Source organism: Drosophila rhopaloa, unplaced genomic scaffold (assembly GCF_018152115.1).
Source record: "Drosophila rhopaloa isolate 14029-0021.01 unplaced genomic scaffold, ASM1815211v1 contig_203, whole genome shotgun sequence".
Taxonomy (NCBI): domain Eukaryota; kingdom Metazoa; phylum Arthropoda; class Insecta; order Diptera; family Drosophilidae; genus Drosophila; species Drosophila rhopaloa.
In genome coordinates this window covers 1,169,155-1,241,243 of record NW_025335088.1, presented here as the reverse complement: position 1 = coordinate 1,241,243, position 72,089 = coordinate 1,169,155, and the positions used below count along the sequence as shown (strand labels likewise).

The following is a 72,089-nucleotide window of genomic DNA, read 5'->3' as shown; positions in this document are numbered from 1 at the left end:
GAACTCCTAAAACCTACATGCAAAATGCCAATCTTCTAGCTCTTATAGTTTCCGAGATCTCAGCGTTCATACGGACGGACAGACGGACAGACGGACATGGCTAGATCGACTCGGCTAGTGATCCTGAACAAGAATATATATACTTTATAGGGTCGGAAACGCTTCCTTCTACGAGTAACGGGTATAATTAATAATTTTACCATTAAGATTATAGAGGCAAATGTGATAATTTAAAAAAAGTGGCCAAATCGATAAAGTTTTAACAAAGTAGTAAATTAAAACTCAAGTGTGCCAATAATTTTGTTCAGGGAAATTCGTTCTTTTCTTTGGTTTATTATTTTAATAATTTATTTATAAAAGATAAGTTAATGATGTCACTTGTATTTAACAACAAATTAATGATTCTACCTAAAAAAATTTTTTTATATTTTAGTATCAGCATATTAGAAGAAGAAAAATAGCCTTAAAAATAAACATGGTTGCTGTGCCAATAATTAAGTTTGTCACTGTAAATGCAATTTAAATAAACATCCTGTTCAATCATAGAAGTTCTTTTGACACACAATTAGTTTTTTAGTCCAGAAATGATTTCTGTCCGAAAATCGTCCTCTCGAAAAAATACGCACACATACGCACTTGCTTATTCGTGCAATTCTATTTTTAGATTTTTACGCTCTCAACTTTGTGCGAGTGGAGAGAGACCGGAATTTTCGTCGCCACCAAAAAAACCACCAAGCTGCATATTGCAAATCCAATGTATGAGATTATATTGGTCTTTGGCTTAACCGTTGTGTATCATCGATAGTTATACGATATTTAAACAACGAGGGCTGGGAACATTGCGCCATTTGTTATTTTTTGATGGTTGCTGTCATGGACGGGATAATTTTGTGATGGTTGCTGTCTGGAACGGCTCAAGTGTGACGAGATCATGAGAAAGTATTGATTTTAAGAAAACTGTGGATAGGAATTGATTGAAACTTTCCTTAAAGTTAGTACGATGTCTTAGCAGTTTTTTAAAATATCTCATGACTTGGCACACGTTCTATGAGGGGCGCAGGAATTTTTCAAGCGTCGATTGGTATTTTAAACGACAGAAAATAAGTTGGTTCATGACATGGCTAACGAATTGGTTCAAGTAATAGAGTGGGCGGCACTTTTATATCCCTTTAAACTACACCAACTGTAATGCTATTTTCTCAAAAATTGTGGATACAACATTTATCAAATTTTTCAGAAACATCACTTACGCATCCCTCTGTGAAGGACTTTTTTTCAAATTCAATTTCTTCCTTTATTTTGTATGAGCTGATTCAGACGTTTGCCCACTGTTTAGCGAGTTTTTAAAAAACTGTGAAACGATTTTTATAAAATTTTGAGTTTATATCCTTGAAGAAACGTATTTTGAGCTGATGTAGCGACTTGGCACACGCTCTGTGGGTTGAGATATTCTCCAATGTGTGGGGAGTCGATTTTCAAATGCATTTTTGAAATACTTTCAGTCCTGAAAATCAAAAAATAAAAGCAGCCCTCATGTTCCATATTCCTTCGTTCCGACATCGCCGCTAACTCATAGACGCTAATTTGACACACACAATATTTCCTCAGCAAAGTTTGCATAGGATTGGTATTTTTGTGATGGTTGTTGTCAAGGACGTAATATATTGGTGATGGTTGCTGTCTGGAACGGCTGAAGAGTCTCAGACGCTTGCCACTGTTAAGCTATTTTCTTAGAAACTGTGAATACGATTTCTATAAAATGTTGATTATATATCCTTGAATAAAAGCCCTTTAAGCTGATCTAGCGTGCAACCTAGCACATGCTCTGTGGATTGAGATATTCTCCAAAGTGTGGGGAGACGACTTTTCAAATGAATTTTTGAATAACTTGCATCTCCAATATGTTCAAATTCCATATATAGATAGATTTTTTAAAATATTTTTGCACTTAAAAGTTTTTGATTACGTGCCTTATTAGCGAAATAATCAAAGAACAAGAAAGGAAAGCTAACTTCGGGCGGAGCCGAAGTTGATATACCCTTGCAGAATATTCTTTAAATTATATTCTCCAAAATTATTCAAATGATGCATTTTTAATACTCATAAAAATCCCAACTTTCTAACTTTAAAATCACCGACGCCAAAGTGACGCACAGTGCCGATGTACAAATTTGATTTTATTTGATTTAACATTTATAAAATTTTGTTGCTATAATTTTGGGGTAAATAAGTTTTTCTCAAAGTTGTAATAATCGAAAATCATAAAAAGTTGTTATCGTAGTTTTAATTCTTTTTATTTCACTTTATTTTAATTTTATGTTAGCGTGCTTTTTACAATGTCTCTCTGTTTCTCTCTTTTATCGTAAAGTGACCGTTCTCTGATATTCACGTTATCCTTAGCCTTTTTCAATATTAGTTTTACTTAATTCTATATCAAATCGGAACAGCGGGATTGGTACATAAATGTGGATGTTGGTACTTAATTAATATAACTTAGAAATAGCTATAGACATGTTAATCACATCATCATACACTGCTTACAGCTCGGCCATCCTGACAATTAGATCGTCCTCGATCGTGGGTTTCTAGTTTATATAAGTATTATTAAAATGTTCTTACGTTTAGAAAAATAGATATAAATATAAATAATTTGTAAAGAATAAGTTAAGTTGTAAAATTTTGGTTAATAATTTAGATATTAATTGTTTAAATATATATAGGTTAGCTTAACATTTATTAGGAGTTAATTTCACACTGATTACGCCAATCTGCCCATTTTCGTAACCGACATGCTTCTACAATTCCATCATAGGGAATTTGACTAATTTGACAATTTTCAATATCTGCTATAACGTATCTATCGTTTGGCAAAATTCTTTTAACGACGTATGGTCCTTTGTACTTCGGTACAAATTTTTTATTTGTACCAATTGTGGTGTCAATGTTTCTCATTACAACAAAATCGCCTTCTTCGAATTCTACATGACTTTTGTGATTTTTCTGATAATATTCCTTGCTTCTTTTCTGAGACTGTTCTATTTTATCTGAAGAATTCTTACGGACATTTCCTAAATCGCACTGTGGTCTATCATTTCTATCATCTAAATATTCTGTCAATGCGTCAATATTACACCCTCTCTGCTGAACTCCAAATAATAATACTGATGGTAATTCCTTCGTCGTTGAATGCACTGAATTATTAATGGCATATTCGGCCTTAACCAGTAGTTTGCTCCAATCCTCGTGCTTTATTGGTTCAGTTATCTTAGCTAACATTGCTTTCACTGTTCTATTTACTCTTTCCACCTGACCGTTCGCTTGAGGTGACGCAGTTGCTACTTTAACGTGTTCAATATTATTTTCTAATAAAAAGTTGGCAAACTCTAATGAAGTAAAACACGTACCCCTATCACTTATAATTCTACGTAGTCGACTGTAATATTGAAAATATTTCGAAAAACACGTATTGACTTCTTTCGTACTCGTTGAATTTACAGGAAACAATTTAACAAATTTGGTAAATCCGTCAATAATCACTAACAAATGTTTCTTTTTCGATATAACTGAGGGCAATGGTCCAAAATGGTCTACATGTAATGTATCAAAAGGAATTGGTCGCTTGGGTATATTATGTAGGGTTCGATTATTCGCATGTGTAGGTACTGTAAACATGATACAATTCAAACAATTGCCAATAAATGCCTCTATTTTAGATTTCATGTTCGGAAACCAATAATGTCTCAATATTTCCTTCAAACATTTTTCAGTACCTAAATGACATAAATTTTCATGGACTCTCCTAATTTTATGTGATTCCATTTCAACTGGTACATATAACAATTCAATATCTTTCTCACCTAATCTGTAAACTATTCCATCGTTCAATATAAAATTTTTCACATTTCCATGTTCTAATTGTTCTTTCAGTTTTACTATAAGATTATCCCTATTTTGCGTTATCTGAAGCTGAAGATTGATGTCGTCATTGTCAATTACTGAAACTATTTGGTCTTTGTTGTCACTTTCTTGGATATTCAATACAGGTTCATATTCAAAATTTTCATTTAAGGCTGAAGGGTATCTACTCAATGTATCAACATGATTCATATATTTTCCACTACGATGCTTAAGTGTATAATTATAATTCGCCAATTCTAAAGCCCATCTGGCAATACTTGAATTAAGGCGTCCTTTCCCTAGACATAAAACTACTGCATTACAATCTGTTACTATGTTAAATGGAATTCCTTCTAGGTATATTCTAAATTTTCGTAATGAGTAAACCACAGCTAGTGTTTCCAATTTAAAGCTTTCATATCTTGCCTCTAGTTTTGTTGTTCTCTGTGAAAAATAAGCTATTGGATGGAACTTGTTATCATCCTGTTTTTGTAATAAGATTCCACCAAATCCCTCGCTACTTGCGTCGCAATGCAATTCCGTTTCTCGATTTGGATTATACAAGGATAATATAGGGAATGAAATTAATTTCTCACGAAGATATTCAAAAATATTGATACAATCCTCATTGAGTTCATACTTAACACCTGCTTTTGTGAGCTCCTGCAATGGCTTTGCTATTTTTGAGTACGCCGGAATAAATCTTCTAAAGTAAGAAAATAGTCCTAAACATTTCTGCATTCCATGGCGATCTTTTGGTATCGGAAGATGTTTAATAGTTGATGTATGCTCGTTATTCGGACTTATCCCTTTTTCACTGAGTGTGTATCCTAAAAATTCAATACTTTTGTAAGCGAACTGGCATTTATTTATTTTAATTTCCAATCGATATGCTGCTAAAATTCTTAATACTCTTCCTACCGTCTTAAAATGTTCATTCAATGTCTTCGAACCTATAGCAATATCGTCTATGTAAACTACTACATTTCCTTCGCGGATCAAAGGTTGCAGAATAAAATTAATAAATCTCATGAATACCGCGGGTGCATTCATGAGTCCGAAAGGCATTCTTGTGTATTCATACTGTCCGGAAGGTGTTACAAAAGCTGTATATTGCACTGAACTTTCTGCTACTTTCACTTGGTGGTATCCACTTTTCAAATCTAAAAGTGTGAAGTATTGATTTCCTTCTAAACGCTCTAAACAGTCATCTATAAGGGGAAGCGGGTATCCATCACGAATGGTTATCTTATTAAGTTGCCTATAATCTACGCACATGCGCTTTTCCCCAGATTTCTTCTTTACAAGTACAATAGCAGAACTATAGGGCGAATTGCTTTCTCTTATAAATCCTTTTTTCAATAATTCGTCAACTTTAAAATCTACTTCTTTCTTTTCCTGATATGAAAGTCTTCTTGGAACAGAACGTACAGGTTCTTCTGACTTTAGTCTTAACCTCATTTCGTAACTATGTTGAATCGCTGGGATGTTAGATAAACATAAATAATTCAATCTTATTATTTCACTGAGCTCACTCCGATCTCTATCACTCAACTTTGGGTCAATGTCAAAACTTTCATCATCCTTAAATACATCTATACTATATATCTCTGGTATGCTGTTATCACTATCAATTTCACTTTCTTCACATAAGTCTTCAAAACTTCTACTGTCTATCAATTGATCACTGTCTCGATATGTTTCACTGTTCACTAATCTATTCAATGGTTCACTATTCTCTAAAATATTCAATGGTTCACTATTCTCTAAAATATTCAATGGTTCACTATTCTCTAAAATATTCAATGGTTCACTATTCACTAATCTATTCAATTCAATAATTTCTTTTACTTTATACTTAGAAATCAATTTTATTCCAAATTTTTCCAAAAACTTACGCCCTAAAAGAACATTAGTTGCAACATAGTTGTTGGGTACAACAAAAAATGAGATTTCTTCTTCTATGTTTTGAAAAACGAGCTTAACAAATATTTTTCCGAAAGTTTTAATCTTAAATCCATTAACTCCACAATAGTCAGTCGGAAACAATACATCGCTAATGTTTTTATAAGGAATGGCAGCGTGTTGAATTAAATTAATGGCGCTACCCGTATCGAACATGGCAGAAAGGAAGGTTACATTAGGCTTCATTTGACAATCAGTGTAAAAATATACTCCTACCTGGTTAATAATCGGAATAAACATATTTGGCTCCTCTTCGTCATCCCGTATCGGCTGGTTGTTGGCTGCTCCCACCATTTTTGGGTTACTTGCTGGCTTCTGTTGGCAATCCTTTAGCATGTGCTGGAGCGATCCACAGCGGAAGCAGGAATTCTTATCGCGCTTCGGCGCAGTGCACGACGAAGCGTAATGCCCATAAGCGGAACAATTGTAGCAACGGATTGTGTTCCGATCTTTTCTAGTGTTTTCTGAGCGGAGGGAAAAATGTTGGGACTTCTTTGTTAGATTTTCATACTTCCGTGCCAACTCCTTCAATTTTTCGATTGTTGTTGCTGTGTACAATAGGGCGATATTGGCTGAACGATCGCGAAAACCATCAATTATAAGCTGAACTGTCAATTTTTCTTCGATGCTAGCACGCATAGCAATTTCCTCCATAAGAAGTATGTATCCCATAACAGTGTTTTTCAGCGGGTTGAAAATGGTCTCCTTTAACAGCAATACGATGTCAGCAGTTGAACTACCACGACCAAATGTTTTTATAAAGTTCTCTTTAAATGCGTCATAAGTATTCGATTGGTCAACACGCAAGAACAAGTCGGCATCTGTTCCCGGTTTCATCAGCATTCGTACGCAGCGTAATTGGAAATTTTTACACTCGTTAACATCTCTGCAGATTCTCTCAAAATCCAAAATCCACTTAAAGGCTTCCTCATTTTCAGTGGCAGAAAACGGAATCATGAGCTGTTTCACCATACGAATGTCATCTGTAGTCTTGCTGTCGTTTCGCATTAATTCGGCCAGTATCTTCTTCTTCTTAGCTACCCTTATGGCGGCGTCAAGTAGTGCTTCTTCTTCTTCTAATTCGTCGATGTCTTCGCTAGCGCTCCGCTGGCTTACAACCTCAATTTTGGCATCTTCTTCCTCCAATAGGCTTTCTGGGATATTAGCCGCATCCTGGCAACCGGCATCCAGTGCAAGCTTGCGCAGTTGTCTTAAAGTCGCACTTCCTGGAAACCTGATTTCATTGGCTTGAAGCCACTCTACAATGTTCGCCTTGTCCATTCCAATTTGGCGTCACTCGCCAAAACGCAATTATAGGAAAAAAACTTGTGTGTCTTCGGATAGCCAACAATGTTTATGTAGGCGGATGTTTAAATGGTGTCTATCCCACTTCTGAAGTTGTTATCGTAGTTTTAATTCTTTTTATTTCACTTTATTTTAATTTTATGTTAGCGTGCTTTTTACAATGTCTCTCTGTTTCTCTCTTTTATCGTAAAGTGACCGTTCTCTGATATTCACGTTATCCTTAGCCTTTTTCAATATTAGTTTTACTTAATTCTATATCAAATCGGAACAGCGGGATTGGTACATAAATGTGGATGTTGGTACTTAATTAATATAACTTAGAAATAGCTATAGACATGTTAATCACATCATCATACACTGCTTACAAAGTATTGCCTGAAACAGCGAAACTTTTCCACTGCTCGCCATGATTGCTCAATCCACTCTAAGATTAGTATACAGATTGCTTGTATTGACTTAAAATTGATTAAATAATAAGATGATCTCTATTAAAATCTCCCTTCTTAATTTTTGGTAGTAGGATATCTGATGATGCTTAACTAACTTTATTTTAAGATTTGAGGCGATTCATTAAGAAATGCTGATAAAGCAGCTCACACCTCTTCTTGTTATACCCTTGCAGAGGGTATTATAATTTTGGTCAAAAGTGTGCAACGCAGTGAAGGAGACATCTCCGACCCTATAAAGTATATATATTCTTGATCAGGATCACCTCCTGAGTTGATATAGCCATGTCCGTCTGTCCGTCTGTCTGTCCGTCTGTCTGTCCGTCTGTCTGTTTCTGCGCGAACTAGTCTCTCAGTTTTAAAGATATCGAATTGAAACTTTGCACACACCCTTCTTTCCTTTGCACGCAGTATATACAGTCAGCACAAAATTTATTCGGACACTGTCTATTATCAAGTTTAACAGCTTATTTGCCGGAATTTTCGTAATTTTAGCAGGTTTTTTTTTACTTATCATAGAAACAGTGATTTTCAGAAGACATTACACAAACAAAAATGTAATTTTTTAAATTAGCCTTAAAAATATTAAAAGAAAAGCAAAAAAGTTGCTAAAATGTTGCACAAAAATTATTCGTACATTTCTCATTTATTGTGTTTATTTCTGAGCACAACGGTAATAGGCGATTCTTTTTAAAGTAGTTTAGTTGAAATTACTTCGGAGTAATTTTCGGCGTGCTTTTTTTTTTTGTTTTTTGTTAGTTTTTATGTGTTTTTTTGATACGATTGGTCAAAATAAAAGGAGTTCAAGATTTGTCACTAGATTTTCGAAAACCTATCTTAAATTCATTTTTGGAAAATCGTAGTTATCGCGAAATCGGTCGTATTAATGGAAAATCACCTTCCACAATACATAGTATAATCCAAAAATACTTAAAAACGGAATAATGAGCTTCAAATCACAAGAAAGTTAGAAGGTCTAAGATTCTGTACTCACGTGAGGGACGGAAATTTATGTCTACAGTCCTGAAAAATCCGAAAACAACATCTACAACAATTCAAAAGAATGTAGAGCAAGCGAAAATAAAAAAGTTTGGGCCAAAACCATCCGAAACTACCTGTACAAGGCTGGTTTACATGGCAGAGTTGCTCGTCGAAAGCAATTATTTTCTGCCATCAACAAAAAAAAGCGTTTGGAGTTTGGAAAACTGCATATAACCACCCGGATTCGTTTTGGGAGAACGTAGTTTTAAGCGACAAATCCAAATTTTACATATTTGGACACTATGGGCCCTCGAAAGTGTGGAGGAAACCAAATGAAGCCATGAATGAGAAGAACTTAATTCCAACTGTTTAGCATGGTGGCGGGAATGTAATGATGTGGGGGTGTGTATCGGTAGAAGAAGTCGGTCAAATGGTCTTTAATGACGACAAAATTAATAAGAATATCTACAAAAACATTTTAAGCGAAAATTTGATTCCAAGTGATATAAAACTTGGTCTAGATCCGAAGACATTGTTGTTTCAACAAGACAACATTCTTCGTCTTTGGTGCAAGAGTGGCTTTTATATCACTGCAAGCAGCTGAAAACACCTCCCCAGTCACCTAATTTAAGTCCCATAGAACATGTTTGAGATATTCTTGAGAAAAGGATTCGGAAGCACGTCATTTCGTCCAGGGAGTCCTTAAAAACTGCATTGATGGCTGAATGGGGTCAAATTAGCGCTAATGAGACAAGCAACTTGGTAAAAAGCATGGGTCGACGCTTACAAGCTGTCATTGATGTTAGTGGAGGACCCACCAAATATTAAAAATATTAAAACATCAAGAAATATGTTTTTTTTTTAATATTATATGAAGTGTCCGAATAATTTCTGTGCGTAAAATTATGACTTTTCAAGTTCATTTAAGAAAATATCTAATTTTACTGTTGAAAGTTCCTTATTTTTTTGTTAAAATATATTCTAAGAATGTTAACCTTCACGATGAAATATAAATTGTTTGTTTTCGTTACGTTTTTGTTGAGTTATTAATGAATCAAAATCAAAATCACGGGTGTCCGAATAAATATTGTGTTGACTGTATGTCGGAACGTCCTATAGCTGCCATATAACTGATTGATCGGAAATGCCATAACTTTGGTGTTTGTAAAGTTAGGAAGTTGGGATTTTCTTTGTGTTTTATATTTGGCCAATCAATCCGACCTACCAAATTTCATAAGGATCGGCCGACTATATCCTATAGCTGTCATATAATTAAATGATCGGAAATGCCATAACTTTGGTGTTTGTAAAGTTAGGAAGTTGGGATTTTCTTTGTGTTTTATATTTGGCCAATCAATCCGACCTACCAAATTTCATAAGGATCGGCCGACTATATCCTATAGCTGTCATATAATTAAATGATCGGAAATGCCATAACTTTGGTGTTTGTAAAGTTAGGAAGTTGGGATTTTCCATGGGTTTTATTTTTGGCCAATCAATCCGACCTACTAAAATTCATAAGGATCGGGCGACTATATCCTATAGCTGCCATATAATTGAATGATCGGAAATGCCATAACTTTGGTGTTTGTAAAGTTAGGAAGTTGGGATTTTCTATGGGTTTTATTTTTGGCCAATCAATCCGACCTACTAAACTTCATAAGGATCGGCCGAATATATCCTTTAGCTGCCATATAACTGATTAATCGGAAATGTCATAACTTTGGTGTTTGTAATGTTAGGAAGTTGGGATTTTCTATGGGTTTTATTTTTGGCCAATCAATCCGACCTACCAAACTTCATAAGGATCGGCCGAATATATCCTATAGCTGCCATATAACTGAACGATTGGAAATGCCATTACTTTGGTGTTTTTAAAGTTAGGAAGTTGGGATTTTTTATGAGTATTAAGAAAGCATTATATGAATAATTCTGGAGAATATAATTTACAGAGTATTCTGCAAGGGTATATCAACTTCGGCTCCGCCCGAAGTTAGCTTTCCTTTCTTGTTATTCCTAAGTTTGTAAAAATAGCATTTAGTTAGAGTTGACGATTCTCTATAGCTTAGCAATACAGATTAGTTGATCTAGGTTGTTCTACTCAATATTCTCAAAGTTAATCAAACCAGCCATTTCACGTTAAAGTTTAAACATATTAAAGTTTTATTTCATTGTAGATTAATATCTACCAGCATTTTTATACCCTTGCAGAGGGTATTATAATTTTGGTCAAAAGTGTGCAACGCAGTGAATGAGACATCTCCGACCCTATAAAGTATATATATTCTTGATCAGGATCACCCCCTGAGTTGATATAGCCATGTCCGTCTGTCCGTCTGTCTGTCCGTCTGTCTGTCCGTCTGTCTGTCCGTCTGTCTATCCGTCTGTCTGCTATCAAATTGAAACTTTGCACACACCCTTCTTTCCTTTGCACGCAGTATATAAGTCGGAACGGCCGGGATCGGCCGACTATATCCTATAGCTGCCATATAACTGATTGATCGGAAATGCCATAACTTTGGTGTTTGTAAAGTTAGGAAGTTGGGATTTTTTATGAGTATTAAGAATGCATCATATGAATAATTTTGGAGAATATAATATACATAATATTCTGCAAGGGTATATCAACTTCGGCTCCGCCCGAAGTTAGCTTTCCTTTCTTGTTTAATTTAAGTTTAAAAAAAAATTTTTTAAAACACTTTCTTAAACGACGAGATTAGACCCAAGCCAATGAGAAAATATCGAATATTGTTCAGTACAAATTAAATTTTAGATTTAATTTCAAATCCCTAGTACAAAGAAAATATATAAATAAATAATGATTAATTATGAAACTGTTTTATTTTTCTGTCAACTGTTTTTTGTGCGATCCCCCATCTATAATAAAATATAGAAATGTCATTAAATATGAAAATCCTTAACACTTACCGAAATTAAAGAAAACTGAATTTATTCTAAAACTATTCTTCGCAATTTTCTCATTGACGGGAATCCTACGGGAGAAACATTAAAAAGATTAATATGTTTTGTGGTAAGGATTTTAAATGATTAAATATGGAACTTCTCAATATCCTCGTCGAAGCTACTCTTGCGCGGAGTGCATATCGTTGGAAAATCTGTATCCGAGTCCAAAAAGGATACGACATCCGACTGGCTGTTGTTCGATGTGCTAATAGAGGGTGTCCGTGGCCGTACGCCACGACGCCTCTGGTTGATTCGGGGCTTTTGGAAGTCCCTGGTTTGGGATTGATCATCCATGCTGCTCCGCTTAGTTTTCTGAACCGCTTCCTCGTGGTAGGAGATGTAAGCGCGGTGCTCGTCGATCCGCTTCTTCTCAATTTCGATCTGCTGGTTAATCTGTGCCTCCATTTTGCCGAAGCCATCCAGCCGGAGTTTGTTCTTCTCGTGCTCCTGCATCTGTCGGTAGAATCCCAGGTTGTCCGATGCTCGCTGGTCGGTCTGAAACTTGCTGATCTTGCGATAGAGCCCCAGGAATTGAAGAGGATCCTCGAAGTAGCAGGCCACGCCACGGGGCAAATTCCCGTTGATCGGGATTGAATGAAGCTCCTGCTTGCAAATTGGACATTTTTTTTCTGACGAGGATTCTGTCACACAAGTCTTGCAAATTACGTGCTGGCATCTCGTCATGTTGAAGACCATCGTCTGATCTTTACTGCGGTGAGAAAAGCACTTGTTGCAATGGACTCGAAACATAATTAAGCAATAGTGTTTCCTTAGCAAATTTAAAGTTTATGCACATTAAACAGCTGTGTTTTGGCGTCTGATAAAACTAACGGATCTTATCCTTATCGGTCTGGCCACTCTGGTGGTACTTCTTTAAACACTCGTAACAGTGAACATAAAAACAGAAAATGGTTAAGTTCACTGTTCAGTGCTATCAAATATCATATGGTTACGATTTCTAAAACAAAAAAATTAAGCTTTAAATAAGCTTTAAATTTTTAAATTTATTGAAATTTTATGAAAACCATAAAACTTTTACATATTTTCCGTTTGTAAAATGTCAAATCAAGAATGGGTTTCGTTACAAAATAAATCAGCATAAAGAAACCATTGTGGCATTTAAAAAACTAAATATAAAGAGAACGTGCTTTTAAAGCAATTCCAGAACGAACGCTGATGTAATGATTTTTTGTAGAAAAATTAAACAGATAAATATGTTAAATATGGTTGTTGGAGTATTTAAGTTAAACTAAGAACTATAATTTAATAAATATGTCATTTACATACAATTTACTAATTATGTATAAAACAACACTGGTAGCAGGCCTCTTTTAAATAGCGCTTTGCTTTCCCCGTTGAGTAAGGTCTCAAATCGACTTTTTACAGTAATATACTGAAATATATTTAACTTTTTTACAAATACACAAAAAATTGGTCCAAAATACATCTTGAGGAACACGTCCTGGCAAGCTGGGGTAGAAAATAACACGAGCGTTTCCCGACTACCTTACATTTATTTTCAAATATTTTTCCGTAATGTAAAGATGCAAGGTAATGTATTCTATTGTAATGTAAAGTAATATATTTTTGTGTAATATAATATATTCAATTGTAATGTAATGTAGTATATTCTATTGTATTGCCTGTATGTATAATGCTTAATTTAATGCAATGAAATAACTTTAAATGAACGTGATGATTATATGTATATTCATGTATCTCACAAAAGTATCCGAAAATATCTTTTTAGAAAATTTGACATTCTTAATTTTTTGAACACTTCATAAAATACTGTCTTACATAAGGCCAAAAAACAGCAAAATTACGTTTTTTTGCATTGTTTTCTAAATTCTTTTCAAAAAATGTATTTAAAGTTAATATTTTACGGGAGAAATGCAGAAAAGTTTTTTTTACTGTATAAAGTAGTTTTAAAATAAGCGCTCAAGTAATTGGGCCAAGTTGGTATCACAGAACTCTTATCGATATTTTACAAATCCATAGGGTAATTTCTTATGTCTAATACGGTCCTCACATATCCGATAAAAGCAACAAAGTTTTTACGACCTATTCACACATGCACCCGCTGTTACAAAAGCAGCTGATCGGTCTACAAGAAAACAACAAACAGAAAAATAAGATGAGAACGTGCAAATTAAATTTTCTCGCCAATATGCATTAGCATTTGCAAGTGGAGCATTTAATGATTTATCCATTGCTGTTGGTCAATTGGTAAATAGTTCTACTCAGAGCGGGGGAATTGAAAATGGGCACAGAAATATTGAGATTGACATTAATGACAAAAGACTGTTTTTACTAGAACTGCCATCAGTTGGCTTATGTTATACCCAAGGACTCCATCTTTCACTTGATGGATTATATGGTGGCCACCACTTCCAAATAGATTCATTTATGCTTGTTTTCCCAAATAATAAGTGAATTTTCAGGCTCTAGTACATCCTCCAGCTTTTTGCCGACGGGTGAATACGACCTATTTATTCATTAATTTCAATTTAAAGTGGAAAGTATTGTAAAAATCAATCAGTCAAAAGAATTTAAGGACATTTCAGGGCACACTAATTCGAAGAGGAACGTGTAGCGACTTTTCCCCCGTCTTATAGGCGAAAACGGAGTTGTTGTGGAATTTCGTCAGGCTCTTTTTTCACCAAGGTACTCAGATCGACGAATAAAATACCAGAAAATTAAATTGGCGAACGCTTTTCGTCAGGGTATTTTTCACCTCGGTACTCAGATCGACGAAAAATACCAGTAAATGGTATAGCGTTGCCAGTCTGCTGAAATTAACTTTGGGTGAACTTTCAGGTCCTAGCGAAAAGATTAAAAAATGTAATCTTTTAGGTTGACTGTCGTCAGAGCAAAGTGTTCCGAAGTTCAAAAATGCACGGAAAACTCCCCCAAAAAAATCCGGAAAAATCGCCTGCAAGAACTTAGGGCAGCAATGATCTCCAAATTATTAAATAATTATCAGTAATTAAGAAAAAAAACTATTAAATTAAATTTTTTTTTTTCTAATTTCTTTGTATAGCGGCAGAAGTAGTTGAGAATATCCTTTAAATGCTCTTTCACGCAAATAAGATTTTTGAATTTTAACTGCTTGTTAACAAGCCCAGAAAATTGACAGTACGACCGTAGCACGCTCAATACTGATGAAAAATGCTGTCCGCTGGCGAACTCGTTTTACGATCTGAGTGTCTTTAAGCCTAGTACTCAGATCGACCAAAACTGTCCGCCAGTCATGAGAGAGAGCGAGAGGCAAACAGCTGGCGTTCACTTTTCGTAAAGGGTTTTTTTCACCTCGGTCCTCAGATCGACGAAAAAAATACCAGAATATTGCATAGCGTTGCCAGTCTGCAAAAATGATTAAAAAATGTAATCTTTTGACGTGCGCTTCTCACTGAACATTATAAGAAATGCAGGGAAAAACACAAAAAACTCGCAAAAGTCGATTGCAGGAGTTTACATGTGAGGACAAAATAACATTAATACTATCTGGGGTGCAAATGTTTTTTGGGTCAAGAATGTATGAAAAAGCAAAATAAAAGTGCAGCTATGAACTTTAAATTAGCAAATAATTATCAGTAAATTAAAAAAAACAACTGTTAAATTTAAATTGTATTGTTTTTTAATTTCTTTGTTCAGCGGCAGACTTGTCTTGCCAAGGTATTTGATAATATCTTTTAAAGGCTCTTTCCCGCAAATACGATATTTGAATTTTAACTACTTGTCAACAAACCCAGCTGACTGACAGTACGACCGTAGCACTCTTAAATCTGATGAACTTAATTAATTCGGTGAAAAATCGGTAATTTTTAAAATTTTTTGGCGATACGGATAGTCTTAGCTCAATTTTGTTTTTTGCATGTGATGGGCAATATTTAAACAATATGTGTGATTTTTTTCTTCCAAAAATATTAAAAATTGACTGAGATACAGGCAATCTCCGGCGGCGCCTCGAAGAAAAAATGTTTTGCGGTGTACACGATAACCGGTCACAGAATCATCTGAAATGAAAAAATCCAATTGCATTAGTTAAAGAACAAGATTGCTCAGGTAACGCAGTTTGTTTTATTATTTTTTTTTCGATTTTTAAAGGCACTTGAATGTCAAAAACACCGATTTTCGCCTAAAACGTCGAGATATTTGTTGCTCTAAAAATAATAAATTTTCAAAAAAAAAATAAAAAAACTCGACAGCGTTACCTGAGGAATTTAGTTGAGAACAACTGTGCAAAATTTCAAAACGATCCGTCCGATAGATTTAGCAGGATCGTGTACACCGATAACTTTTCAGGAGAGCGGTTTAAAGTTTTGGACACCCATACAAAACTTAACTACGTTCAACTGCCCATAAGTTCGAAAACTTTAACACAATATTTTCAAAATGTTGTGCACTAAGAAAAAAAAAAAAAATTTAAAAAAAAAATGTAAATACTATACCTCCCTCGTACCTTTCCACCCACGCTCTTTTTATAATTGTTGCATTAAAATGTTTTTTATATGACAAATCCAACATAAATAATAGCGTGTCTAAGTTTTCGTATATAAAAAATCGTATCGCTTGCTCACTATTTCTCCTGTAACTTTAAAAATATTTCTTGCATAGTTTGGGTAGATATTTATGAAACGAAAATTGGATTTTTTGAAGCCTCTAAAGCGGGCTCCCACCTTAAGGAGTTAAAAATGTTCTGAAATTAAAACGTTTTAATTGAAACTATAGGGATACTAGTTGGATACTTTCAAAAAATACAATGTACCTATTTACTTATTTTAATTAATTATTTAATTATTTCAGTTAAACAAGACTTTGTTAAAAATACTAAGCAATCGAGAATTAAGGCTATAAAAATGTTTTACATCGGAACATTTATCAATGTAAAAAAATTGTAATTTCCTGTATACCCTTGAAATTGGCCAATTACCACCTAGCTTCACTAACTATCACTGCCCCATTGGCATCTACTGTTGGAAAAATGGATTATTTCAGTTAACTTTCCACTCTTTTGTGATTAGTTCGTATTGAAAGTGTACAGACTAACATGCACATTCGCGACGGTACTAAGACTTTTCATTTTTTTTTCATTCGGCGAGTGTTGACATCGCATAATAGGTGCAACTTACCTACACAAAAGCAGACCTCACGGCCCTTGACGCTCGCCCCGACCCCTGAACTACTCGATATCAGCAGTGCGTAGTTGTTATAGGTTAAGAAATGTCTGATGCTTAAGCTGGCTCAAAGAAAGTCGTCAGCCACAGATTCCATCCTGATTGAGGTCAAACAAAAAACAAGAAGGAGATAACAATTGAAGTTGGGAGAAGAAAGACGGGACCGTAATATAGCTTAGATAACAAAGAATCGGGGGTTCTACTACAAACCACAGCCATTGCCGACAAGGTTTTGTTGCAAACAAAAGAGGTCAAAATTGTTACACTAAACACCCGAGCACAGGCACACCCGCCCTACATATGTATGTATGTAGACTGAAGAAATGAATAGTTTTTGGCCAACAACCCTACTTAGTGTGCGAGCCCGTACTCTACCCTTGAAGTAAACAATTAAAAAGATGCATTGTGTGTGGATTTGCGCATGAATAAAACTGCATGATCTTTGCCTTTGTGTGCTGTTGGTAAAAGGGCGGGATGCATTTACACATTTCTGGGCTTACATATGTTCTATAAATGTACTTAATTCTTAAAATATAGTACAATGATTTGCAATAATTAAAAAGTTTAAACCAAAACTTATAACACACAATTGTATTTTTTATTAGGCCCTTAAAATGCTCCACCAAAACAACCATTTATTAAAGTTCAAGCAGTATCAAATGTACTGATTGATGCAAGTCTTCAAGCCTGATGCTATAACTTAAAAGTTCAATTAAAATGTTTACTTAGTTTATGTACACATATGTACATATGTATGTGTATGAAAAGCGAAATGCTTAAAATATATACATACATACATATGTATATATACACCAGCGACCTGTGACCATTTCGCTGGTCAAAAAAATGTAAAAAACATGTATTCTTTTGCTAATTCTTTTTATTTAAAAATCACAATATTTTTATACCCTTGTAGAGGGTATTATAATTTCAGTCTCCTTCACTGCGTTACCAACTTCTGACCCAAATTATAATACCCTCTGCAAAGGTAATTCAGCTTGATAATATCGAATATAGTTATAACGTTCAGATTTAATTCTGGCGTACATATCTACTGCTCACTGACTGAAGAGTCTTCGGCATTTCAAAATGTGATTCTGTTTATATCATTAATTCGTTTCTTATTCGTTTCGTTACCAAAAATTTTAAAAAATTGAATTGAACTAATTTTCAACATCCAATAATACTCGGCTATTGGTTTCGCCTAAATGAAATCTTTCCGTTTGCTGGATTAATCATTTTGTATGTTAAACTGATATCCGTTTCCCCTTGCCAAAACAATGTTGGATACTGCGATGAGTTTCTGATATTCGATGAATGCTTCATTCCTGCGATGAAAAACAATGTCACGTGTATGGAATTCATTACCAACAATTACTATTGCTACTTCGTTGATTGTCGGAGCATAAAATCTTCGCTCATGTTGGCCAACTGGTGTTTTGTCAGCTCTAATCATAATCCTATAATTATCTGTTGGCATTCGATCAATCGCAGTTTTAAATAAACGATTCAAGTCATTGTGCTGGTGAAATAATTATTTTATCTCGTGAATTATATACCTTTTCATACTGTTAATGATTGCACAACGACCATCCAAATAAATTTGCAGAAATTGGCTATCTACATCTGGAATGGGTAACAATGAGCCTGCTCTGACCTGAATTATGTAGAAAATGTAGAATAAACATTTGTTACATTTTAATGTATTAATGAAATGACAAAATTACCTTAAACGTAAGCATCAAGTTGTCCCTTATGATATTCGTAGCGTCAAAAGACGTCATTTGAAAGAATGAATTATATGATTTATATGATCTTTGTTAAGAAGTATTTTGACTCTGGTGTTGAAAAATCAAATCTTGCCATTTGAGCAGCACATTCCTGGCGTTTCATATTTGAACTTTAATGCGTGGCAATGCTGGCAAATTGAGCACATTCTACCTATGCTAATTTTTGGCACCGAGCTGTAATCAAGTGCAGAGTTATATACAAATGCAGCGCCCTGCAAATTGATCTTGTTAATTTGATTCCTGGCGTTGCTCGTCGTCCTCAATTGACCGTAAAGCCATATTCGACCAATAAACTGACAGACGGACGGACGGACAGAAGGATGCTAATTAGGAATATATATACTTTATAGGGTCGGAAATGTCTCCTTCACTGCGTTGCAAACTTTTGACTGAAATTATAATACCCTCTGCAAGGGTATAAAAAGGAATTTATTGGAATGGCGGTTGCGCCTTCTTTCAAAAATGTATCATACTAATAAACCTTCTCTGTCTGGTATATTAACCAAAATAAAAAAAAAAATCGGATGTTTGTGGCAATTGGTAGGCTATCACACACACATTTAGCTAGTTTTTATTCCCTTGCAGGGGGTATTATTATTTTGGTCAATGTGCAACGCAGTGAAGGGGACATCTCCGACCCTATAAGGTATATACACTTGCCAGAAAAAGTATGCGTACAAACATGTCCAGCCACTTTGAAGTAAAAAAAAAAATTGTTAAACAAATTCTTAAAAATTGCATTTTTATTTTAACAGATAGTATATTTATTTACCTTTCGTTAGATGTAACTCTTGAATTTATAACACTTATATTTTTCCTAATATTAACAAAAATTTACAAAATGGGCTGATTTCGCATCAGAAAAAGTATGCGTACAAAAGAAAGGAATGCAAAAAGAACTATATTTAAAGCTTTTAAATTGCGGATGAGGCATTGATAACTGTAAAACAAAATTTGTTTACATGTTTCTAATCATTTCTGGCATATTCATTTTGTAACCAAACGTTATTTGTATGATGGGGAAAAAGACAAAAGAAATTGACTATGATTTAAGGAAACTCATAGTAAAACTACTTGATTAAGGAACAAGAAAGGAAAGCTAACTTCGGGAGGAGCCGAAGTTGAAATACCCTTGCAGAATATTCTTCAAATTATATTCTCCAAAATTATTCATATGATGTATTCTTAATACTCATCAAAAATCCCAACTTCCCAACTTTAAAAACACCAAAGTTATGGCATTTCCAATCGTTCAGTTATGTATATGGCAGCTATAGAATATAGTCGGCCGATCCTTATGAAATTTGATATGTCGGATTGATTGGGCAAAAATAAAACCCATAGAAAATCCCAACTTCCTAACTTAACAAACACTAAAGTTATGGCATTTCCGATCAATCAGTTATATGGCAGCTATAAGATATAGTCGGCCGATCCTTATGAAATTTGGTAGGTCGGATTAATTGGCCAAATATAAAACCCATAGAAAATCCCAACTTCCTAACTTTACAAACACCAAAGTTATGGCATTTCCGATCAATCAGTTATATAGCAGCTATAGGATATAGTCGGCCGATCCTTATGAAATTTGGTACGTCGGATTGATTGGCCAAATATAATACCCATAGAGAGTCCCAACTTCCTAACTTAACAAACAGCAGAGTTATGGCATTTCCGATCAATCAGTTATATGGCAGCTATAGGATATAGTCGGCCGATCCCGGCCGTTCCGACTTATATACTGCGTGCAAAGGAAAGAAGGGTGTGTGCAAGGTTTCAATTCGATATCTTTAAAACTGAGAGACTAGTTCGCGTAGAAACAGACAGACGGACAGACAGACGGACAGACAGACGGACAGACAGACGGACAGACGGACATGGCTATATCAACTCAGGAGGTGATCCTGATCAAGAATATATATACTTTATAGGGTCGGAGATGTCTCCTTCACTGCGTTGCACACTTTTGACCAAAATTATAATACCCTCTGCAAGGGTATAAAAACTTTTCGGGAAATCGGTGGGATAGTTGGCAGATCACACACCTCTGTGCAAAGAGTCCTTGAAAATTTTAATTTATCGGGTTCCTGTGAGTCAAAACCCCGCTCTGGTCGACCACCAAAGCTCAATGAGCGTGAGAAGAGAAGCGTTTTGAAGACAGTTACTTTTTACACTTTTTTTTACTTCAAAGTGGCTGGACATGTTTGTACCCATACTTTTTCTGGCAAGTGTATATTCTTGTCTGTCCGTCTGTCTGTTTCTACGCGAACTAGTCTCTCAGTTTAAAAGATATTGACTTGAAACTTTGCTCACACCCTTCGTTAATTTCCACGCAGTATATAAGTCGGAACGGACGGGATCGGCCGACTATATCCTACTATCAGACCTACGAAATTTCATAAGGATCAGCCGACTATATCCTATAGCTGCCGTATAACTGAACGATCGGAAATGCCATAACTTTGGTGTTTGTAAAGTTAGAAAGTAGGGATTTTTTTATGAGTATTAAGAATGCATCATATAAATAATTTTGGAGACTTTAATTTACAGAATATTCTGCAAGGGTATATCAACTTCGGCTCCGCCCGAAGTTAGCTTTCCTTTCTTGTTTTATATGTAAGAAGATAAGTAAAAGTAATATATATATGCCAATTTCGATTTCAAATGGAAACTGTGGAAGAGAAAATGTTGATAATCATGATTTATTTTTTAGTTCTTAGAAGTAAATTCTAATAGGTATCTTGAGAAAACTTAAATTTTTATTTGTCCGTCAGTGGGGTTCGAACCCAGCTCTCCCGCGAGTGATTTCGACGAAATCGAATTGGCGTAAAAACGCACGGCAAATTCAAGAACTGTGTGGAGCTGAGTTGGCGAACAGCATGTAATTTATTTGTTAGAATTCATTAAGTCATTTAATTTAATTATTTTTTCATTTTACCAACGATATTTAAATTAATTTTTAATAAAAAGTAGATATAGTCGTTCCAAACACACTTGTTTTTACATTTAATTTAATTTTAAAAGCTTAGAAATGTATATAAAACGCATAAACCTCCAATTAACACAAATCAAATCAAAGCTAAATTTCACTTACTGTTGAAAACTGCAGATCTATTAACTCCGTGTTCGTTACTTTTTACATTATTTATTAACGATCTTCCATCAATTATAAGTCTTTCTCGTATTAGGACATTTCCTGCCATTTAGACTTACAATTCGATCTAAATAACTTTTAAAACTGGTGCCGAGATAATTTACACGTTAAGTGGCAGCTCTTTGGATGGAATAACTCTTGTAAACTCTTGTACTTTTGGACACTAAACTAAAGTTTTCTAATCACATTTCATCCATGGTTAAAAAGTCAGAGGAGTGCTTAGATATATTAAAAGGTGGTCAAAAGTATTCGATCATCCTTAAGTCACTAAAGCTTTATTTATTTCGTTTCTGGAGTATGGGTCAAAAAAACTTTCTTCTCTTTGCTTTACGGCCCCTAAAATGTGATGCAAATCTTAACTTACCTTCTTATTCTAGTAGACTTCTGTTGATTAATTTACCCTCCCTAGCCATCCGTATAACGATGCTTGGTACTGTCTTCAGTTATAACCTTATACATGGTGAGATTGACAGCCCCGATTTGATAAGTCGGCTAAACTTTTCTGTGCCAAGTAGATTAACTAGAAATATATATATATATAGAAATATTCCCCTAATATAAGATCATTGTAGATCGAACGACTATATGCCTTGCATGAGCCTTTCAGAGTATTATGTTATGACTATAATAGACTTTTTCCTATAATCTCAGATATTGACTCTCTGCCGCTCCTAAAACAATTAATACTGTCTTCATTGGCACAAAATTGATCTTACTATTACTTTTTTCCCCGGACTTTTACCTATATTTTCTTATCTCGCGTCTATCTTTTCGCAAATCGTGGGCCGTAGGACTCCGCGCAAGAAAAAATAATTTTTAAAGCAGACTGATAAATATGGATTGATAAATTTTTTCAAATATCGTATATACCAATCATGACAGATCGGACAGATTAGAAACAAGGGGATCCAATATGACGCCTTCAGAGGCAATATATACTGCGATTAACGCAGTAGAAAAGGCGATTGAAAATTGGCTAAATTGCATAAAAACAAACTCTTAAATGGTGTCTGACACTGATTTAAACTGGAAAGTTAAATTTGAACATCGACAGCTTCTTGAAAGCGTGTTAAAAATACAGACAACTAAATATAATAATTAAACAATCATACTATTTCGCCTAAAAACTAACTTATTATATTTTCTTCGAAACAAAAATACATCGATTTTTGCCGAAAATTAATGCTTTTTGCTAAATTTTACATAACGTATAAATAAAAGGAACACTGTTTATTCTTAGAGCCAAATAATTAAATATTTCTGCCAGAAGTAAAGCTTCCGAATGATCATTTTTCCATTCATGATGCTAACATCGGGGAAACGAAGCTCAATTTCTTAATCCAGCGAAAAGGATACCAAATAATGATTTTTAAATCGAATTAAAAAATAAAATAGAAAGAAAGCAGGTATTGAACCCATTTTTATACCCTTGCAGAGGGTATTATAATTTTGGTCAAAAGTGTGCAACGCAGTGAAGGAGACATCTCCGACCCTATAAAGTATATATATTCTTGATCAGGATCACCTCCTGAGTTGATATAGCCATGTCCGTCTGTCCGTCTGTCCGTCTGTCTGTTTCTACGCAAACTAGTCTCTCAGTTTTAAAGCTATCGAGTTGAAACTTTGCACACAGCCTTCTTTCCTTTGCACGCAGTATATATATGCCGGGATCGGCCGACTATATCCTATAGCTGCCATATAACTGATTGATCGGAAATGCCATAACTTTGGTGTTTGTAAAGTTAGGAAGTTGGAATTTTCTATGGGTTTTATATTTGGCCAATCAATCCGACCTAAGTTGGGATTATTTATGAGTATTAAGAATGCATCATATGAATAATTTTGGAGAATATAATTTACAGAGTATTCTGCAAGGGTATATCAACTTCGGCTCCGCCCGAAGTTAGCTTTCCTTTCTTGTTTTTATTAAGATTTGTGTATTTTGGTGAACACACTTTTTGGGAATGTAACAACCATGGGCATTCGAAGCAAATGTTTAATTTAAGAAATTTGACTTCATGACAAGTGATAATTATATCTGTTACTAGTAGAGTAAATTGGTACAAGGTTTTCCTTGAAAAATGTGCGTTTCCGACTCTATAAATTATATATACTCTTGATCACGATAAATATCCAAGTCGGTATAGCCTTGTCCGTCGGTCTGTCCGTATAAACTTCGATATCTAGAGATTTGAGATTAATCAAGCAGACATACGTAGGCAACGTAAGTTTGTATCTAAAGTTCTGTAAGGACTAGTTTTTTATGTCAATAGTCAATATCTATCGACTCCCTAAAATTTGTTCAAATCATATTTGAAAAAAAAAAAAGTTTATTCATTTAAGAGAGCAAAAGAACAAGAGAGCTATTAGCTAGTAATGCTAACCTGAAACAAAAACTAAATATATAAAATATTTTCTTGTAGGTAACTATAAGAACAAAAAAAATCTAACCCCGTGTAAAAATCACATTAGTGGTTGTTTTAGTAAGGATTACTCTAATCGTGGGCCTCACAGAGGTACAGAGGTAAAGGTACAATTTTACTTAAAATATATTCTAAAATATGTTATCACTAAAAAGTATCACACTTTATTTGGAACCCATAAAAAATAAAAAGTTGGAAATTTCGTTTCTATTAGAAGAAAGGTCGCAGCATCCCACGATGGTCAGACTTCCGTGGGCGGACCCCTATGACTCTCTTTAGAAGAAGCACGCGTTCCGTATTATTTGCCGGATACGGAAATATTATTTTAAATAACAGCGCACCATCACGAAGAAAACGTCGGGGAAAAGCAGCCATGGGTTCGTCAAGGGACTGAAAGTGTGTGTACACCATCGTTCCTAACTGCTCTTGCGCTTATTAAGTGGCAATGTGAAGGGTAAAGTGTGCGTGTGCACGGGAAATTAACAAAGGAGCGTGCAGAATCTGATTCGTAATATTTGCTTATTCTCGCTTATAAAATTATTGCTGGGATTAAATATGTCTTGAAATGATGTTTCTATCGATTACGGTACTTTGGCATATAGTCATTTGATATTAGCCATTAAGTCATTCGGACCAACTTGGAATCGGTTTCTATGTATTGAAATTTATGTCTTCTGGTAACAAAACGATCGACTGTGTATTTGGAAATCAAGTGTTGGCAATGGCTTACGAATTCAACTTATTTCACATCAAGAAATTACCACTTTGGCCACGTTTTTCCTGTAATAGAGTTTATCAAAATTATTTTTTTTTTGTAAAATACATTTTTTGGTCGTTCTTATGACAACTGGTTAACTCTAAAACTAAAAAACTAGTAAGCGTTAAAACGGACGGAAGGAAGGAAAGACAGTCATGACCATATTGACTCTATAATTAAATTACATGCTTTCAAAATATTTTAATGAACATATTGTTCTTTGTGTTTTAGAAGCCCGAATATAGGGGAACCAAACTATGAAAACACCCATAACTAGTGTCTCACCGAATATGAAAGTATTAAAAATCAATTCTTAATGACAAAAGAAAATTATGGTACCTTAAACAATGCATTGAATGTTAATTTTGCTGGAATACGTAATTTGTTAAAAATTTTATTTGGCAGTTTGGAATTTGTAGATTAAGTCTTTGGAAGACATAAGCTAATTTTAAATTAAGAGAAAGAACGATGAAACAACAAAAGATTTTGAAATTTGAAAACCGATACGTAAATTTTCGTTAATTTTCGAATTTGGATATACAATTTAACTATGCTTTACAAATTAAGAGAACTGAGAATAAAAACATTAAAATTAAGACATCCTGCAGATTTTGAACTAGCTGTATGCGCTAAATGTGTACGATGAAAAAAGTATTTTTCCTTCGTTTTAATGTGCGCATGCTTTTTAACATAGAACACAAAGGCGAGCATTATTTTTTAACGGGTACGGCAATAGAGCCTTGCCAATTCATTGCGTTGCGTTGACAACCTATAGCAGAAAAGTGGCCACCCGATTGCAGTGCGAGCGTTTAAATCTCTATTTACTGCACCTCGTATCCAGCAGCGAATTACGGGTGTGGAGGTTGCTTGAGTTGCTGTTTTTGAATAGGGCTGACGCTTTACATCATCATCATCATCGACACACGGCCCTCGTCCATCCTCATCCTCGTTTGTCGATGCTCTGGCACAAGCTCAGCAATACTTGGAGAAAAACGAGTATCACTTCGAATCGAAAAAAAGAAATAAATCTTTTTACGAGAAGTGAGAAAATAAAAAACCATGATTAACGAGAAATAATGTTGGGTGATTTTAGTTTTATTGCTTCCAAGCTAAAAAGACAGGAATTATTAATACAAATTTAATTCCGAATAAAGACCTTATTATATATTTATACAAAAATATCGAATAACAACTAATAAGACTTTTGAAAAAAAAAAAATATAAAACAAAATATATCTACATTTTGAATACAAAAAATACATTCTTTAACAATGAAATATAGGATTACAACAATAACAAATTTTCCCCAGTGTACTTTAGCCAATGCCACCAGCTACCCACTACCCTCCGCCCACAACCTTCCACCGCCTGCTGTTGCCAGCAAAATCGAAGGGCCGCTCGAAACAGCCGTTTGCCACGTGGCGCTGACAAACTGCTTAAACACGCCATTGATGATTCAAATATAGTCTGGTTGGTCTCTAGCCGCCGTCGTCAGCCGTTCTCCCTTTTTGCGCTCGACAAATTACACACTTTGCGGCATTTTGCGCTTTTAACAATTTTATTGTTATCGATCGGCGGTCGCCAGGCTGCCAATTACCAAGTGCTGGAGCAGACAAATTCCAATTGTGCCAATGGAATTCAGAATCTGTATTGTGATTTGCCACGCACAGGTCAAGTCGTAGTGTACATATGTACATAAATACATACATTTGTATTTAAAAATAAGCAATTAATTATTTGGACGACTAAATATTGGCCATGACTTTAACGGCAGTTGACTATCCCCGCACCATTTACTTGCAAGTAAACTTCAATACATACATACATACATACATACATACATATGTATGTACATAATTCGTTGTCAGGAGATATGTACATATGTTGGAATGATGAATGCGTTGTCATCCAAGGTAGCTGCAGTTGTAGCTGTACAAATACATATGTAATTACACAAGAAATTTCGTTAAATTATGCAATGACCACTCTTATTACCAGGCTTACATTTCAAGCATTCTACGAATCTTTCTGTTCACTCAATGGATGAGTCATCGAAAAAACTTCGATTTTTTCAATACCTTTAAATTTATTATAATTTAAAAAGCATACAAATTATAAAAATGTAAGTTGGGTTTAAGAAAAATTTGAGCTAATAAATCTTGGATGTAATAAATCGTATTATTTATCATTATAAGTCAAATTCGCCAAGCGTTTATATAAGAAAGCAATTATCAAGCGTTTACAAAAATAAAACATTTTATAGATATAGTTATATCTTTAAAGTTATTTGGATAAAAATTAATCTTTCTGTTGCATAGTATATAAATCGAAAAGGGCCGGATCAGCCTTTTTATGATATAGCTTACATTGGAACAATCGGGAAAAAGTGGGAAACGAATTATACGACTATAACAATTCTTGATCAGGATCGCGTCCTGAGTTGATATAAGCATGTCCGTCTGTCTGTTTCTACCCAAACTAGTCTCTCAGTTGTAAAGATATAGAATTGAAACTTTCCACACAACCTTCGTTCCTCTGCACGCAGTATATAAGCCGGAACGGCCGGGATCGGCCGACTATATCTTATCTTTTCCGATAGCCGCCATATAACGGATTGATCGGAAATGCCATAACTTTGGTGTTTGTAAAGTTAGGAAGTTGGGATTTTCTATGGGTTTTTATTTTTGGCCAATCAATCCGACCTACCAAAGTTCCAAAGGATCGGCCGAATATATTCTATAGCTGTCATATAACTGAACGATTGGAAATGCCAAAACTTTGGTATTTTTAAAGTTAGGAAATTGGAATTTTTTATGAGTATTAAGAATGCATCATATGAATAATTTTGGAGAATATATTTTACAGAGTATTCTGCAAGGGTATATCAACTTCGGCTCTGCCCGAAGTTAGCTTTCCTTTCTTGTTTTCATATATATTTATATTTTTCATACCCAGATTACAATTTTTAATTCAGCTTTAAATACCCTTGCAGTTATTACAAAAGTACATTTCAATTTCTATGTTTGTTTTGACTTTCTTTCAATTTATTTACAGATAAGCTAAACAAAAATGTAGTTTTTATTTTCGGATCAGTCCATTTTTAATTTATTGGTCTTAAAAATATCTGTTGCATAATTTTTAAAATTTCAAATAAAAATTCCTTCAATATGGATACAAAATTTTGTATTGTAAAAACTTTGAAAGGGGCTGTAGTTTTTATCACTCTAACAATCTTGTTTGATGGATTCGTTCTCTAACCACATGTCAGTTCCAAACACAATGATCTTATCATGGCGACAAATCGATCATTTTTTGGAAAAAACTGGTGCTTCTATATTTGACTTCACCTGCAGCTTAAGTAATAAAACAAGTGAAAAATGTAAGAATTTTTCGTTATTCGGGCAGGTACAGCACATATGCGTATTCCATTGGAGCAGTCGGAAAATTAAATGAAAAAACAAGAAAGAATGCTATAGTCGAGTGCCTCGACTATTAGATACCCGTTACTCAGCTAAACAATTGCAACTGTGTACAATGTAAACACATACATATATACATATGTATACATACATACACACATACGCCATTGTTGACTCAGACCTCCAACTTGGCTAACTTGATTTGATTTGCATAGTTCTTGGGATATAGTTCGGTATTGACAAATAAAAACCATCGCAATTTCCTTTAATAGAAATCCTTATCGAGAATTAACGTTGACTCTGTTGGCCAGCTGTTCCAAAGTCATCCGTTAGATGGCGCCATGAAAGGCAGAAATGTAGGCGCTAGCCAAGCTTAAGCGTTTAATGGGTTTTTGGGCGTTACAGTGGGCGTGGCAAACTTTTATTCGGCCAATCGATAGGTATTGACGAAAACAAATACAACATTTTCATAATAGCATCAAAACTGTGGCCACAGCTTGTGGCTTGTGGGCGTTAGAGGGGGCGTGGCACCATTTTGAAACAAACTTGCGCTGCGTAGGAACTCATAAATTCTACATGCCAAATGCCAATCTTCTAGCTTTTATAGTTTCCGAGATCTCAGCGTTAATACGGACAGACAGACGGACATGGATAGATCGACTCGGATAGTGATCCTGAACAAGAATATATATACTTTATAGGGTCGGAAACGATTCCTTCTACCTGTTACATACTTTTGCACGAATACAATATACCCTTTTACTCTACGAGTAACGGGTATAATTATAGATACGTTCTTTTTTAACATATACGGAAACACTTAACATATAGCTTATAAAATCTGACGACTATATAATATAGCTCCCATAGAACTGATCAAATTGATCGGAAAATCGACATAGCTTTATTGCTTTTCATTAATATTAATATTTTTATCAATATCAATTTTTTTGTATATATATAAAAATATAAGGAAGAAATTTGCATTTGGGCTCTTTCAGGAAAATTGTAATGTTAAGGAAAACAATTTTTGGGTTTCCACTTAAACAAATATATTCAAATTTGATTTAATTATTTCATGAAGGAGAGAAGGAAACATCTCCAACCCTATAAGTATATATATTCTTGATCAGGATCGCGTCCTGAGTTGATATATGCATGTCCGTCTGTCCGTTTCTACGCGAACTAGTCTCTTTGCACACACCCTTCGTTCCTTTGCACTCAGTATAAAAGTCGGAACGGGATCGGACGACTATATCCTATAGCCGCCATATAACTGATTGATCGGAAATGCCATAACTTTGGTGTTTTTAAAGTTAGGATGTTGGGATTTTCTATGGGTTTTATTTTTGGCCAATTAATCCGAGCTACCAAATTTCGTAGGGATCGGCCGGATAAATCCTATAGCCCCAAATTGAAAAATAAATTGTATTTTGCTGTTTTTCTGTTTATCAAAATATTCCTTTGAGATATAATAATTATTTACTTTTAGTTTTGTCAAATTCGGACAACAATATCATATAACAGCCATAGAAACGATTGATAGGTATAGAAACGGAAATGTCGTTTTGTAATAACTGCAAGGGTATATAAACTTCGGCTTGTGAACCGATCCATGACTGAAGATATTGTTTTGTTATGGGACTTTGGTTAATACTTTGTTGAAGTGATTTTCTTCACACCTTAGAAAATTGGCAAAAACGATTTTAACAATACCTTAGAAGTTTCTTTTTAATATGACAACTATAATATATAGATGATATAAAGTTTCTATAAATTAATGTTGTTCTCGGCAGATAGTATTTAAAGCTATAAAACAAAGAGCTAGTTTCATATTTGCTTTGGTTTACACAGAGCGGTTAACTATATATATCATTTACTGAAATGGGACAAAAACATAGGGACAAGCTTAATACAGCAACAACAATACGCAATTCGCTTAGATTTAAGAGACTTTTTTGAAACAAAATTAGTATATAACCGTTTATTTTTATACTAACTAGTAACCCACCAAGTAATTTACATATTAATACATTGACTACTTAAACCTCAGCCAAGAAACAACAGCCGGTATGATAATTTTGTATTATCAATTACTCGCAAAGGCAGCAAATTAAATTATTGTATAACAAATGTTTCCGCAATTTTCATGAATTCAAAACCATTGAGATGAAATAATGAAAATCCCAAAAAACAATCAAAGGGATACCCATACCCATTTCGCAACCCCGCTGCATCCAGTCGCTTATCCTGCTTCTTTCCTTCCACTAGAAATACATCCCTAGCCCTACAAATGTACATATTTCGGCCTGCCTCTGGACCTGACCCTTTTTGTATGTTTGACTTGGGTTTGGGTTTGGGGTGTCGTCTATGGACGCGTGCGTGATTGTTGGTGAGCCACACACATTTGCGTCACTTCAGCATCAATATGAAAAGTAGGCGTATCTCTCCTGATGAAGTTAAATTAGCGCACTCAGTTGATCCAGCTCTTGTTTTATCTGAATTTTCTGATTTCTGTTCTTGGCAGTTGCGATACAACTGTTGAGGTTCCTTTTGGTAGCTATGATTGTGCAAATAGTATTTTCTTGGCCTAACGAAAAGCTATGGTGAGGAGTAGAAGGTACGTTTAAGTTAAACTTTATTCTGTTGAAAATTTGACAGATTTTGAAAAGCTAACCACTTTGTTATATATATCAGTTTATTCTGGCTAGTAATTCCTAGTTTTGTAATTGCACACGCTGTGTTTCGGCCAGCTTGAAATGAACAAATGCATTGTTTTACTTTTTCAACAACGAATGCAATAATAAACACAGAAATAATTTAAGCAACAATGTGACGCGCCCCAGCTTGTCCCATGGATGAAGACGATGACAATTACAATGAGGATTTAGCCGTGGCTGCGGTGGATGGTCGACCTCATCAGGGCCCAGACTGAAGCACAAATCGCTTGGTTGTAGCCGGAGCTGCCACTTCACTGGGCAATTAGGCATTCGACCGGAAAAGAAAAAGGGGAGCTTCAGGAACAGCAGCATCAAGCAAAATTGATCAAACTAAATTTGTGAGCTCTGAACCCTAGCTTTAGCAATTGGATTTAGTATTATCGAAATATATGGCCAGCGTCTTTACTGTAACTCACTAACGCCGCCGGCAAATTGATACTTTTCTTCGGTGCAGTGATTGTCTGAGGACTGCTGTTCACAGCTGCTGGACGAAAAAATGGTATTTCGGCACTAAATTCATATTTTATTTAAAATTTTAAAATCATACCCTTGCAAAGCGTATTATAACTTTAGTCAAAAGTATTCAACGCAGAGAAGTAGACATTTCGGACTCTATAAACTCTATTTTTGATCTGCATCACCAGGAGAGTCTGTCCGTCGGTCCATCCGTCCGTATCTACGTAATCTAGTCCCTCACACTCATAGCAAAATTAACAAAATTAAAAAATAAAACTTTTTTTTTTCTAAATCCAAGAAAAGATTTCTATTTCCGAGCAATTTTTTTCTCAAAACAAGAAAACTTTTCTTGAATCAAGAAAGTGTTTCTCAAATGTAGATATTGTCGCCATAAACTAAACTCTCCCTAAATCCAAGGAAGAATTTTTATATTTTAGTAAAAATGGTACTTGTTTTTAGAAATTTTTTTCTTCAAATTAGAAATTCTGCCCTAAAAAATTATTTACCCAAAAAAATAGAACAATTTTCTCAAATTAACCTTAAAAAGTCGATTACCCTAAAAAATAGAAACGCTTTCTTAAATATAGAAAAATTTTCTTAAATATAGAAATATTTTCTTAAAAATTAAAATTAATCCCAAAATATAGAAATATTTTCTATAACATAGGAAACATTTTCTAAAATGACCATAAAATTGTTCTTACCCTGTCCGAGTAGCCTAGGGGTTAGAACGTCTGACCAGAAATCTAAGCACCGCAAGTTCAATTTCAGCTGCCGACATCTTTCTTTTTTTCTTTTTTTTTATTTGTGCTATAAACACAGATGAGAAGTAATGCTTAGAACGACTAAAGGTTTTACCCTTTATGAAAAAGTAATTAAAATATTTTTTGTCATATGAAATATCATCTTAGAAAATTTATTTTAAATATTTCGACTTTCACAGTTGCGACTTAACGAGTTCTAAAACTGCAGTTTTAAAGCTATCTGCTTGAAACTTTCCCAAAAACTGTAAAAAAAAAAAAAATTAAAAAAAACGAGGACGGAAGCTAACTTCGGCAAGCCGAAGTTTTAATACCCTTGCAGACTTTGCCGAAATTGCTAAAACTGAAAAAGTAGCGAAAGGAATAAGGTATACATAAATAAACTAGATTTTCATCGTTTAATGTCAATTGCTTTTATACTGCAAAAATGTCATATAAAAATAGAAAAAAAGGGATACTTTCGCAGCCTTTAACTATTTTTCCTACGGAAGCTATAAGAAATAGACGTCCGATCGGCAAGCGCTTTTACCCTAATCAAGATATGCGTAAATAAATAAGACTTGGAAAAATTTATGTCAGTAGCTTACACACTACGCGAAAAATTCAGAAAATCATCAAATTTGGACCGATTTCACCCTGTTGTTCCTATGGGAGCTGTAGGATATAGACGTCCGATCGTCACGTGCTTTTATCATAATCAAGGTATGCATAAAAAAATACGATTTGGAAAGATTCATGTCAATTGCTTATATACTGTGCGAAATATCCTAAAAATCATTAAATTTTAACCGATTTCACCCTATTGTTCCTATGGGAGCTATAGGATATAGACGTCCGATCGCCAAGCGCTTTTACCCTGATCAAGGTATGCATAAAAAAATAAGATTTGGAAAGATTTATGTTAATAGCTTTTACACTGCACAAAATATCTTCCATTCTTGAAAGTTATATCCGATTGTTCCTATGGGAGCTATAGGATATAGACGTCCGATCAGCACGCGCTTTCACCTTGATGAAGGAATGTATAAAAAAATACGATTTGAAAAAATTTATAGCAATAGCTTTTACACAGCGCGAAATATTCTGAAAAACATAAAATTTGGACCGATTTTACCCTATTTTTCCTATGGGAGCTATAGGATATAGACGTCCGATTGCCACGCGCTTTTACCCTGATCAAGGTATGCATAAAAAAATACGATTTGGAAAAATTCATGTCAATAGCTTTTACACTGCCCGAAATATCATCAATTTTTGCTAGATATATCCGATTGTTCCTATGGGAGCTATAGGATATAGACGTCCGATCGGGGCGATTTTCAAACTTGATCTGCGTACACATGTTTTAGGACGCGTGTGAAAGTTTCAGATCGCTAGCTTTTAAACTGAGCTCACAAACGGTATTGAAACAGACGGACAGACGGACAGACGGACATGGCTATATCGACTCCCCTATTGATCCTGATCAAGAATATATATACTTTATGGGGTCGGAAACGTCTCCTTCACTGCGTTACAAACTTCTGACCAAAATTATAATACCCTCTGCAAGGGTATAAAAAAGGGATACTTTCTCAGCCTTAAAATTAATTAATTAATTTTTCCTATCTCCATTAAGATATAGACTTCCGAGCGGCAAGCGCTTTTACCCTAATCAAGATATGCGTAAATAAATAAGAATTGAAAAAATTTATGATAGTAGCTTACACACTTCGCGAAATATTCTGATAATCATCAAATTTGGACCGATTTCACCCTATTGTTCCTATGGGGGCTACAGGATATAGACGTCCGATCGGCACGCGCCTTCACCTTGATCAATGTATGCATAAAAAAATACAATTTGGAAAGATTCATGTCAATAGCTTGTATACTGCGCGAAATATCCTAAAAATCATTAAATTTTAGCCGATTTTACCCTTTTGTTCCTATGGGAGCTATAGGATATAGACGTCCGATCGTCACGCGCTTTTACCCTGATCAAGGTACGCATAAAAAAATACGATTTGGAAAGATTTATGTCAATAGCTTTTACACTGCGCGAAATATCTTCCATTCTTGCAAGTTATATCCGATTGTTCCTATGGGAGCTATAGGATATAGACATCCGATCGGGACGGTTTTCAAACTTGATCTGCGTACACTTGTTTTAGGACGAGTGTGAAAGTTTCAGATCGCTAGCTTTTAAACTGAGCTCGCAAACGGTATTGAAACAGACAGACAGACGGACAGACGGACAGACGGACGGACGGACAGACGGACATGGCTATATCGACTCCCCTATTGATCCTGATCAAGAATATATATACTTTATAGGGTCGGAAACGTCTCCTTCACTGCGTTACAAACTTCTGACCAAAATTATAATACCCTCTGCAAGGGTATAAAAATTATTATGCTGTTTTTCTATTTATGAAAATGTTTCTTTGAGATATAGTAATTATTTACTTTTGTCAAAATCGGACAACAATATCATAAAGCTGTCATAGAAACGATGGCAAAATGCAGCGCAAAATCGACTTAGCCTGATTGTTTTGGGTAATATAGGCATAAAAATCGAAATGTCGTTTTGTATTAACTGCAAGGGTATATAAACTACGACTTGCCGGAGTTTACAAGAAAGGAAGCCTTTCTTGTTAATTTTGTTTTGTTCTTTGGGATTTGGTAGTATTTAAATACAATGGAATTACGGATTTAATTAAATTAAAATCAAACATCTATATCATATAACTCCCAAAAAAAATTTAAAAAAAATAAAAATAATGTATTTCGCTGTTTTTTTCTATTTATTAAAATATTCCTTTGAGGTATAGTAATGGAAAAACTTAGCGCGATTCCAAAGCTTTTAGATTTAGAGAACTGCATTGGACCTATGATGCTGCTTAAAATTTTCCTCTGCACAACATCAACAAGTCTCCTGAAGTTCATCTCAGTAATTAGAAATTCCATTATAAACTACATTTAAACGGATGTTGTTTTTAAGGACTTTAGCAAATCATTTAATTCTGTTGATCAACCTTTTACTCCTTAAAAAATTGTTACTATTGTGGAAGTCATCTTACTTTACAAGCTGCACTCAGAGAGCATTATTTTCTGCTTGCTATTAACGCTTTCTGATCTCTACTCATTATTGCAGGTGGCCTAAAATAACCTGAACTAAAAACTTAAAAACTTTTTATGACTTCTTATCGGTATGATATATCCTCGGTCAACATTTCTTAAGCATAGTACTCAGATCGAAAAGGAAGTTCGTAAGCGGAAAAACCTTATTCTTTCCCGTGTGACCGTATTTTTGAGAGTTCATCAGCACTTATTGTGCTACGGTCTTACTGCCAATTAGCTGGTTTTATTGACAAACAGCTCAAGCCAAGTACTCAGATCGACGAAATCTGTTGGTCTTTTTTTAGATCAACGAAAAAATGCCAGACCTGAGATTAAAAAATTTAATTTTTCGAAGTGTCTAATGTGAGATCTGAGTGTTTCTTAGTTCAAAACTCCAAAACACTACATAAAAGTGAACTTTATGTCTATAACAAAGATATCCTGATTCGGAAAGACTTAGAGTTAAGTTTACAGATAATTTGCTAACATTAAACCAAATAAATAAGCACTGACAATTTAATTAAGTTTACAATAAAAAAATCTAACACAACTTGAATATGTCTAAAGGTTTATGAGTTTGCCTTGTCTCGTTTTTTGGAATGTTTTGTAAGATTCAAAAACAGGAAAACTATAGCTGAAATAGAGAAGCTCAAAGGAAGATAGTACCAAGCTTTTCATATCATTTCCAGCTGCTGTGATACTAGTTAAGCCAAATAATTATATTTTATTCATTTTTAACAAAAGCTTTGTGAAACTAGTCAGATGGCCATTGGAGGGCCGCTGAGAAAATAAAAAGAGCACCCAGCCCCTTCTTCAATTCAGTACAACAAGTGTTGTTGACAGCATAACTTTCCGCATTTCATTTTGAGTCATTAATTTTGGAGTCGCTGAAACCGCATTGTGAAAAATAACAGCTGATCCCCTTTTCTTTTTGATTTTGTGCTCGACATGCTTGTTCGAATCGTCGACTGGAACTAATTTTGCGACATGTGATAAGAATTTTTCAGATAAATCCCGATGACCCAGGCAAAGTGTCGGCAAATGTGCCAAATTCTAATATTTCTTTTGGCAGCGCTATGTTAAAGTTCAGTTATTATCGCGGTATTAAGATACCTCAATATATGCGCTAGGAATTTATTTTATTCAGTCCTGCGTTTTCAACCCTGTCTGAAATCCTATTGTTATATTGTATTAACATATTTCATGCTTGCAAAATGTAGCATGGGAGTTTAAGCACTTGCTTCTCCGTTTGTATGCGATACATATATTTAAGCCTCTGAGATCTTCAGTACTCGAATTTTTTGATAACTGGTAAAAATAAACAAGAATTATATATATTGTAGCCTCGTAGAATCGATTAGTGCGATTTAATGTGTTTGCGGAAATCTAAAAATGACGGAAAAGACTGCCAAAGAGTTATACTAAACCGAAGCTGATTGAAACGAATTTGCAATTAAGTTTGCTCCCTGATCAATTTCTGTTTTACCTACAAGGACTGAACTAATACTCTAAAATCTCCATTGATTAATCTCTTTTTTATAAATGTCTGACCATTGAATCTTAAATCCTAAATCGTTTTTGTGTTCCAAAATTGTCAAAGTTCAGTGTTTCGGGAGTTTCTTCAGACTATTGGTTGGGTAAGACTTCTGGAATACCCCTGTTATAATCCATGCAAATCCCAAGATTGATGAAAGGCAAATCTACTTAACGTAACATACAAAAACAAATATTTTTTACATACAATTTTTTTTTCGTGTATGTAATGTTTAAAACGTATACCTAGTTTTATGAGCCTCAGTTTTTAAGGCATTAAATATAAGTAACTAAAAACAATAAAAACTTTGAAAGAAATTTTAAATCATAATTAAAAAAGCAATCGACTGTGCTTATACATTTATACTCATACATTTTCTTACTTTTTGAACACCACACAGAATAAAATAAATTAACGTTTTTCACACATTCCAGGAAAATCAGATTCGTCACCTTTACAATGCGCCATGAAATTTTAGGCACACGCAATAGGAATGACAAAAAGTCGTTCCGAGAATGTTCCCCTTTGAAGAACCCCAGCACACTGGATGCCGGCACTAAAATAATGAAAAAATGGGGGGGAGGCGGAATGGATTCGTTGGTGCGTGTGACTTCAAAAATCCTAAAAACGTGTCGGACAGGATGTTGAGTGCACGTAAGCTCAGTGGTGGCTTTTTGGGGGTTGGTTGAGGTTCTTGGATGCTGTTACTTGGTTGTTTAATTTCTGTAAATAATAGATATCGAAAATGTAAATGCAAGAAGAAGTCTAAACGGCTTATATGGTTAACGCGTTGGCCCTTAATGAATATTTTTTGTTCATCTTTAATCTAAATACTAATATAAATAAAATAGTCTTATACACTCGAAAAAAGGACCACAACAAGTCCTAGTTATTTTTGTTTTTATGAGCTAATCGATCCATTTATCTATTTCAAATCAAAGCGCAGTAGCTTAATGTGTCTTCAGGTGCAATGATCTACAGCTTGATTCATTTCAAATGGTTTTGGTCAGCTCATAAAAGTAAGCGCAGGAGATCAATCATGAAAGCTTATGTAGCTATAGTTGATCATAAATCTTCCCTAGTAGATCAGTGCTCATTTTCAAAGTTGAAAAGCTAGTCTTGTTTTATTTATTTATTCGCAATTTTCGTAAGGTGTTCCTAAGGGAGCTATTTGATATAGTCTCCCTATCCGGCTCGTTCCGACTTACATACTACCTGCAATATAAAGTTTGCGTAGAAACGGACGGACAGACGGACAAGGCTAGATCGACTCTCCTGGTGATGCTGATCAAGAATATATGTACATATATACTTTATATGGTCGGAAATGTCTCCTTCAATGCGTTGCATACTTTTGTCTAAAATTATAATACCCTCAGCTTGGGTACAAAAATCTAAGGGGCATATCCTATAAGATTTGCTTTCAAATAAGTTAACTAGACAGTGCTTTGAAGCTGATTCAAAGATGTTAAGTTAAACTCATGACGTTTTTATTATTAGCTTATCAAAATTCAAGAAAAAAATTGTATTTTGCTTCTTAAAATTTGTGTAGTGCTTAGTAAAGCGTTTTAGCACACCAAACCGAAGTCCGATTTCGAATATATGTACATATGTTTAATTAAGAATTTTGTAACGCCTAAATATTTTATGTTTTGTCCTGTTGATACACATTTTTGAAGGTAATTTTTTTATTCCCTTTTTTCTATAAACACGATTATTTACAAAATATGAATTTACTTAGTTTCTCTTAATTCCCCTTTTTCATTACATTTTGTAATATTCCATAAGAAACTTGTAAATTTTTATTACTGTATACAAATGTACAGTGTTTTTTATATTTGCTTTCGGTACATAAATCTTTTAAGTTCTATATTGAACAATTTGCATGCATACACTTTAAATGTTTTAAACAGGATTTTCAAGATTTTAAATATTTGCTTTTGTGCCACCAAATGTTTAAGACAATAAATGCAGTAAAGTTGATAAAACATCATCATAAGCAAGAAACTGCATACGCAGACGGATAAGTACATACATACATATATGTACATACACATCTACGATTGTATGAATTCAGTTGTATTTGCCACCGTTATTATCACTAAATTCATAAAGTTAAAGTTTCCTACTTTTTTATTAACCAACCAACCAACACATCAACAATTTTCGATAGGATAGGGTGGACTTTTCTTTTATCAACAGCTATCTCTTTCTTGCTCAACTCTCATTCGCCATATCCGCGTGCGTGTATTTCTATTTCCTCATTCCCTTATGTCTCTACAGCTATCTCACTTCGAGCCAAGTAAAACTGCGGCTCCTGCTAACTGCAAAAAGAAAGGGACAGCCAGAGCGACTCTGTCAAAATGGCTGGCCGATGCTTTCGCTGTTGCTCTTGCCAGTGTTTTTTCGCATGAGAGCTCATTAACGTTTCGCTTGGCTAAGTGCGCGCCTCGTCACTGAAACCAGTTAGTAAAAGAAATTTTTGTTCAAACTAAAACCGATAGCTACGTCACGATTTGATCATTTCGAATGCAAATTATTCGAACATTAATAAACTAGGTCGCCATCCGTGGCGCTGCCGCCGGGCTGCGGAACCTACGGCGGATAATATCGGGACCATCATGTTAAATATTGTTAAATGTACACTAGTTAAACAAACGTCTAAAGTGCAAGTTAGTAAGCTGGAAAGCCAGTAAAAAAAAAGGAAATGGTAAACAGCCCGCCGAAGTTGACAAGCAAAGACAGAACCAATAGATTAACAAATTAAAGTGATAGTTGATAGTTTAATTACTATGTGAAGATAATAACTTCGTGCAGAAGTACAAAGTTGACAACGAAATCCCTCTTTTAACAGCAATGAAAAAGGCAATAATCGTTCTTACGCTACGCCAATTCTAACATCATTCTTAGGCGTGCACCAATATCACCAGCGAAGTTTCCCATCAACGTCAGCGTATAATAAATCAATCATGATGCTAACAACTGAACACATAATGCATGGGCATCCCCACGCGTCGGTTGGGCAGAGTTCCCTATTCGGGTGCTCTACGGCGGGTCACAGTGGCATAAATCAGCTGGGCGGCGTGTATGTCAATGGCCGACCACTGCCCGACTCAACGCGTCAAAAAATAGTCGAATTGGCTCACTCGGGCGCACGTCCTTGTGATATTTCAAGAATACTGCAAGTTTCCAACGGCTGCGTGAGCAAAATTCTTGGCAGGTGAGGCAATGCAAAACCTTGTTGTGCAGTATTTAATACACGATTATATTTTCGCAAGCTATAAAGAAGGAACTTTTATCTAAGCTATGTCGAGTTCCAATACATTTTTAAATCGTTCCTATGCGGCTTTTTATACCCTTGCAGAGGGTATTATAATTTTGGTCAGGATCAATAGAGGATTCGATATAGCCATGTCCGTCTGTCCGTCTGTTTCAATACCGTTTGCGAGCGCAGTTTAAAAGCTAGACTTCTGAAACTTTCACAGTTGTTCTAAAACATGTGTACGCAGATCAAGTTTGAAAACCGACCCGATCGGATGTCTATATCCTATAGCTCCCATAGGAACAATCGGATATAACTTTCAAGAATGGAAGATATTTCGCGCAGCGTAAAATGTATTGTCATGAATCTTTCCAAATCGTATTTTTTATGCATACCTTGATTAGGATAAAAGCGCGTGACGATCGGACGTCTATATCCTATAGCTCCCATAGGAACAATAGGGTGAAATCGGTCCAAATTTGATGATTTTCTGAATTTTTTGCGTAGTGTGTAAGCTACTGACATAAATTTTTCCAAGTCTTATTTTTTTATGCATACCTTGATTAGGGTAAAAGCGCTTGCCGATCGGACGTCTATATCTTATAGTTTCAGTAGGAACAAGAAAGGAAAGCTAACTTCGGGCGGAGCCGAAGTTGATATACCCTTGCAGAATATTTTATAAATTATATTGTCCAAAATTATTCATATGATGTATTCTTAATACTCATAAAATGTCCCAACTTCCTAACTTTAAAAACACCAAAGTTATGTCATTTCCAATCGTTCAGTTATATGGCAGCTATAAGATATAGTCGGCCGATCCTTATGAAATTTGGTAGGTCGGATTGATTAGCCAAAAATAAAACCCATAGAAAATCCCAACTTCCTAACTTTAAAAACACCAAAGTTATGGCTTTTCCGATCAATCAGTTATATGGCGGCTATAGGATATAGTCGTCCGATCCTTATGAAATTTGGTAGGTCGGATTGATTAGCCAAAAATAAAACCCATAGAAAATCCCAACTTCCTAACTTTAAAAACACCAAAGTTATGGCTTTTCCGATCGTTCAGTTATATGGCAGCTATATGATATAGTGGCCCGATCCGGCTCGTTCCGACTTATAATACAATAGAAATACAACTTTTGGGAAAGTTTCAAGCAGATAGCTTTAAAACTGAGGGACTAGTTTGCGTAGAAACGGACGGACAGACGGACAGACGGACGGACAGACGGACATGGCTAGATCGACTCTCCTGGTGATGCTGATCAAGAATATATATACTTTATAGGGTCGGAAATGTCTCCTTCACTGCGTTGCAAACTTTTGACTGAAATTATAATACCCTCTGCAAGGGTATAAAAATTGTTAAGGGCTGCGAGAGTATCCCTTTTTTATACCCTTGCAGAGGGTATTATAATTTTGGTCAAAAGTGTGCAACGCAGTGAAGGAGACATCTCCGACCCTATAAAGTATATATATTCTTGATCAGGATCACCTCCTGAGTTGATATAAGCATGTCCGTCTGTCCGTCTGTCTGTTTCTACGCGAACTAGTCTCTCAGTTTTAAAGATATCGAATTGAAACTTTGCACACACCCTTCTTTCCTTTGCACGCAGTATATAAGTCGGAACGGCCGGGATCGGCCGACTATATCCTATAGCTGCCATATAACTGATTGATCGGAAAAATAGTATTTAAATTTTTTGGTGTCCAAAACTTTAAAACGCTCTACTGAAAAGTTACCCTTTTCAAAGTCGGTGTACACGATCCTGCAAAATCTATCGGACGTATCGTTTTGAAATTTTGCACAGTTGCTTTCAACTAAATTCCTCAGGTAACGCTGTCGAGCTTTTTTTTTTTGTAATTTCTTATTCTTAGAGCAACAAATATCTTGACGTTTTAGGCGAAAATCGGTGTTTTTGACTTTCAAGTGCCTTAAAAAATCGAAAAAAAAAAATAAAAAAAAATAAAAGCTCGACAGCGTTACCTGAGGAATCTTGTTCTTTAACTAATACAATTGGATTTCTTCATTTCGGATGATTTTGTGACCGGAGCCGAAGTTGATATACCCTTGCAGAATACTCTGTAAATTATATTCTCCAAAATTATTCATATGATGCATTCTTAATACTCATAAAAAATCCCAACTCCCTAACTTTAAAAACACCAAAGTTATGTCATTTCCGATCAATCAGTTATATGGCAGCTATAGGATATAGTCGGCCGATCCCGGCCGTTCCGACTTATATACTGCGTGCAAAGGAAAGAAGGGTGTGTGCAAAGTTTCAATTCGATATCTTTAAAACTGAGAGACTAGTTCGCGTAGAAACAGACAGACGGACAGACGGACATGCTTATATCAACTCAGGAGGTGATCCTGATCAAGAATATATATACTTTATAGGGTCGGAGATCTCTCCTTCACTGTGTTGCACACTTTTGACCAAAATTATAATACCTTCTGCAAGGGTATAAAAATTGCTCCTGTGTGTCAAAGAGTAAGCCATGGTGGTGGAAGCGTTATGTTCTGGGGATCAGTTTCCTATAATGGTGTGGGAGACTTGGTTCCTATCGACGGATCCATGAACCAGAACCGATATTTATATACCTTAAACAATTATGCATTTCCCTCCGGCGACAGATTAATAGGAAAGGAATTTATTTTCCAACAGGACAACGCTCCTTGCCATAAGGCCAAAATGATTACTAGGTTTTTAAGAGATGTTGGGGTGAAAACCCTCGATTGGCCACCACAAAGTCCTGACTTAAACATTATTGAAAATGTGTGGTCGCTAATAAAGCGAAATAAAAGCACTGATCTGACCAGGAGAAAAGCAGAAACCATAACTGAGGTCACAATGATCTGGAAAGATATTCCTTTAAAATACCTTCAAACCTTGGTCGATTCCGTTCCAAATCGCCTCCAAAAGGTGATAGACACCAAAGGAGGTTATATTTTTTATTAATTTCCAGTTTATAATAAATTTCTAATACATTATAGTTAAATAAAACGAAAAAAAAATGTCAAAATACTTACGCCACCCATGAAATGACGTTGTTTTTAGTTTTAATGAAATAAAAATGAAAAATTGTTATATATATAATTTAATACATTGTAACTAAATGAATTATGTACAATCCATAAATATTTTTGTCTTTAAAATAAATACAAATTGAAAAATAAACTGAGGCATCGCCATGACAAAATATATATGCCGACCAGTGTAGTCGGCCGATCCCGGCCGTTCCGACTTATATACTGCGTGCAAAGGAAAGAAGGGTGTGTGCAAAGTTTCAATTCGATATCTTCAAAACTGAGAGACTAGTTCGCGTATAAGCAGACAGACGGACGGACAGACGGACATGACTAGGTCGACTCTTGTGGTGATGCTGATCAAGAAAATTTATAATTTATAGAGTCATTTCACTGCGTTGTAAACTTTTGACTGAAATTTTAATACCCTCTGCAAGGGTATAAAAAGAAAACAAGAGAAAACGCTATAGTCGGGTGCCCCGACTATCAGATACCCGTTACTCAGGTAAAGGGAGTGCGAGGGAGATGGAGATAGAAACTTTGATCACGCATAACTTTTTAACGAATGGTCCGATTTGAAAAATTTCTTCTACATTTCGATAGGTATTGATAAACACAATAAAACTGCATTTTTACTTTTCCGAAATATTTAAATTTTTAAAATCGTATATAAGCGATTGTGGGCGTTAAAGGGGGCGTGGCACCTTTTTGAAACAAACTTGCGCTGCGTAGGAACTCCTAGAATCCTCCTAGCTTTTATAGTTTCCGAGATCTCAGCGTTCATACGGACAGACAGACAGACGGACAGACAGACGGGCATGGCTATATCGACTCGGCTAGTGACCCTGATCAAGAATATATATACTTTATAGGGTCGGAAACGCTTCTTTCTAGCTGTTACATACTTTTGCACGAATACAATATACCCTTTTACTCTACGAGTAACGGGTATAAAAATAGTTTCAGACAATATATAGATTGTTAGATAGTAAGACAATTAGTTTTTGCATATTTTTATACCAGCTAAAGCCAAATTCCGCACTTTTGGGAGACCGGAAAAAGACGCTGGAACTCGCAACAGCGAAAAGTGTGCTGTTGCCTACAATCTTTTTGTTTTACTTGGCTCTATTGGAATTTTTAGGCGTTCGCCAGCTGAATAGATATAGTCTTTCTAGTGTCAACACTTTGTGCAGTTCATCCCAACTAAGTTTGGTAGGGTTTTACTGTCCATTAGCAGAAACAAATCAATTTGAGCGATTTAACAAAAACAAAATGCCGACAGCAGAAATTAAATTTGTTGTTGGCTTGGCGGAATGTATTGTATCAAAGGCATTTTATTGGCAAGTTTCACTGGATGAAACTTCAGTTATTCTCTTTATTATTCTCTTTCCGTAAAAGTAAAAAGGTAATAATTATATAAATTGGAGCTGGTAAGTCCGGTTTATTGTACTCTATAAAAACTATATTGAACAAATTGAGTGAAAAAACTTTTATTAAGGGGCGATCCTTACTTTTTCACATCATAAAGAGGTATGTTTCTTTTATACAGCCGCGGTACAAATTTTCTGCTAAAAATTATAACGTGCTCTGCAAGGATATAGTTACAGGCATTGTCTATTCCAAAGTATATAAACAGACCTTATTATTATCTTCTCATTAAATATGTCGTTCTTTATTATTAACTGCTAATAGCCCAAAAACATAAAGATAACTTTTGAAAATGTTTCTTTTCATTTTTAGATATTATGAAACAGGATCGATTAAACCTCGAGCGATAGGTGGTTCAAAACCACGAGTAGCTACAACCCCGGTCGTACAAAAAATTGCTGATTATAAACGGGAATGTCCCAGCATATTTGCGTGGGAAATACGGGATCGACTGCTGTCCGAACAAGTTTGCAATAGTGATAACATTCCAAGTGTAAGTTTTTAGTTTTCAAACATCATGCATGTTAAAAACTATATTGAAATTATTAACTATATTAAATTCCAATAATTTTTTTTTTTTTTATATTTCTTCGATTTCTCTGTGGGAGCTATATGATATAGATTTCCTATTTGAATTTGATTAAAACCATAATTCCTTAGTATTTATTACCACATCCCAAAAAACAAAAAAAAACACTAACAAGAAAGGAAAGCTAACTTCGGGCGAAGCCGATGTTGATATACCCTTGCAGAATATTATGTACATTATATTCTCCAAAATTATTCATATGATGCATTCTTAATACTCAAAAAAAATCCCAACTTCCTAACTTTAAAAACACCAAAGTTATGGCATTTCCGATAGTTCAGTTATATGACAGCTATAGGATATAGTCGGCCGATCCTTATTAAATTTGGTAAGTCGTATTGATTGGCCAAAAATAAAACCCATAGAAAATCCCAACTTTCTAACTTTACAAACACCAAAGTTATGGCATTTCCGATCAATCAGTTATATGGCAGCTATAGGATATAGTCGGCCGATCCTTATGAAATTTGATAGGTCGGGTTGATTGTCCAAAAATAAAACCTATAGAAAATCCCAGCTTCCTAACTTTACAAACATCAAAGTTATGGCATTTCCGATCAATCAGTTATATGGCAGCTATAGGATATAGTCGGCCGATCCCGGCCGTTCCGACATATATACTGCGTGCAAAGGAAAGAAGGGTGTGTGCAAAGTTTCAGTTCGATATCTTTAAAACTGAGAGACTAGTTTGCGTAGAAACAGACAGACGGACAGACGGACAGACAGACGGACAGACGGACATGGCTATATCAACTCAGGAGGTGATCCTGATCAAGAATATATATACTTTATAGGGTCGGAGATGTCTCCTTCTCTGCGTTGCACACTTTTGACCAAAATTATAATACCCTCTGCAAGGGTATAAAAACAAGAAAAACAAGAAAGGAAAGCTAACTTCGGGCGTAGCCGAAGTTGATAACTCTTGCAGAATATTCTGTAAATTATATTGGCTTGCCAAAAATAAAACCCATAAAAGTTACTATCTTTAAAAACACCAAAGTTATGGCATTTCCGATCGTTCAGTTATATGGCAGCTATATGATACAGACGTCCGATCCAGCTCGTTCCGACCTATATACTACCTGACATGGACATGGCTAGATCGACTCTCCTGGTGATGTTGATCAAGAATACTTTATAGGGTCGTATATGTCTCCTTCACTGCGTTGCACACTTTTGACTGAAATGTAAATACCCTCTGCAAGGGTATAGAAACACTAACAAAGCAGCATCAAAGGACTGAACCGCATCAGGGGCAGTGCTTAAGATGGCTAAAAAGATCCAAACTCGATAAGTAAGGGCGCACAAAGGATTAAATAATTTAGAAACAATACCAAGCCATCCTATTTAAAATGGATTATAGAAAAGATATTTTCGACACTCTTTAGACCCAGATCCTGCATTCTATCGTTTTTTTCATAGTCTTAGCTGAATGAAAACATTTTCATTATTCAGGTAACAAAAGGAATTTTTGTATCTTTTTCACCAAATGTTGAGCGGGATATCGAACAGACTTTACCTAGGGGATTAGGTTGGTGGTTTAATTTTTTGTGGATACTTAAAAACATTGAAAGAGAAAACCAACAAAAATAAACATAATCATAAGAATGCAAACTTCAACTTAATTATATCCCATTTATGTTACATTCTTCTTATTTTTATAACCTTGCAGAGGGTATTATAATTTCAGTCAAAAGTTTGCAATTTTGCATTTCCGTCTGTTCTTCCGTCAAAGAATTTGGGATTTTGTTATATTTAAATATTATGGAGTTACGGTTAAATAAATTAAAATCGGACAACAATATCATATAGCTTCATTGTTTTTAATAATATATGCATAGAAATCGAAATTTAGCCGTTTTGTAATAACTGCAAGGGCATATAAACTTCGGCTTGCCGAAATTTGCTTCCTCTATTGTTTTTTTTATCAGTCATCGAATTAAAATTAGTTAAAAATACGGAAATTTCTGCTTTCGACTCGAAACCAGTTTTTTACAAAGAATTTGTGTAACTCACTGACTTTTGAAAGTTCTTATTTGTTTGCATTTCAAAAAAATTTACTTTAAATTTGCGGACTCAATTGTGCACATTACAATCGTAGGTATGCTCCTTCTTCTCTGGGTTTCAGTTTATTTGATGTTCTTTGATGTTGTTGCTCACAAATATAATGGGCGAGTAATTCATTATGGTCATATTTTATCGCAACGTCAATGTGCTTGTGTTAAATGAAGAACAAATGCATGGCCACGCACGTGCCGGCACTTAAGTCAACTGTGAAAGTGGCATTTTCCATGTTTCCTAATGACGCTGTTCACAAAAAAGTCTTTTTTCAATAAGTAAATAGAATTTTGACTTTACTTGAAGAATAATTATATTTAGTATTTATATATTTAATAAATATATATATATATTTATTATTTTATTTTTTTCAATTTATTATTATACCCGTTACTCGTAGAGTAAAAGGGTATATTGTATTCGTGCAAAAGTATGTAACAGCTAGAAGGAAGCGTTTCCGACCCTATAAAGTATATATATTCTTGATCAGGGTCACTAGCCGAGTCGATATAGCCATGTCCGTCTGTCTGTCTGAGATCTCGGAAACTATAAAAGCTAGAAGATTGGCATTTTGCATGCAGATTCTAGGAGTTCCTACGCAGCGCAAGTTTGTTTCAAAAAGGTGCCACGCCCCCTTTAACGCCCACAATCGCTTATATACGATTTTAAAAATTTAAATATTTCGGAAAAGTAAAAATGAAGTTTTATTGTGTTTATCAAAACCTATCGAAATGTAGAAGAAATTTTTCAAATCGGACCATTCGTTAAAAAGTTATGCGTGATCAAAGTTTCTATCTCCATCTCCCTCGCACTCCCTTTACCTGAGTAACGGGTATCTGATGGTCGGGGCACCCGACTATAGCGTTCTCTCTTGTTTTTATTCAAATATAGAAGCCCTCGTACCTTAGAAATGCATTTTATCAAGAATATCTTAATCAGAATCATCAACCTGTTTCCAAAATCATTGTTTAGAAAGTTAATGTGGTGTCTGCTTAATTATTTATTTTACGCTTACCTTAACAAAACCCTTTTTTGCGGGTAGCATGCTGAGTAACGGTTATTCAAAACTCAGAAAACTTGTCTATTAATTTCTTAATTAACGAAAAAAAGCGTTAATAAAAATTTCACTTTTTAATTAAATAATATCTTGTGATGTTGCAGAAAATTTATGTTGTTACTTAATGGTAAAAACAGGACAAAAATTGTAAATGTTTCCCAACTTAATGAATATTAATAATATACAAGAAGGGAAGCAAAGGAAGTTTATATACCTTTGCAGTTATTACAAATCGACTACATTTCGATTTATATGCCTATATTACTAAAAACAATGAGGCTAAGTCGATTTTGCGCTGCATTTTGCCATCGTTTCTATGGCTATGATATTGTTTTCCGATTTTGACAAAACTAAAAGCGTAACTCTAATATAGTAAACTAGAAGGGTGCCCGCAGCTTCGCTTGCGATGGATAACCCCAATATCCTACTTTTCTTATGTAATAGAATACATAATAGAATATAATACATAAATCACTGTACTTCACCAAACAATTGGCCTTTAACCAACAGCGCCATTAATGTTTTAACTTTTAAATGAAAGACTCGAGATATCAGGTCATGACGATCCTGAGGTTTTTGGCCTGGAAACAACTCATTCGTTATTTCCTCACATTTAGGGTTACAGGTTATAAAAAGATCAGGTCGGCCATAATGTCGAAAATAAGTCATAGCATCCTGGGTCTTTTCCTGCATATATCGATAAGAGCCTGTAAAAGTGGAAGGTAAAATCACCATCTGACCAAGTTGAGTCATATCTGCATCTCCCCTACCTATAGCGTCTTAAAGATGTACATATGTAACTTTCTGCTCTCAACTTTTTTTGATTTGCTCGAATATAATTAATCTGTTCGGTTTCCATTTTTGCACTCATATCAACCAAAAATTGATTAAACAGAGCTCTATAATAATGCAAGTGATTGACTTCAGTCTCCCTAAAAATTATTCGATAACTGTAAAAGCTTAATGCAGATACAGTCTTCTTTAGATCATTTTTTTTTAACGGATCCCGTTGGGAATATTTATGGAATATCCATCATATCTGTGGCAAAAAATTAATGGATATTGTATTTGCTATTATAACTCTCAATAACAATGTCCCGACTTGGAAATTGTTGATCAACTAATACCAAACCCACTTCATTTGTTTGAGGTGCATTATAACGACCTCTATGAGCATTTACTGGCTTTTTATCAGCGTTAATGACCATTTTCAAGTCTTTGCAATCTTTTGGGTCACCAATAACTATAAACTAAAGTCTACAGATATTAAAACCGTATTAAAGCTCATTTTATATTTTTAAGGAAGCGTACGGAAATGCAAGGCAGAGAGAGAGGGAGGGAGACGGAATCATTTGTTGACAATTTGTATGAAAATGCAGAGAGAGATAGCAATATGCAGGCAGAAAACGTATGATACTTATGGAGACACTTAAATTCGATAATAGATCGACTTTTTGCTTAGTTTCTTTGTTTAGAAGATAGCTAGAGCTTTGGTGAAACCATCAAACCATCAATTGGAAGCGATTGGGGCCACTTGGGGAGCCCCAATAAATCTTAGCGAATCAGTTTAAAGTAATTAGAATGTAATAAAAATGCATATTAATATTGGTAACCAGTGGTTTTGGCTCTGCGTGGGTTCCCAGTTTACTTACTGATAGCTTTATATATAGAGATAATTACTATATGTGAAAGTAATATTTTGATGAATAAAAAAACAGCAAAATATTTTTTTTTTTTCATTTTTTGATTTTCCAATGGAAGCTATAGATGTCCGATTTTAATTTAATTAAAACCGTGATCACTGACCTGCTCGATTTTCATAAAAACTATATAAAAGGTTTACAGTTAGTATCATCTTTACATGAAATTAATAAATCTGGCCGATCGGGTCAATCGTTCAGTTATATGGCGGCTATAGGACATAGTCGTCCGATCCTTATGAGGACTAAATCCTATAGCTGCCATATAACTGAACGATCGGAAATGCCATAACTTTGGTTCTTTCCTTTGCACGCAGTATATATGTCGGAACGACTATATCCTATAGCTGCCATATAACTGATTGATCGGAAATGCGATAACTTTGGTGTTTTTAAAGTTAGGAAGTTGGGATTTTTTATGAGTATTAAGGGGGTATATACCTTTTTTTGTCGAAAAAAATAGGAAAGTTTGCATTTTTGTATGCATGTAACTATTAATTTTATTAAATAAATGATTATATTTTCTGAAAGTTTAGATTGTTGACAATGTTTATGCAAAAAATTTTGAAAAAATATTTAATAGTTTTTAAGGCGTGGCTGTTTCCCTTAAACGCCTTTTTTTAAAGAACCTTGCGGTGATAATTCCACAGGACAAACGGGTCAACTGATACCGAAAAAATAAAAATATTTCATAAGTTTAAAATTTTTTTTTTGTGCATACGGGAACATTTTATGCAAAAAATTACTGTTTTGGACGCTAAAATTCTTACAAAACTATCTATTTCGGCGAAATACAAATTTTTACATGAAAAACAATCGTTCAAGTACTAATAAAATTCATTACGAACATTTAAAAAAAATTTGAAGAAAATCTGTTCAGTAGTTTTTCGCCAATCCATATCACCGCAAAGTCATTTTTCAAAAAACACCATTTCTAGATATTTGCGTTTAAAGTTTCAAGTTTGGGTTTGGGCGGGGACGAGGCACGCGGCTAGGAGCGCTCTAATTTTTTTTCTACTGCTCAAATCTCTATGAAAATTTGGGGAAATGTTCTCAAAAAATTGTTCTTTAAGAAAAGGCAAAAAAAATTTTCGATTTTTTGAAAATGAAAAAGGTATTTACCCCCTTTAGAATGAGTCATATGAATAATTTTGGAGAATATAATTTACAGAGTATTCTTCAAGGGTATATCAACTTGGGCTCCGCCCGAAGTTAGCTTTCCTTCCTTGTTAAAATAAGGAAGTTGTGATTTTCTTTGGGTTTTATTTTTGGCCAATTAATCCGACCTTTCAAATTTCATTAGGATCGGCCGACTATATCCTATAGCTGCCATATAACTGATTGATCGGAAATGCCATAACTTTGGTGTTTGTAAAGTTAAGAAGCTGGGATTGCCTATGGGTTTTATATTTGGCCAATCAATCCGACCTACCAAATTTCATAAGGATCGGCCGACTATATCCTATAGCTGACATATAACTGATTGATCGGAAATGCCATAACTTTGGTGTTTGTAAAGTTAGGAAGTTGGGATTTTCTTTGGGTTTTATCTTTGTCCAATCAATCCGACCTACCAAATTTCATAAGGATCGGCCGACTATATCCTATAGCTGCCATATAACTGAATGATCGGAAATGCCATAACTTTGGTGTTTGTAAAGTTAGGAAGTTGGGATTTTCTATGGGTTTTATGTTTGGCCAATCAATCCGACCTACTAAACTTCATAAGGATCGGCCGAATATATCCTATAGCTGCCATATAACTGAACGATTGGAAATGCCATAACTTTGGTGTTTTTAAAGTTAGGAAGTTGGGATTTTTTATGAGTATTAAGAATGCATCATATGAATAATTCTGGAGAATATAATTTACAGAGTATTCTGCAAGGGTATATAAACTTCGGCTCCGCCCGAATTTAGCTTTCCTTTCTTGTTTATTTTAATATTTTATATTTTTATACCCTTGCAGAGGGTATTATAATTTTGGTCAAAAGTGTGCAACGCAGTGAAGGAGACGTCTCCGACCCTATAAAGTATATATATTCTTGATCAGGATCACCTCCTGAGTTGATATAGCCATGTCCGTCTGTCCGTCTGTCCGTCTGTCCGTCTGTCCGTCTGTCTGTTTCTACGCAAACTAGTCTCTCAGTTTTAAAGCTATCGAATTGAAACTTTGCACACACCCTTCTTTCCTTTGCACGCAGTATATAAGTCGGAACGGCCGGGATCGGCCGACTATATCCTATAGCTGCCATATAACTGATTGATCGGAAATGCCATAACTTTCGTGTTTGTAAAGTTAGGAAGTTGAGATTTTCTATGGGTTTTATATTTGGCCAATAAATCCGACCTACCAAATTTCATAAGGATCGGCCGACTATATCCTATAGCTGCCATATAACTGATTGATCGGAAATGCCATAACTTTCGTGTTTGTAAAGTTAGGAAGTTGGGATTTTCTATGGGTTTTATATTTGGCCAATCAATCCGACCTACCAAATTTCATAAGGATCGGCCGACTATATCCTATAGCTGCCATATAACTGATTGATCGGAAATGCCATAACTTTCGTGTTTGTAAAGTTAGGAAGTTGGGATTTTTTATGAGTATTAAGAATGCATTATATGAATAATTTTGGAGAATATAATTTACAGAGTATTCTGCAAGGGTATATCAACTTCGGCTCCGCCCGAAGTTAGCTTTCCTTTCTTGTTTTAAAATGTTTTTAGAATGGCTCCAATTTGTCCTCTCTTAGTTTAGGCACAATCGTTTTATAGTCTTTACAAAAAATACGTATCGAAGATACGACAATTGGTTTAGAAGTAATTCAATTTATAAGATATGTTTTTGCGAAAACCGCATGTTTAGCAAGGAAAAATGGAAAAATACGAAGCTTTCAAATATTGCAGTTTAGAAATTTGTTCATTCGGACAAGCTGTAGGAAAAAACATATTTATGGCTAAGAAGCAAAAATATATTACTGCGGCGGAAAAGAGAAAATTGTATAATATGTCATTTTTCTTTGTCTTTTCGATTAGTCTTTTTATAGATTATAGGTAAACAATTTATGTTGGCTTTTGTATCGACCATTTAAATATAATTCACAAATAGACTGATAAATGTTTGTCATTGCAAGGGGGTTCAGCTTTGGATTGGCAATTTAAAGTATTAAATAAGGTTTCATCACGAATCCCCAAATCCACCACAGTAGTGTAGTACCATGTTCTAGGACAATATCTTTAGCAGCAGTAGAATTGATTAAGCTCCATAATATTTTTTAATACTTTGTTTTATTATCTTTCTTAATTGTATTGTTTCTTCACCTGAAATTAAACTTGTACATATGAATTCTTTTCTAAAATGCCAAGTATATGTACATATATTAAAATAATTGTGTAATAAGATTGATATAAAGCGGATTGAGCTTCCTAGAATCGATAACTTAATGAGAAGACTAGAGTAGTCTAGTCCATTTTGGCTTTAAAAGTTTGTTCATATACCTTTCTCGCTCTGAGAAGCGGATTGGCTGAAAAAGCCGTTAGCCAATCGGATGGCAGATGTGATGCAAGGGGGTTGGTTGGAACATGGTGTATTTGTTGAGAAAGACTGAATGAAGTAGCTAATGTTTTTGGTAGCTCAGTCATTTGAACCCCTCTAAAAGCATCGTGCGTTCGACACTGGGGTTCATACACATTTTATCTTATGACTTGAAAATCTGTACGCTTGCAAGTACAGCTTTTGTAGTACAACTCGTACGTGTGTTTCGGTGTAATAGTATGTTTGCGAACAGAAGGAAACATTAGTTTTAAGTTCATACATATGTATGTATATACAAAATATAGGTATGTTATGTATTTTATTGTACGCAGTGAACTGGGATTAATTGCAGGTTTCATCCATTAACCGAGTCCTACGTAACTTGGCCTCACAAAAGGAGCAGCAAGCGCAGCAACAAAACGAATCTGTGTATGAAAAGCTTCGCATGTTCAATGGCCAAACGGGCGGATGGGCATGGTATCCAAGCAATACAACGACGGCACATTTGGCTCTACCGCCAGCGGCTTCAGTTGTGTCAACTCCAACAAATTTAACAGGACAAATTAATCGAGACGATGTGCAAAAACGAGGCAAGTAAAAATGTAAAATGAAAATATTTAATTTAAACAGATATAAACAATATGCCTCGATCATGGAATTCGAGTTGACCCGTTAAAAAAATTAAAACAAGAAAGGAAGCAAACTTCGGCCAGCCGAGGCTTACATACCCTTGCAGGTGTTAAGTTATCCTTTAATTATCCTTTATTTCAATTTATCATATTTATTTTTTTCAATATGCTTCAAAGTTTACCGTAAAAACGCACAGACGGACATGGCTTAAGGGGTTATCCGGGTCTTGACACTTCAAAAAATTCATTTTTTTCAAACTTTTTTATATAATAGTACAAAGTTTCAGAAATGTTGTCTGAAAATTTCAAGTTGATCGAAGCAAAAATTTAGGAATGGGAGAAATTTAAAGCCCAGCGCGTCGAACTTTACAACGGGCAATTCGGGCTCTGGCGTCGGGCAGATGCGGCACTTTAAACGCGTTTTTCTCAAAACTACTTTTTTGAAGTCGGTAGTCACGATTTCTCAAAAACTATTGCACCGATCAACTTCTGCTTTTGCACACTTCTTTTAGACATAATTCTCTTGTCCTTAACGGAGGGATTTTTTAAGTTTTTAATTACAACTCATTTTATAAGCCAAAATATGGCCAAAATTTACGTAAAAAAAGACACTTTTTATGAAAAGCGCTACAAAAAATTCAATTTTTAATTTTAAAAAAAAATGGCTCGCAGAGGACAAGCGAGACACATACACTATCAGAAAAATTTTAGTTTTTTGATTTCAGATAAAAATTGATGGAGATATTTTGCCTACCGCAAGGACACAATTTTTTAAGAGGTCAAGTTCAAGCCTGCCTCAACGGCTCAATTTTAAAAATTTTTGGTTCAAATTTTTACACAATGTTGGTTAAACCATAAACATTAATGTACAATAAACGAAATTTGTGAAATTGTCGTAAGATCTTTTAAAAAAATTCACGAAAATAGGCTTTTTTTCGTGCTCCAAGACCCGGATAACCCCTTAATCAACTCTATTGGTGCTGATTAACATACTTTATAGGGTCCGAAATGTCTCCATGACTGCGTTGCAAGCTCTTAATAGTCCGATATGTAAATTTAATTTTCATACAAACTTGTTAGGGCTAAACATCTTTCTTACAATTTAAAATGCGAGTGTCAGAGAATTTTATAATCTGAGTTTCAGATTCATAAAGCAAGCTTATTACTAGCGGTATAATTTTACTTTGACATATTTTAATAATAATGGTAATCAGGTAATTTTCCTAAATGAAAAATTTGAAAAATCCATTACATTGTGAAAAAGCGTCTAGTATGGACAAATTGTTATTATAAAATTTGGTGTCCCAACTTTTACTTTTATTGGAAACGATCTAGTCATGTATGTAAAATAGTCAAATAAACAAGACTATTGTTGCCTGAATTCTAAACTATTCAGTATTAAACATTTTTCAATAGGATGAGATTTAAATAAATAACTTCGATAGTATAAAAATAAAACGTTAAAAGTTAGAAATTTTTTGCTTCCGAGTATACGATTTATGTTTACAAATTTTACTAATTAGTTTAACAAATACTATGCTAGCGGCATGAAGTATATATATTAAATGATGTTTCTGACATGTTAGTATTTATTTCATACTATTTCGTTAAAACACGTTCTATTTTCCCAGAGTTTTATTATAAATATTTGATTTTTTATAGTATACAAATTTCTCCAAAAAAATATGGATTTTCTTACCCATTATTCGTATATATCAAGTATATATTATAAATACAAATAAAATTAAATATTTTTTAAATTGATAATTTCTTGTAATAATTAAATTTTAATTTTTAACATTTAATAAATGGCATTCGTTAGTAAAATAAATAAATAAATATATATGGAGTGCATTAATAATGTAACTCAGCGATCAAATTTTGTTGAGTTTTAATGGTATTGATACATGCATGTAAATATTGCGCAAAATGAGGACTTTTTCTTTTTAAGTTTGAACAATTTTAACAACATAATAAATTCAAAAAAAAACAAGAAAGGAAAGCTAACTTCGGGCGGAGCCGAAGTTGATATACCCTTGCAGAATACTCTGTAAATTATATTCTCCAAAATTATTCATATGATGCATTCTTAATACTCATAAAAAATCCCAACTTCCTAACTTTAAAAACACCAAAGTTATAGCATTTCCAATCGTTCAGTTATATGGCAGCTATAAGATATAGTCGGCCGATCCTTATGAACTTTGGTAGGTCGGATTGTTTGGCCAAAAATAAAACCCATAGAAAATCCCAACTTCCTAACTTAACAAACACCAAAGTTATGGCATTTCAGATCAATCAGTTATATGGCGGCTATAGGATATAGTCGGCCGATCCTTATGAAATTTGGTAGGTCGGATTGATTGGCCAAATATAAAACCGATAGAAAATCCCAATTTCCTAACTTTACAAACACCAAAGTTATGGCATTTCCGATCAATCAGTTATATGGCGGCTATAGGATATAGTCGGCCGATCCTTATGAAATTTGGTAGGTCGGATTGATTGGCCAAATATAAAACCGATAGAAAATCCCAATTTCCTAACTTTACAAACACCAACGTTATGGCATTTCCGATCAATCAGTTATATGGCAGCTATAAGATATAGTCGGCCGATCCTTATGAAATTTGGTAGGTCGGATTGATTGGCCAAATATAAAACCGATAGAAAATCCCAATTTCCTAACTTTACAAACACCAAAGTTATGGCATTTCCGATCAATCAGTTATATGGCAGCTATAAGATATAGTCGGCCGATCCTTATGAAATTTGGTAGGTCGGATTGATTGGCCAAATATAAAACCCATAGCAAATTCCAACTTCCTAACTTTACAAACACCAAAGTTATGGCATTTCCGATCAATCAGTTATATGGCGGCTATAGGATATAGTCGGCCGATCCTTATGAAATTTGGTAGGTCGGATTGATTGGCCAAATATAAAACCGATAGAAAATCCCAATTTCCTAACTTTACAAACACCAAAGTTATGGCATTTCCGATCAATCAGTTATATGGCAGCTATAAGATATAGTCGGCCGATCCTTATGAAATTTGGTAGGTCGGATTGATTGGCCAAATATAAAACCGATAGAAAATCCCAATTTCCTAACTTTACAAACACCAAAGTTATGGCATTTCCGATCAATCAGTTATATGGCAGCTATAAGATATAGTCGGCCGATCCCGGCCGTTCCGACATATATACTGCGTGCAAAGGAAAGAAGGCTGTGTGCAAAGTTTCAACTCGATAGCTTTAAAACTGAGAGACTAGTTTGCGTAGAAACAGACAGACGGACAGCAGACGGACAGACAGACGGACAGACAGACAGACAGACAGACGGACAGACGGACAGACGGAGATGGCTATATCAACTCAGGAGGTGATCCTGATCAAGAATATATATACTTTATAGGGTCGGAGATGTCTCCTTCACTGCGTTGCACACTTTTGAACAAAATTATAATACCCTCTGCAAGGGTATAATTATTTAGTTATTGGTTTAAAAATGTTTTATTTACACATATCAATAAACTTTACATCGTTAAAAAGATAAATAAGCTTCTAAGTGCAATTTAAAGTTAAAATATGTCAATATGTTAATATATGTGCCATCACTTTTATTGCCCACTGCATATACTTATTTAAATCTTTTGGCCCTTTTTGATTTTAATGAATATTTAGTAATGCAAAAATTTATATATTTGTTTACCAATAAGCACAATTTCCCGTTTTTTGGGTGTATGAACCTGAAGATCTTGGAAAGTATAAAAGCCAGAGTTTAATTTTAAAATTTGTATACGCCCACTATAACGACCATATGGCATCATGCTCCAAGATTATATTGAAATGCAATATACAAATCGGATGATTTTTATACGATAGCAGAGGTATTTAATTTCAATTCAATGTTTGCAACGCAGTGAAGGAGACATTTCCGGCCCTATAAAGTATATAAATTCGTGCATCTCCAGTAGAGCCAGTAGATTTGTATGTAAACTAGAATCTCAGTTATTTGGATATGACTTTCCCAAAATTCTTCTTTCTATTGTAGTTAGTATTATTATTATAATTTGGAAAAGGCGGAACGGACGAACATATCATTAAACTCACATAGGAAAAATTGGAGAAATAAATAAATAACAAGAAAGGAAAGCTAACTTCGGGCGGAGCCGAAGTTGATATACCCTTGCAGAATATTCTGTAAATTATATTCTCCAAAATTATTCATATGATGCTTTCTTAATACTCATAAAAAATCCCAACTTCCTAACTTTAACAAGAGAGAACGCTATAGTCGAGTGCCTCGACTATTAGATACCCGTTACTCAGCTAAACAACTTAATATTATAATTGCCGGGCAATTGCAACTGTGTACAATGTAAACACATACATATGTGTATGCTTACATACATACACACATACGCCAATGTTTGACTCAGACCTCCAATTTGGCTAACTTGATTTGATTTACATAGTTCTTGGGATATAGTTCGGTATTGACAAATGAAAACCATCGCAATTTCCTTTAATAGAAATCCTTATCGAGAATTAACGTTGACTCTGTTGAGCACCTTGGCCAGCTGTTCCAAAGTCATCCGTTAGATGGCGCTATTGTATTGCGCCATCTACCCCATGTAGAAATGTAGGCGCTAGCCAGGCTTAAGCGTTTAATGGGTTTTTGGGCGTTAGAGTGGGCGTGGCAAACTTTTATTAGGCCAATCGATAGGTATTGACGAAACAAATACATATAAATTAAATTTTTTTTTTCTCTACGAGTAACGGCTATAAAAACACAAGAGTTATGGAATTTCCGATCGTTCAGTTATATGGCAGCTATAGGATATAGTCGGCCGATCCTTATGAAATTCGGTAGGTTGGATCGATTGGTCAATAATAAAGCCCATACCAAATCCCAACTTCCTAACTTCAAAAACACTTAAGTTATTTCCGATCGTTCAGTTATATGGCAGTAGAATATATATACTTTATACTGAAGGAGACATTTCCGACCCTATAAAGTACATATATTCTTGATCAGCCCGTCCGGCCGTCTATTTTTGTTCTTTGGGATTTGGTAATGTTTAAATACTATGGAATTACGGTTTTAATTAAATTAAAATCGGACATCTATATCTTTCTTGTTTATAAATAAGCTTGGTTTTAAAAAAAATTGTAATTTTTTGAAAAACTTATACCCGATAAAACTTATACAGACTGCTAGAGCAATTGACACAGATCTGGTCATAGTGCGATTAACAGAAAACTAGTTGCGAGTTCAGTTGACTGCAAAGCGGAGGGGTAATATTGTCAAAGCTGAAATTGCCCTCTTCAGTGTTTGTTTCGTATGAATGTGTTTACATTGAAAGAAAGGGGCCTCGGCTAAATAAAATTCAACCCTCTTTAGTCCTAGCAATCACACAATTGCAAGTATTTTGTCACAGATGATCAAACTCAGGACAAACAAATAGTTAATTTGTTGGTCATTTGTTATTTGCCATTAAGTCTTATTGAAGCAGCTATTTTATTCCATCTTCAGATACTTTGGATTGTTTTTGTTTTCTCTTCAATCAATAAATTGAGCTAACATATGTCTCCATTGCCAGTAAACATCCACCGTCCCCTTTATGCATTCAATTTAATCTTATGTCGTCCCTTTGTCATGATTACAACTTAAACTAATCATTCAAAAAACAAATATTTAAAGAAACATAAAGCAAACGAAAGTTTCCACTACAACCTCTGGATAGCATAAGATTTTGTAAAAATTTTGGCTTAACTCAAAAGTCTTCTTCAAGTAATATATAGTAGAAAATATTGATCCCAAATATAGCTTATCAGCATCTAGTTCTCCTGTTTAGGGCTAAATCGATTGCAAATTAACATTAAAGTAAAACAAAAAAGGAGGAGGACTTCGGAAAGCCAAAGTTTATATACCCTTGCAGTTATTAAATTCGATTAAATTTCGATTTCTATGCCTAAAATCGATTTCTATGCCTATATCAGTAAAAATAAAAATAAATGGTTTTAAATATGTCCTTTGCTGTTTCAGATTTGACTTAAAATTATAACAAACGAGGACGGAAGCTAACTTCGGCAAGCCGAAGTTTTAATACCCTTGCAGACTTTGCCGAAATTGCTAAAACTGAAAAAGTAGCGAAAGGAATAAGGTATACATAAATAAACTAGATTTGCATCGTGTAATGTCAATTGCTTTTATACTGCAAAAATGTCATATAAAAATAGAAAAAAAGGGATACTTTCGCAGCCTTTAACTATTTTTCCTACGGAAGCTATAAGAAATAGACGTCCGATCGGCAAGCGCTTTTACCCTAATCCAGATATGCGTAAATAAATAAGACTTTGAAAAATGTATGTCAATAGCTTATACACTGCGCGAAATATTCTAAAAAATATGAAATTTTGACCGATTTCACCGTATTGTTCCTATGGGAGCTATAGGATATAGACGTCCGATCAGCACGCGCTTTTACCTTGATGAAGGAATGCATAAAAAAATACGATTTGAAAAAATGTACAGCAATAGCTTTTACACATCGCGAAATATTCTGAAAAACATCAAATTTGGACCGATTTTACCCTATTGTTCCTATGGGAGCTATAAGATATAGACGTCCGATCGTCACGCGCTTTTACCCTGATCAAGGTACGCATAAAAAAATAAGATTTGGAAAGATTTATGTCAATAGCTTTTACACTGCGCGAAATATCCTAAAAATCATTAAATTTTAACCGATTTTACCCTGTTGTTCCTATGGGAGCTATAGGATATAGACGTCCGATCGCCACGCGCTTTTACCCTGATCAAGGTATGCATAAAAAATACGATTTGTAAAGATTAATGTCAATAGCTTTTACACTGCGCGAAATATCATAAATTCTTGCAAGATATATCCAATTGTTCCTATGGGAGCTATAGGATATAGACGTCCGATCGGGGCGATTTTCAAACTTGATCTGCGTACACATGTTTTAGGACGATTGTGAAAGTTTCAGATCGCTAGCTTTTAAACTGAGCTCGCAAACGGTATTGAAACAGACGGACAGACGGACAGACGGACATGGCTATATCGACTCCCCTATTGATCCTGATCAAGAATATATATACTTTATGGGGTCGGAAACGTCTCCTTCACTGCGTTACAAACTTCTGACCAAAATTATAATACCCTCTGCAAGGGTATAAAAAAGGGATACTTTCTCAGCCTTAAAATTAATTAATTAATTTTTCCTATCTCCATTAAGATATAGACTTCCGAGCGGCAAGCGCTTTTACCCTAATCAAGATATGCGTAAATAAATAAGAATTGAAAAAATTTATGATAGTAGCTACACACTTCGCGAAATATTCTGATAATCATCAAATTTGGACCGATTTCACCCTATTGTTCCTATGGGGGCTACAGGATATAGACGTCCGATCGGCACGCGCCTTCACCTTGATCAATGTATGCATAAAAAAATACAATTTGGAAAGATTCATGTCAATAGCTTGTATACTGCGCGAAATATCCTAAAAATCATTAAATTTTAGCCGATTTTACCCTTTTGTTCCTATGGGAGCTATAGGATATAGACGTCCGATCGTCACGCGCTTTTACCCTGATCAAGGTACGCATAAAAAAATACGATTTGGAAAGATTTATGTCAATAGCTTTTACACTGCGCGAAATATCTTCCATTCTTGCAAGTTATATCCGATTGTTCCTATGGGAGCTATAGGATATAGACATCCGATCGGGACGGTTTTCAAACTTGATCTGCGTACACTTGTTTTAGGACGAGTGTGAAAGTTTCAGATCGCTAGCTTTTAAACTGAGCTCGCAAACGGTATTGAAACAGACAGACAGACGGACAGACGGACAGACGGACGGACGGACAGACGGACATGGCTATATCGACTCCCCTATTGATCCTGATCAAGAATATATATACTTTATAGGGTCGGAAACGTCTCCTTCACTGCGTTACAAACTTCTGACCAAAATTATAATACCCTCTGCAAGGGTATAACAAGAAAGGAAAGCTAACTTCGGGCTGATCAAGAATAATAAGATATTAAGTTCTCATTGATTGATTGAATCTCTTTAGTGTATGTTTTTTTTCCAGATCGTGATTCACATTCTATAATATATTTTCATGTGGTTATTTTTTATATTCGTTTTAGACTTACAATACTCAGCCGACGTTTCGCATCCAAACTCTCACGATAGTACATCGGATGGCAACTCGGAACATAATTCATCTGGAGACGAAGACTCACAAATGCGTTTGCGGCTGAAAAGGAAATTGCAGCGCAATCGTACTTCATTTTCTAATGAGCAGATTGAAAGTCTCGAAAAAGGTAATTTATATTTAAATCAGGTTTTAATACCAAAGTGCATTTAGCTTGGCTCTGGTTGTCGATACTAGTAACTAAACTATATTTTTATATCAAGTGCCACGACTTTGAGATACCTTAAGATTAAATTTGGGTGTTACACCTTATTTTTTTTTAATTAGGGAATCTGGAAAATTAGAGTGCTTCTTTTTGAAACGAATATTAGTTTCCTTCATGGTCTCAAAATGATTTCTTATTTCCTGTCGCCCATATTTGTTTTGATACAAAAAATACATGTGCTATTTTTATTAATTCAAAATCATTTACAATATTTGTAGCCAACCAGCTTAGTGAATATCAAATTGATATATCACTAGGTTCTTAAACAGAACCAGAATTCAAAAAAAGGTGCAGATAAAAAATATTAATAACAAGAAGGAAAGGAATCTTCGGCAAGCCGAAGTTTAAATACCCTGTAGCTTTTACAAAAATTATTTCGATTTTCCGATCGCTTCCATGCAAGCTATAGGATATTGTCGTTCGAATTTCATTAAAGAAAACCCGTAATTCTGAAATCGTTAAAAATTACCATATCTCGGAGTATAGGGAATCAATTAAGTTGTAATTTTATTTTCCTTTTTACTTGATTGTTTCTATGGGACTTAAATGATATAGTACGCCGATCTAGCCCCGTTCCGACTTTTATACCTTACCTGTAAAAGAAAGAAAACTTGTTGAAGAACTTGCAAAATATTCTTTCTTGTTATTAATGGGTGAAACCCGTGTCTTTTGCTGTTCATATTATTTTCTATAGACAGTAGACAAGCGAACAAAGCCTAATTATATCTAAAAAAATTATTTTTCCAACTCATAAATTGAAAACAAGGTTTTTCATAATCGTGGTATCCAACATCTTCCATATTCGATTTATTAATACAATTTGAAGCGGAAAAAAATATTAAAATCTCGATTTATCATATATGTTTTAAACATAAAACCAACAGTAATATATAAAACTAATCAATAACATTTAACTTAAGCATATTAGACAAGGGAACGAAATGTGTCAACACCTTAACAGCCCATTTTGGTATTAAATATACTTGATTTAAATAAAACTTGTATCTGTATCTTTATTTGGCCTACATTACAGAATTTGAAAGAACACATTATCCGGATGTTTTTGCGCGAGAAAGACTTGCAGATAAAATTGGTTTGCCAGAGGCACGTATTCAGGTTTGTCTTTCAGTTTTGTTTAATTATATTCTGTTTGTAGCCCTTTTTTGTGAACTTTATTTTCATAATTTTTTGGTAATTTTTTAAAATGTTTAATAAGTTTTAACCTGTTTTAAATTTTAAACTAAATCTTAGAAATTAAAAAAGCGTGTTCGACACTTTCCTCGAGTTCGATAAGAATTAAAAAAAATTAAATAAAAATACTGAGGTGCAAAAATCACGTGACTTAACTTAAAGAACCATAAACAATGTCCAAAAGTCATTTCTAACACTTAAAATTAGGTTGAGCAATTTGGAAAATTCCAAATGTTCCACATCAATTTTTGTACTGTAAAAAAAGGGGATTAGAAAAGGATTAAAAACAAAAAGAATTGAAATCAAATTATATTTGATAAAATGGATTTTATAATGGAAAGTAATCAACGAACTTGTAATTATACCCGTTACTCGTAGAGTAAAAGGGTATATTGTATTCGTGCAAAAGTATGTAACAGCTAGAAGGAAGCGTTTCCGACCCTATAAAGTATATATATTCTTGATCAGGGTCACTAGCCGAGTCGATATAGCCATGTCCGTCTGTCCGTCTGTCTGTCCGTCTGTCTGTCTGTCTGTCCGTATGAACGCTGAGATCTCGGAAACTATAAAAGCTAGAAGATTGGCATTTTGCATGCAGATTCTAGGAGTTCCTACGCAGCGCAAGTTTGTTTCAAAAAGGTGCCACGCCCCCTTTAACGCCCACAATCGCTTATATACGATTTTAAAAATTTAAATATTTCGGAAAAGTAAAAATGCAGTTTTATTGAGTTTATCAATACCTATCGAAATGTAGAAGAAATTTTTCAAATCGGACCATTCGTTAAAAAGTTATGCGTGATCAAAGTTTCTATCTCCATCTCCCTCGCACTCCCTTTACCTGAGTAACGGGTATCTGATAGTCGGGGCACCCGACTATAGCGTTCTCTCTTGTTATACCCGTTACTCGTAGAGTAAAGGGTATATTGTATTCGTGCAAAAGTATGTAACAGCTAGAAGGAAGCGTTTCCGACCCTATAAAGTATATATATTCTTGATCAGGGTCACTAGCCGAGTCGATATAGCCATGTCCGTCTGTCCGTCTGTCTGTCCGTCCGTATGAACGCTGAGATCTCGGAAACTATAAAAGCTAGAAGATTGCCATTTTGTATGCAGATTCTAGGAGTTCCTACGCAGCGCAAGTTTGTTTCAAAAAGGTGCCACGCCCCCTTTAACGCCCACAATCGCTTATATACGATTTTAAAAATTTAAATATTTCGGAAAAGTAAAAATGCAGTTTTATTGTGTTTATCAATACCTATCGAAATGTAGAAGAAAATTTTCAAATCGGACCATTCGTTAAAAAGTTATGCGTGATCAAAGTTTCTATCTCCATCTCCCTCGCACTCCCTTTACCTGAGTAACGGGTATCTGATAGTCGGGGCACCCGACTATAGCGTTCTCTCTTGTTTTATATTCAACTTATACTTTTTTCTGAGAACTGCAGTAAACATTTTTACTTTATTTGTATTCCTTTTTATACCCTTGCAGAGGGTATTATAATTTCAGTCAAAAGTTTGCAACGCAGTGAAGGAGACATTTCCGACCCTATAAAGTATATATATTCTTGATCAGCATCACCAGCAGAGTCGATCAAGCCATGTCCGTCTGTCCGTCCGTCTGTCCGTCCGTCTGTCCGTCCGTCTGTTTCTACGCAAACTAGTAACTCAGTTTTAAAGCTATCTGCTTGAAACTTTCCCAAAAGTTGTCTTTCTATTGCAGGTAGTATATAAGTCGGAACGAGCCGGATCGGGCCACTATATCATATAGCTGCCATATAACTGAACGATCGGAAATGCCATAACTTTGGTGTTTTTCAAGTTAGCAAGTTAGGAAGTTCTATGGGTTTTATTTTTGGCTAATCAGTCTGACTTACCAAATTTCATAAGGATCGGACGACTATATCCTATAGCTGCCATATAACTGATTGATCGGAAATGCCATAACTTGGTGTTTGTAAAGTTAGGAAGTTGGGATTATCTATGGGTTTTATTTTTGGCCAATCAATCCGACCTGCCAAATTTCATAAGGATCGGCCGACTATATCCTATAGCTGCCATATAACTGAACGATTGGAAATGACATAACTTTGGTGTTTTTAAAGTTAGGAAGTTGGGATTTTTTATGAGTATTAAGAATGCATCATATAAATAATTTTGGAGAATATAATTTACAGAATATTCTGCAAGGGTATATCAACTTCGGCTCCGCCCGAAGTTAGCTTTTCTTTCTTGTTTAAATGTTAGATACATATATTCTTTTATATTGGAACTATTTCCTCACTTGGATTGTTTACACATTTGGTCAAAACTGTCATGAGTACAACATCTTATTGCCGTCTTTTTAAGCCAGGCCCAAAAAAAACGAATGTTTAAATTTGATAAGTTGATATCAACTTCGGCTCCACCCGAAGTTAGCTTTCCTTTCTTGTTTCACGACTATTTTTGCCTAGTGTAATGATTTTTTTCGGTGCGTGATTTTCGTAACTGCATTTTGTAATGTAATTGCGAAGCATTTTAACTCCAGGAGTCAAATGTAAGCCGTGGAACGGACGATTTAGAACTCATCCCTCGAACTTTCTATTCACCCCTATTGCTACTGTGCCGAATATAACAAATGTTTTGTCGTCAGAGTGAGCTGAAATATTCATCGTTACGCTCTTGATTATTTGTTTAAGTGAATAAAAACAATTTGACTGTAAAAATACTTGAAACTCCTTGCTATTTTTCTCATTGAGTAGTTATGACGGGGGCGAGTTCAAATATACGAAGTCTCAAGGACTCAACGGGGAAACTTGTCAGCTGGAGTGGGAGCCGTAACAATAACGCTGAGCAATAAATGTCATTGTGAAAAAATATTAAAGTATAAAAGTATTGTAATCCGTTTTCACCCCTTTGTCTTCACGGTGAAGTTTCTGTTTGCTTTATTCCATCTCTGTGATGTTGCAAAAAACCGCATACAAAGGGTGTCTGTCGTTTCAAACTCGATTGCGTGACCAAAGTAATAGGTTCATTAGACTGTGAGTGTTTTATTGTTAATAACAAATTTTGCTTTTAATATACACTTTACCTTTCCCGAATCACTTGATTGATAAAATCAACCATGCCCAGTATACACGAGCGGATCAAAAATAAAATATGGTAAAAATAATTAAAATGTAAATTGCTTTACTGATTTGGTTTTTTTTTAAGATTACATTTGGGATTTTTTTTAGCATAGGAACAATCCGGATAGTTTTAATAGTTTTATACTCTTGCAGAGGGTATTATAATTTCAGTCAACACATTTCCGACTATCCATTTCTACGCAAACTAGTCTCTTAGTTTAAAGCTTTTTGGATGAAACTTCTTTCTGCTGCAGCTGGTATATAAGTCCAAGCGGCCCGGATCGGTATACTATATCATATGGCTCCCATAGAACATACAAAACACATACACATATTTGTTTATTGGAAACCATTTAGAGTTTTACAGTATAATTTTAACATAAAAGCTACATGCTTTTTTATATTTTCTATTCTTTTAGCGATTACAATTATTTCAGGATTAAAAATTAAAACCATTATTATTTATTGGACATTAATTTTTGATTAATAACAAGAAAGGAAGCAAACTTCGGCAATCCGAAATTTATATACCCTTGCAGTTATTACAAATCAACTACATTTCGATTTCTACGCCTATATTACTAAAAACAATGAAGCTTTAAAACCGTAATTCCATTATATTTAAATATTACAAATCCCAAAGAACAAAAAAAATTAACATAAAAGCAGAATGTTCTGAAAAGTATATTGGTTGGCCAAAAATAAAACCGATACAAAATCTCAACTTCCTAACTTTAAAAACACCAAAGTTATGGCATTTCCAATCGTTCAGTTATATGGCGGGTATGGGATATATGCGTGCAAATGAACGAAGGGTGTGTGCAAAGTTTCAATTCGATATCTTTAAAACTGAGAGACTAGTTTGCGTAGAAACAGACAGAAGGACATGCTTATATCAACTCAGGACGCGATTCTAATCAAGAATATATATACTCTATAGGGTCGGAGATGTCTCCTTCACTGCGTTGCACACTTTTGACCAAAATTATAATACCGTCTGAAAGGGTATAAAAACATTAATGTTATGGCATTTTCGATCGTTCAGTTACATGGCAGTTATATTGTCATAAAAAATTAAAATCAAGAGTGTTTCCTTTTCTTATTGCAGAAAATAAAATGAAAAGAAATGAAATAAATTCCAAGCTTAAAAACAACAAACCAACACATTTATCTTTTGAATACAAAGTGTCACTAATTGCAGAAATGATTACATTTAGGAATTTACTAATCGAGACATCATGGTCTACAGATCCTAGTATTTAACAATATTTTTCTTATTTATTTCTATTTTTGTGACCACCTTTTTTAGTTTAATAAGTTTTTCTGTTGCATCCCAAAATTAAAGCTCAGTTAAAGGCTTTTATTAATTTGTTTATGGATTATTTTAATTAGGTTTGGTTCTCAAACCGACGGGCCAAATGGCGCCGGGAAGAAAAAATGCGCACTCAAAGACGGTCGGCGGATAACGTAGGCGGAAGTGGTCGAGCCAGCACAGCTAACAATCCTTCAGGAGCAGCTGCATCTTCTTCCGTTGCCACGTCGAATAACTCGACTCCCGGCATCGCCAGCTCAGCAATCAACGTGTCGGAAAGAGCTTCATCGGCTATAATTAGCAATAGTTTACCCGAGACACCGAATGGATCAACTGTAAGAAATTTAATTGTTGATTAAAATGATTTTTCATTTGCAAAAATTATGTTTAACAGGTTCTAGGCGGAGACGCAAATGCTGCGCACACGAGCTCTGAAAGTCCACCGCTCCAGGCAGTCGCACCGCGGTTACCCCTAAACACTGGATTCAACACCATGTACTCATCCATCCCGCAACCTATAGCAACTATGGCTGAAAATTACAAGTAGGTTTCCGAAAATGATTTATTGTTTGTGCCTCTTCGTTGTTTTTCTACCCCGTCCGTCAGTCCGACCGTCCGTCTGTCCGTCCGTTTCTACGCAAACTAGACCCCCAGTTTTAAACTTTCCTAAAAGTTCTCTTCCTATTGCAGTTAGTTAATAAGTCGGAACGAGCTGGATCGGACTATATCGGAATATATCATATAGCTTCCATAGGAGCAATCGAAAGAAAACAAGAAAGGAAGCAAACTTCGTGTTATAGGAATGTTTAGTACTCATTTGTTCCCGACCTTGGTGCTTAGTTTTAATAATCATAAAATAATATTAAGACATGTATGTTTATCTAATATATTTCTAATGTGCTTGGCTATGCAACAGCTCATCATTAGGATCGATGACGCCGTCGTGCTTACAACAGCGAGACGCCTATCCCTACATGTTTCACGATCCCTTATCACTAGGATCTCCGTATGTACCACCCCACCACCGAAACACAGCCTGCAATCCAGCAGCTGCGCACCAACAGCCACCTCAGCATGGTGTTTATGCGAACAGTTCTCCAATGCCATCATCAAATACAGGTATGGTTGTGAATCGTTATTGAATCGAGTATTATAATAGTAAACCTTTTGCAGGTGTCATTTCCGCAGGCGTTTCGGTGCCTGTGCAGATTTCCACGCAAAATGTATCTGACCTGACGGGAAGTAATTACTGGCCACGTCTCCAGTGATCGTCAATTTTTAATTTGCCATCAGATATTCTGTCGAAGGCGACTGCCGCTGCAATTGCTGCCGCACATGCAGCTGAGGAAAAGCATCAACACCAAAAAGGGCATTCAGTTGATAGCATGCAAACTACAAATAGCAACAAAAACCCACCTAGTTTGATGAACACATCAAGATATTTAAAAATGAACGTGGGAGAGGGGAAGGATGTAGATGTTGTCCACGGTTCTATAGTTCCCATATCACCACGTAATTCAACTAAATTTGAATTTTTTGGTAGCCCAAAGGCTAGCTACCATCGGGATTTTCATATTATTTAAAGAGTTCACAAGTCGAACCATACCGGCTTTGATTACAATTACGAAAGGCGCTATTCAGCTGAACATTTTTAAAAAAATGCGTTTTTATAGACTACATGGAGTGCAAAATCGTTTAAATTATATTAATTTTTTAATGATACTGTTGTTACTGAGCAAATAAAAATTCAAGTTGTCTTTGTACCTCTTTTACATCTTTAACTAAGCCAAAACCAAATTTTTTTTCTCCGTATCTGCTAAAATTTTGTATCGCTATTTTTTCCCTTTATTAAAAGAATGTGACATGCAATGGACGTATATATACCAGCTGCCTGGCTGTATGTTTCGATGCAAACTGGTATCTTTTCTAGTTGTTTTGCTATTTCTCATTTCAAAAATTTAGACAATCAAACCGTTTGAAATAAAGATACCACAAGTCACGCGTATCTTACGTCAGGAAGCTAAACTTAAAACATTTTTCCTTGTTTTTGTTAAGTAAACAATTACATCTATAGGACTATGTACTCAGTTTGATAATAATTGGACCACATTAACTTAAGACAAAGAGCAAATCTAAGCCTTTTACAGAACATTTTTTAATCGTTATAAATTGGATGTGAGATTTCGACATGGTAATAAAAAAGATAATCAAGAATACAATTATTTTATATGCAGCTACATTCTTTTATACGAACAGAGTAAAAAAACAGAATAATTTTAAAAGATCAAAAAATAAGTCAGGGACAGCTCTTAATTTCTAAAACTATGTTAAGGGTATATTAAACATATTTAATATATTCATCGCAACTTAGTTTACTGTGCAATAGTGTTATTACTATCCAAACTGAGTTATCGGTAAAAATAGCACAAATAAACGTCCAAGCGGATACGGACAGTTCAATGCTTAAATATATTATTATTTTGGCTCACCCTTTAAACAATTTTATTTAAAAAAAATTATAAATCTGATACACATATATTTAATTATGATATATTTTATTAATCTTTACGATGTTGTTTCATCAAAAAAAAATCTTCTTTGTTGAGCTGATGTTTTATACTCTTGCAGCTATAGCAAAATGAACCAGGCAATAAGGCAGCCATCAAATATATTCCTTCAAAATTTTAAACTCAACGACGGACTAAAAACAACGCAGTTAAAAAATTAAACAAAATTAAATCCAATGCTTCTTTTGATGAAGATGTCAAAATAGACTAGCCAAGTGAAAATAATTTAAAATATGTATACTTTAAAAGGAACTCATATTCTTTGCTGCCTTAAAAAAATAGGACATAAATTATAAAACTGCAAGTGTATAAAAATAGCCTATATTGAGAGATCGTAATACATTAGCATAAATGCAGATGAAAATATTTATCTATATTGTAAATAAGTAAAAACACATGGGTATTAAACATTATTTCCAATTTTAACAAACTTCACCAAAGTAATATTAATTTCTTATTACTCTAAAAACTCAAAAAACTTCAAGCCTCCTGGATATTTTAATATTTTGGAATTATATTTAATTTTCTACAAACGCGTCTATCAACAAATTTACATAATTATAGATTTCAGAAAAATGTTTGCTTCGAGTAATTTTAGAATATTATTTATTCCTATATATAGTAAAATACCATTTGTATAAGAAAACTTTAGTTACTGCACTATTACTTATAACAACGTAAGATCGAAGAGTATTGCAACGAACTTGATTCCAGTTAAGGAAATACACCTACATCTCATACAGATAAACACACCTCCCCAAAAAGAGCCTTCAGGTTTATATAATAAAAGTCGTAAATATATAATGTATGGTTCAAATTTATATTTAAAAACAAATAAATGTAACATTTCAGAATAAACATTAAGTCGGATGTTCTTAAGAAAGGTTTAATAAAATCGTAAATCAATGTACTTCTGTTCTCCATTTATTCCTTATTCTCCGAATTTTGCCAGAAGACTGAAAATAAATTAATAACTAAACCAAGGTTTACAACGAGTTTGTACCCGCAGAAAAAGCATGGACAGATGTGTTTTCTTCAGGGAAATTAAAAAGAGTTAATTATCTTTTCACTTTTCACATTTCACATGTATAACTGATTGTTTGGAAATGCCATAACTTTGGTGTTTGTAAAGTTAGGATGTTGCTATTTTCTATGGGTTTTATATTTGGCCGGATAGATTAGCCAATCTACCAAATTTCATAAGGATCAGCCAACTGTATCCTATAGCTGCCATATAACTCAACGATTGGAAATGCCATAACTTTGATATTTATACCCGTTACTCGTAGAGTAAAAGGGT

General features: G+C 34.7%; 3 protein-coding genes across 5 annotated transcripts; 1 reads left to right on the top strand and 2 right to left on the bottom strand.

Annotated features, from left to right (window-relative positions):
- Positions 1 to 5,886: 5,886 nt before the first annotated feature.
- LOC123037889 lies at positions 5,887 to 7,520 on the bottom strand. Its single transcript, XM_044460671.1, has 2 exons — positions 6,079 to 7,520; positions 5,887 to 6,001 (listed from the first exon to the last, which is right to left on the bottom strand). Exons 1-2 carry the CDS (start codon positions 7,141 to 7,143, stop codon positions 5,993 to 5,995), a joined length of 1,074 nt encoding a protein of 357 aa, XP_044316606.1. The 5' UTR covers positions 7,144 to 7,520; the 3' UTR covers positions 5,887 to 5,992.
- Positions 7,521 to 11,642: 4,122 nt separating this feature from the next.
- Positions 11,643 to 12,308, bottom strand: LOC108049407 (RING finger protein nenya-like). Its single transcript, XM_017130586.1, has one exon. It carries the CDS (start codon positions 12,306 to 12,308, stop codon positions 11,643 to 11,645), a length of 666 nt encoding a protein of 221 aa, XP_016986075.1.
- Positions 12,309 to 39,276: 26,968 nt separating this feature from the next.
- LOC108052917 (paired box protein Pax-6) lies at positions 39,277 to 71,699 on the top strand. 3 transcript variants are annotated; one of them, XM_044460669.1, is made up of 9 exons: positions 39,277 to 40,074; positions 44,894 to 45,074; positions 53,876 to 54,113; positions 62,344 to 62,520; positions 63,650 to 63,720; positions 68,303 to 68,557; positions 68,617 to 68,765; positions 69,139 to 69,341; positions 69,396 to 71,699. In XM_044460669.1, exons 1-9 carry the CDS (start codon positions 39,824 to 39,826, stop codon positions 69,488 to 69,490), a joined length of 1,620 nt encoding a protein of 539 aa, XP_044316604.1. In that variant the 5' UTR covers positions 39,277 to 39,823; the 3' UTR covers positions 69,491 to 71,699. The 3 variants fall into 3 exon arrangements, with proteins under 3 accessions (XP_044316604.1, XP_044316603.1, XP_044316605.1); XM_044460668.1 differs by having other exon boundaries at positions 63,650 to 63,732; XM_044460670.1 differs by lacking the exons at positions 39,277 to 40,074; positions 44,894 to 45,074 and adding an exon at positions 53,642 to 53,807 and having other exon boundaries at positions 63,650 to 63,732.
- The last annotated feature ends 390 nt before the right edge of the window (positions 71,700 to 72,089 follow it).

Coding starts and splice junctions, on each gene's coding strand:
- LOC108052917 (XM_044460668.1), top strand. CDS start 39,824: ATGATGCTAACAACTGAACACATAATGCATGGGCATCCCCACGCGTCG. Junction 62,521..63,649: donor GATTGAAAGTCTCGAAAAAG/GTAATTTATATT, acceptor CCTACATTACAG/AATTTGAAAGAACACATTAT. Junction 68,558..68,616: donor AGACACCGAATGGATCAACT/GTAAGAAATTTA, acceptor TATGTTTAACAG/GTTCTAGGCGGAGACGCAAA.
- LOC108049407 (XM_017130586.1), bottom strand. CDS start 12,308: ATGTTTCGAGTCCATTGCAACAAGTGCTTTTCTCACCGCAGTAAAGAT.
- LOC123037889 (XM_044460671.1), bottom strand. CDS start 7,143: ATGGACAAGGCGAACATTGTAGAGTGGCTTCAAGCCAATGAAATCAGG.